This window comes from Nicotiana sylvestris, chromosome 9 (assembly GCF_000393655.2).
Source record: "Nicotiana sylvestris chromosome 9, ASM39365v2, whole genome shotgun sequence".
NCBI lineage: Eukaryota > Viridiplantae > Streptophyta > Magnoliopsida > Solanales > Solanaceae > Nicotiana > Nicotiana sylvestris.
In genome coordinates, this window is record NC_091065.1 from 47,431,604 (window position 1) to 47,503,692 (window position 72,089).

The window sequence follows — 72,089 nt, forward strand, 5'->3', positions numbered from 1 at the left end:
AAGCAATTTGAAAAATCCAATGTTTATAACGTACTCTCCCTCCGTTCACTTTTATTACACTGTGGATGTGACTCGTGAGGGTAAGAAATTTGAAAATCTAATGTTTATAACGTACTCCCTCCGTTCACTTTTAATTGTCCACTTTGAACTTCTCACGCTCCTAAAGAAACAATAAATGAAATATGTATTTACAATTTTACTCATAATAATGATACCATTTTCAAAAGTCTTGAAAAATGATTTGGAGAATGAGTAGTTAATGATAAAAGTAAAACATGAAAAAGAAGAAGAAGAGGTTCTGGCATAATTGGCAGTTCCGCAAAAACTTAAGATAACCGCTAGCCCATTATATTTGATTGTAAGTTATAGCCAAAAACTTATTGCATTGGCTACAACAAAACATTCGCTAACCCACCTGAGCTAAACTAATGACGCTAAATCTTCTGTAGCAGTGATGCAGAGACATCAGATATATACAGACATATACTTTTTGTTGTTGGTATGAAATTTGATAAGGACAGATGTTTTATATGTTTATCACAATACCATTTATAGCTGTACCTCTGGACAAATTAGGAGTTTGACATCAACAAAATTGACAATATTTACGAATAAAACCCTAGATCACTTGGAGCATTTAAGTTGCTTGTCTACTAAGAATGTTGTTGAGAGAGTTGGCACAATATGGGAGTTAATATTATGTATAGGGTTTACACTTCCAAACTGAAGATCCTGTGTGAATATGATTGAGGAAATCAAACTAGTTAGCATTCAAAATTTTATTTATATAATACTACGTAAGTTCAAACATAGGATCCATGGAGTATACTCCATTTGTTACAATTCCTAGATACACTAACAGACAATAAATAATTAAAAATCACAGTGAGATGCATCACATCAATTAATGTAATGACTGGTTTTACAAACGTGTAGTCGTTCAATATACAAAAAAGACTGTCATTATACAAAAAATATACAAATAGACTGTCACTATACAAAAAATATACAAAATAGACTGTCACTATATAATTTATATACTAAATAGACTGTCACTATACAATTTATATACTAAATAGACTATCATTATATAAAATATATACAAAATAGATGTCACTATACAAAATATATACAAAAAAGACTATCACTATACAAAAAATATACAAAATAGATGTCATTATACAAAATATATACAAAAAAGACTATCACTATATAAAAAATATACAAAATAGATGTCACTATACCAAAAATATAATAAATAGACTATCACTGTACAAAATACATACAAAATAGATTGTCACTATATAAAAAAATATACAAAATAGACCGTCACTATATAAAAAATAGACATTTCGGGCAATTAGATGTAATATGTTTGGGCTGGAGGGACATTTCGGGTCTGTGGGAAAAAACATAAGCTATTAAAATTTTGAGGGGCTATAGAGGGTCATTTTCTCAACAAAAAAAAAAAGATTGTCTTTCTCTTAACTAAATATAGTGGACAAGTAAAAAGTGAACTATAGAGGGTGTTTGGCTTAGCTTATAAGCTGGTCAAACTGGTCTATAAGCACTTTTTTGGCTTATCTACGCGTTTGGTAAAATTAAAAGTGCTTATATGCCAAAAATAAGCCAAAAGTCATAAGTTGGTCTCCCCCAACTTATCAAATTTTAGCTTATAAGCACTTTAGGTTTGACCAAAATATTTACTATTCTATCCCTAAAATACTTCTTTTTAAAATAAAACTCTTCGTATACCCAGTTCTTCAACTGCTTATTATTAATTTCAGTACTTTTATCCAAACACGGAACTGCTTATTTTTTTTAAATCAGCTTCAGCACTTAAAAATGCTTTTCAACACCTTATGCTTATCAGCTGTTCTAAATCAGCTAAGCCAAACTAGCTCATAGTTTTAATATAATGGACAAGTAAAAGTGAAGTAAGGGAGTATTTACCTACTTTTTTCGTCCAAGTTTATTTATCCACTATACTAAAAATAAATGTTCATTTTTACTTGTCCATTTTGGAAAATTAATGAATAATTTATCATTTTATATTTATTTTACCCTTAATAGAAGTACTTTTCAATTTATTTTTCAATATTTAATAAACATGAGTAATATAATAAAATTACAATGTTATTAATTATTTTTAAGGGGTGTGCCACGATAGCGAACAAATAAACTTGGATGGAGGGAGCAGTAAATACGTACTCGCAAAATGTAGTGAGAATAATAAAAGTTATAGCTACTTATGATTAAGTGATAGTAGTTTATTAGTTAACACACATGTTATGCATTAATTGATGGGGTATAAATATTGAGTGTAGATAAGTTTTAATTGTGATAATATTAATTCACATCAGGTATTTATACCAACTCATATCAGTTTACTATGATTAAGTGATTTGATAGTGTGAGAATATATTAGTTAATCATGATTAAATGTAATAGTCTGATAATAGGTGAATTTAGCTATATTCAGGCCCTAAATAACCGCCTTCTTGCATAGTTTTGATAATAAAAGTGATAACAAAATGCTCTTATTAGTGCTTTTCATGACTTGCAGGTTATATAAGACTAGGGAAGGCTAGGGAGTACTTTTGGAGTCAAAAATTGAAGAAAGAGAGGTCATCCGTGAAATATCCCAAGTGAACCACGCAAAAACAGGCTGAAGAATCAGAGAAATGATTCTGCCGCGGTTCCACCGCGACCGCGGCAGAACCGCGATGAAGACTGCTCGCGGACAGAAGGAGATTCAGAGGAGCTGTTTGGCCGCGGTTCCACCGCGACCGCGGCAGGCGCGAGAAAGTACAGGGACTAAAGTGCAAAACACGGGATTTTTAGCCCAAAACCCTATTTTAAACATTAGACTTCGCCAAAAGGAGGCATGTACTGATTTTTAGAGTTTCTTAGGAAGGAAAACCATTGTGAGAGATCACCTAAAACATCTTTCTTCTTTTCTTTGATTTTTATTGCTAGTTTATGATGAATTTTATCTTAGTTTGTTTACCCATAGTTATGAGTAGCTAAATCATTTGTCTAAGGTTTTGATGGAACCTATTGGGGGATGAACTTCTTGTTTATGTGAATACAAATTGCTAGTTTCAATCTTTATTTGTTCAACTATGTTCTTGTTGTAGTTAATTGACAGGATCCTCAATTAGTTGTGCCTATTTAGTGTGCATAACTCGGGAGAGAGTGCATATTTAGGTTATTGTTGAACAACACTACTCCCAAAGTATAAGAGGAATCTATAACTGTGGGTTTAAAGGCGGGATTAGGGATAACGAAGCCTTGAGTGCAATCTGAACTGAACTGTGTTAATTAAAGCTAGCTAATGTATCTCGGGAGAGTGCATTGAGTATATTACTGTGATTACTCGGGAGAGATTTGCGGTAAGATGAACGTTCATGATTGACAGAGGTGTGTTGGTAAATTTGTATGAAGCATAAACAGAAGGGATTTCATCATTGAGGGAAGTCATTACCTTAGCGTTTTCTCATTATTGTTTACAACCTTAGCATCCTTAATTTGCAGTTGTTTATTTACTTGCAATTTTAGTTATTAAAGACACCATCAACTGTGATTCAACGTTTGGGAAATTGGTTCTCAAGAGTTTAGTGGGTCTAAAGATAGTGATTGATAGGTTAACTCTCTGTGGATTCGACCCTGGGCGTAATACTCGAGTTATATTTGCAACGTTCGTAGAGTCCTTTTTAGAGAGCATAGTTGGGCGTGATCAAATTTTGGCGTCGTTGCCGGGGACTTAACGGAATTATCAATTACCATCGATAGAAATACAAAAATTCTTAGGGAAGTCAGTTTACTTTACACCAAATTTTTGATTGAAATTTTTGACGGTTGTTGACGGGGTTGCTCAGGTGTATGCCAAGAAACTCTATGAGGACTGGATAACTACTTGAAGGACTCTCAGACCCCGAGAAAACATTCCGGATATTGAACCGTACCAACAAAAGACTTCAACAACCTCATCAAATACACAAACTCGAAATTGACATGGGTGACGCAGACAACGCCGACGGAAACGTCAGAGATATGGCACCTCCTGTGCCTGAGGCTGCACTATATGACTGGGCACAACCCACAGCTGACAATCTGGCCACTGCCATTGTTGTGCCCGCGATACAAGCTGAATCTTTCCAAATCACGAACAATATGCTGCACTTGTTGCAAAACAAGGGACTATTTTCTGGGACACCAGCCGAAGATCCTCAGCAGCACTTGAAGAACTTCCTGTCGATTTGCAAAACTCAAAGGCAACCCAACGTAACTCCGGAAGCAATCAGGTTGATATTATTTCCATTCTCGGTGACAGGAGCTGCTCAAGTCTGGCTAAACTCACTCCCCATAAACTCTATAGAAACTTGGGATGAGTTAGTCATGCAATTTCACATCAAGTTCCACCCGCCCAACAAAACAGCTCAACAAATTGATGAGATCGTGAGTTTTAAACAGAAACCAATTGAGACATTGCATGAGACATGGAGCCGGTTTAAAGGAATGTTGGTTGTATGTCCACACCATGGTATTCCAGATCAGATGTTGGGACAACGGTTTTACATGGGACTGTCAGATAGCATGAAGAATATTGTAGATGCCTCAGCTGGTGGGGCATTTTTGAGCAAAACTTGGAGAGAAGGTCAGAGTCTGCTTGACAAAATGGCTCAAAATTCGGGGTGGACGACGAGGAATGCACCCATCACTCCAGTGGTGCACTCAGTGCCTTTTGACCCATCAAATTCTATGGCTGAAAATGTGGCGACGCTCTTGACACAGATGAGCATACTCACCAAAAAGGTGGAGGAATCAGGGCAGAAACAACAAGTGCACATTGTAGATACTACCAATAGGGGCTTGTGCACATCTTGCATCAGTCAGCCAATGGGTAATCCTTGGAATGCAGAACATGATCATCATCAGCAGCACCTTGAAGACATGAACTATGTGTCAAACTATGGAGGCCAGAGACAGGACAATCAAAACTGGGGTCAGCAAACTCAGCAGCCATACAGACCACCTCAGCCACAGTACAACGCTGGAAACATGGGAGGTATGAGACCCCCAACAATATGGCACCTTATCCAAGGTCACATGGGTACAACAATCAACAGCAAGGGTATCCCCCACCTCAGCAACAGCAGGGTGGAAGGCAAGAAGAAGGGTTCACTAGACTTGAAGCAATGATACAACAGGTTATAGGATCCAATGCAAAGGTAAATGAAAGAGTAGATGCACATGACGCAACGATCAAAAATATTGAGTGCAATTGGGCCAAATTTCAATGTCTCTGAACATTCGTCCTCAGGGGACGCTACCTGCAGATACCCAAATCAATCCTAAAGATCAGGGCCCGAAGCAGCTGATGGCGGTGAGTCTCCGTAATGGCAGGGATCTTGATGTAGAGCAGGAGAGAGCTCGTGACAATATACAGGCTGAGACACTCATTCAGGTACCCATTGATCTAGATGATTCCACAAGGCTGACAAATGTGACAATCCAGCCTGCTCAGGAAGAAAAGAATACTCAGTAGGAGATCGAGAAAGTTGTTGAAGCAGTTGAAGAGCCGGTAGTAGAGATAGTAGCTGAGAAAGAAAAGTCCCAAGTGATTGGGAAGAAAAGACCTCCTGCTCCATTTCCATAAAGGTTGGCCAAGCATCAAAAGGAGGAGCAGTACAAAAAGTTCTTTGAGATGCTCAAGCAAATTCAGGTTAATATTCCATTGATTAAAGCTTTAAAGGAGATGCCTGGATACGCAAAAATGATGAAAGACTTAATGTCCCGGAAATTTGACTTCCAAGACTTGGCCACGGTGACACTTACTCAGACGTACAGTGTAGTGGTAACTAGACCTGTTGCTGAAAAGCTCTCTGATCCAGGGAGTTTTACTATTCCATGCACTATTGGAAACTTTGCTTTTGTGAAAGCACTCTGTGATTTAGGGGCTAGCATTAATCTTATGCCCCTGGTCATTTACAAAAGGTTGGGCATTGGGAGACCTAGACCCACCTCTATGTTGTTGCAGCTGGCTGACAGGACTATGAAGCGTCCATTTGGGATCCTTGATGATGTACTTATTCAGGTGGGGAAATTCGTGTTCCCTACAGATTTTGTGATATTGGATTGCAAAGTGGATGAAGAAATTCCTACCATCTTAGGAAGACCATTCTTGGCCACAGGGAGAGCTCTTATTGATTGTGAGACCGGGGAACTTAAGATGAGGCTCAATGACGAAGAGATTATATTCAATGTGCAGAAATCTATGAGGCGACCAAGTGAGTTCACCAATTGCTCTCTTATTGATGCCGTGGATGTAATCGTACAGTCTAATGATGAAGTGTTGACGGTTGAGGATCCCCTCGCTGCATGTTTGACGAATTTGGAGGAAGTGAATGGTGAGGACTTGGCGGAATGGGTGTTGGCACTGGAAGGTAGAGGGTCTTGGGAAAGAAATCTAGAGTTTGAGCCCCTACACTTAGAAAAGAGGGAGACTCCTCCAGCTAAGCCATCCATTGAAGAACCACCGAAGCTGGAACTAAAGCCATTGCCAGCCCACCTCAGGTATGAATTTCTGGGACCTGACTCCACTCTACCTGTTATTATCTCATCTAGTTTGTTAGATGTGCATGTCCAACAGCTTCTACAGGTATTGAAGGAGTGCAAAACTGCCATTGGGTGGACCATGGCAGACATCAAGGGGATCAACCCCGCTTACTGCATGCATAAGATTCTGCTGGAAGAGGGTCACAAACCTTCCAGGGAACATCAGAGGAGGCTGAACCCAAATATGAAGGAAGTGGTGAAGAAGGAGATGATAAAGTGGTTAGATGCGAGAATTATTTTCCCAATCTCTGACAGCAGCTGGGTTAGCCCAGTTCAATGTATGCCTAAAAAGGGTGGCATGACGGTTGTGAAGAATGACAACAATGAACTAATCTCAACGAGAATCGTCACAGGATGGAGAATTTGCATAGATTATCGAAAGTTGAATCTAGCCACCCGGAAAGACCACTTCTCACTTCCCTTCATCGATCAGGTGCTGGATAGATTGGCAGGGAGGTCACACTTTTGTTTTCTGGATGGGTACTCAAGGTACAATCAGATTTCCATTGCACCTGAGGACCGAGAGAAGACCTCCTTCACATGCCCTTATGGCATTTATGCCTTTAGGAGGATGCCCTTTGGCCTATGCAATGCACCCGCCACATTCCAACGGTGCATGATGGCCATATTCACTGACATGGTTGAGGATATAATGGAGGTGTTCATGGATGACTTCTCAGTGGTGGGAAGTTCATTTGATGAGTGCCTGGTGAATCTGACGCGTGTGCTGAAACGGTGCATCGAGACTAATCTGGTGCTGAACTGGGAGAAGTGCCATTTCATGGTACAAGAAGGCATAGTCTTGGGGCACCGGGTGTCAAGCAAGGGAATAGAAGTAGATCGAGCAAAGGTTGATGTAATAGCAAAGTTGCCTCCACCAACTTCGGTCAAAGCAATTAGAAGTTTTCTTGGACATGCCGGTTTCTACCGGCGGTTCATAAAAGACTTCTCCAAAATCACCAAACCTCTCTGTAAGTTATTAGAGAAAGATCACCCGTTTGTATTTTCTGATGATTGCAGGGTAGCGTTTGAGGAGTTGAAGCAGAGGCTGGTCACAACACCCATCATTGTTGCCCCCAACTGGGAGCAACCATTCGAACTAATGTGTGACGCTAGTGACTACACAGTGGGGGCAGTGCTGGGCCAGCGGAAAGACAAATTGATGCACCCAATCTACTATGCCAGCAGAACGCTGAGTGGAGCCCAGTTGAACTATACAGTGACTGAAAAGGAGATGCTAGCTGTGGTGTTCGCATTCGACAAGTTCCGACCCTACCTGATAGGATCAAAGGTAATCATCTACACTGACCATGCTGCTCTCAGGTACTTAATAGAAAAGAAAGACTCTAAGCCACGCCTGATTCGTTGGGTGTTGCTGCTGCAAGAGTTCGATCTTGAAATATGTGACCGCAAGGGCACTGAGAATCAAGTCGCTGATCACCTATCACGACTTGAGGGAGCTGAAAATGCAATTGAAGTTGAGGAAATTCTGGAAACTTTTTCGGACGAGCAACTGCTCGCCACCACTCATCAGGAAGCGCCATGGTATGCAGACTTGGCCAATTACCTGGCCAGTGGTATAGTTCCTCACGACCTTTCATCGGTCCAGAGGAAACGATTTTTTCGTGAAAGCCGCTTGTACTATTGGGATGAGCCCTATCTCTTTCGAATATGCCTGGATAACATGATCCGGAGATGCGTCTCCGAGATAGAACAATCTTCTATTTTGTAGGCTTGTCATGCATCGACTTATGGTGGACACTTTGGAGGGATCAGGACAGCAGCAAAGGTGCTAGAAGCCGGATTTTTCTGGCCGACTGTGTTTAAAGATGCTCACTCATGGGTGAAGGGTTGTAATGAATGTCAACACACCAAGAACATTTCCCGGCGCCACGAGATGCCCATGAACCCAATTCAGGAGATAGAAGTGTTCGACGTCTGGGGGATTGATTTCATGGGTCCCTTCGTCAGCTCCTATGGCAATAAGTACATCCTTGTTGCTGTAGACTATGTGTCCAAGTGGGTGGAAGCTGTAGCGTTGCCCACCAATGATGCGAAAGTGGTGGTGGGGTTTCTAAAGAAGAACATATTCACCCGCTTTGGGACACCACGTGCGATTATCAGCGACGGAGGCACTCACTTCTGCAATAGAGCCTTCGAGAAGTTGCTTATAAAATACGATGTGCTCCACAAGGTGGCTACTCCATACCACCCGCAGACTAGTGGACAGGTTGAGGTATCCAACAGGGAAATCAAGAGTGTGTTAACGAAAACTGTGAACGCCACAAGAACTGATTGGGCAAGGAAGCTAGATGATGCACTTTGGGCCTACAGAACAGCTTTCAAGACACCAATTGGTATGTCACCATACAAGTTAGTGTTTGGGAAGGCATGTCACCTACCTATAGAAGTTGAGCATAAAGCGTGGTGGGCACTGAAACAACTAAACTTAGACATGGAAGCTGCGGGCACGTCAAGAGTCACAGAATTGCATGAGCTCGAGGAGTTCAGGTATCTTGCTTTTGAGAGCACAAGGCTGTACAAAGAGAGAATGAAGAGGCTACACGATCAGAACATTGTTGAGCGAAATTTCAAACCTGGGGACATGATATTGTTATACAACTCAAGACTGAGGTTGTTCCCGGGTAAGCTGAAGTCACGATGGTCTGGACCATTTCGAGTAGTTGAAGTTTTCTAGTCAGGAGCAGTTGATGTTGCCACTGAGAATGACTCTCGTACATTTAGAGTCAATGGTTAGAGATTGAAGTTGTATGTGGGTATGAGCGAGCCCAAGGAAGGGTATGAACTGCAGTTGACTGAACCACGGAGGTCGAGCGAGCCTTAACTGCACTCATCTGGGTCGTGCCGCGACGTTAAATCAGGCGCTGCATGGGAGGCAACCCATGAAATTGTTGTAAGTGTAACTCTTCTTAAAAAAAAAGGCGTCAGAATCAGAGATGGGCTCAGACCGCGGTTCCACCGCGATCGCGGTCAAACCGCGGTCCTGACCCTTCTCTGAACCCAGGCCATCGTGGTTGCACCACGACCACGGTAAAACCATAGTCAAGAGGGCCGTCTGAACTTGGTCTACCGCGGTCCTACCGCGACCGCGGCAGAACCGCGGCAGACGCAGACGGGGTCCAGGTAAGTTTGTTTTAATTTTTTTTTCCTTTTCCCCTTTACCCAAAATACCCCCCACCTACCATTAAACCCTCCCCCACCTGCCCAAAACCACCAAACCCCCCCCCCACTCCTTTTTCTATAATTTCTCTCTAACCTCTCTCTATCTTCTCTCTTCTCCTCTCATCTTCACAAAACTTTATTATCATCCTCCCCTACTTTCCACCTTCACCACCCACTTTCCCTCAACCAAACAAGTAAGTTTCTCTTTCTCTATCTCTATTTCATCTTCTAACTTAGTGTAAATTTGGTCTAAACTTATTTAGTTAAACCCTAGGTAGGAATAGTGCAGATTTCCTTTCAATTTTTGCTTCTTCTCTTTTTATTTTTATTTTTTTATTGTTGTATTTGCTTCTTGTGGATTTATTTGGTGCTAAAATGGTTGGGTCTTTCTTCTACTTCGATTGTGGGGGTTGTTTAGATGCTTTGGAGGCCTAGAAATAATTTTTGCGGTGTACTTTGGTGGTGGGACCTTTTTGGCCGGAAATTTGGGGCCTGTGGTGCTATTTTGATGCATTTTGTGCCTCCCCTAGGTTGTGGTGGTATTGTATTTGGTGAATGGTGGTGTTATTTTTAACGTGACTCACTTAATAGAGTAAGTGTGGGGTGTTGTATGCTTGTGGGGCCATTATGGAGATTGTAACTTTGAACACATCACGAGTTGAGGGTTTGGCATAGTGTCTAAATGGAATAAATGGGAGATATTATTTGGTGCCATCGGGTGGTGAAGTCTGAGTAACCATCCGGCTGGTATATGTAGGATATATTTGATGGTTCTTCTGTATTCTTTGCAGTTCATATGGCTCGTAAGAAGCAAAAGAGATCGGCAGACACGTCCCAACAACCTACTTATGATGCTTCTAGGTTCGAATCCGAAGTGGCAGAGGACGACTTTCATGCCAAGGCCTCAAAGAGCTTCATCCCTAAAATACCGATTGACAGGGCAGCCCTCTGTGCAGAAAAGGAGGAGATATATGAGGAAATCCGGCGGAGGGAAATGGAGTTCTTATTTGATGAACCTGAAACGGTGAACAGGATGCTTGTACGGGATTTCTACGCGAACTGCCCAACTCATATGCTGCGGGAGGTGACTGTGCGAGGCACATGGGTAGATGCCTCAGTTGAAACTATTCGACAGGTATTACGGCTGCCCCGGTTTACTGGTGACATTGACTATTACCAGGATGCCCCAGGTGTCACTTGGGATACTATGACTGATGTACTATGCGCAGGGGGGCAACCAATCTGGATACGTGACCACATCACCCTGAACTCCAATTCGTTCACCCATTTGGCTAAGTGTTGGCTCACTGTCATTTGCAGCCGGTTCTTACCCTCAGGCAATACGACTGATGTGAACTTCCAAAGAGCCCTTTTGACGTGGTGCTTCGTCACAAAGAAAGATTTTGATGCGGCAAGGCTTATTGGTGACGAAATGATCATACGGTCCCCGCTGAGGTCAAAAGGATTCTACTTTCCCTCCCTGGTGACTACATTGTGCCTGCGGAAGAATGTCCCTACAAATCCTGCTGATGGAGAGTTGCCCCCTAAAGCAGCCTTCAAAACTTTGAGCATCAGAGTGGGCAGGGGTGCACACACCACTATTGAGATCGATGATGGGGATGATGACCCGGTTCCCATGGCACCATCCAGGAGATCCTATGACAGTGTCAGACCCTCTCGGCACCCCCATGCTGGGGCTGGCTTATCCAGATCACAGTCCACCCATCCTATGTTGTGTTTTATGGAGGAAGAGGTCGCCGATCTTCGCACCTCGGTGGAGGGCCTACACACGCGTATGGATGCCATGTCTCAGCGGCAGGCCAGGTCTGAGAGCCGGTTCATGTCCTGGTTCCGTGCTTTGGGGAGAGCTTGCCATGTGGACCCCAGCACAGTCTCCGACTCTGATTGAGTCTCAGGGAAGTCTTCTTACCCTTCTGCTCTTTACCTTCTTGATATGACATGGGGACATGCCATGACTTTAAGTGTGGGGTGGGAGACTTGCTTTAGTGATATGTGTACTGTACATAAACATTGTGTGTGTTGTAGCATGAAATTGATGTTGTTGTATACAATTGATATACTTATATAAGGAGTCTGTCTTGGCCCAACGACGGACACTTGTCGATGGGTCTCTTGAGGGTCCAAATTGGATATATAAAAAAAATAATAATAACAAAGGTAGAGGACTCTTCCTGAGGACGGACCACTTGGACAAGTACTCTTGAGGGAAGTAGTCCATGAAGATTTTTTTTTCTTTTTATTTATTTATTTTTTCCTTTTTAGGTAGTGTAGTAAGTCCCCCTTGGTTTCTCTTTTGGCCACGGTTCTTTTCCAATGGTTTTTATTGAACCGGGTTTGGTAGATTTTCCTTTTGTAGTTAGGACTAAGATGGGTAAAGGCTAGAATGCTACCCTGGGTATACACACCTGCAAACAACTAAAATGAACTTGAGAGTGTGACGTCTAGGCTCAGTTGTGGACTTGTAAATCTATGCCTTAATTTTGCACATCTTGCTTTGCTTGAACGCTCGTATGAGTATATTGATAAACTGATTCAGAACGAGTTACATGCTAAGTGTGTGTGAGATTTTACTTGCATTCTGTGCTTGCATGTGATACCTAGAACTTGCCCTGTGTGTTTGCAAAGCGAAATAGAAGCTGTTTGGTTTTAGAGATGATTGAGGCATTTCTTTGTGTAAGCCTATATATAATGGTGAATCCACCTGTCTATATTGCCATAGTTAACTCTTTTGAGCCTGAAGCCTGTTCTTTGATAACCCTATAATGACCTATATCCCTGTGTTTGAATAGCTGATTGTTTGAACCTATACCTCCGAGAAGCACTTGAATCACTAAGGAACATACAAAACTCAAAGTGTGAGGTGGTAGGGAGTTAGCGAAAAAAGGGGAATCAGGAATGAATCATTTGAATAGTGCACTGGCATTTAAAAAAAAACAATAAGCCAGTTGCACCTAAAGAAAAGTAGGGGTCACCTGTGAAACAAAAATGTGGAGGAATGATTAGGCTGAGCAGGGAAATTGAGATAAAAGGAAGTGTGTATTAAAAGTGCTTAAGGAGGTTAGTCACTACATCCAAATGTATCCTACCCGGCCCTTAGCCTACATTACAACCAAATAAAGACCTCTTGATCTTTGACTAAAACAGCTCGATTAGTAGAGTACTACACTATGGGCAAGCTTATGGTGTGTCTGTGTGGCATGTGAATGTTCTTTGCTGAGAGTGAGTGAATTCTTTCTATCTTCGGTTCCTTGTGTTTGAATTTTATGCGTGTGGAACTTCTCTCAGACTTTTGATGTGAGGGAATGTGACTTGGGAAGGAAAATTAATTCTTCACCTCTGTTAGAGTAACTAGAGTGAGCGCAAGTGTGTCATGGCAGTAGAGTCTGCATCTGGGGTATGACCGGCACATTGCTTAGGTTGTTCCGTCAAAATGGCGGGTGTGACATACTTGGGGTAATGCATCAAACGGTTAGGCTTAGAAGTGTGGTTTAGCTTGCTCGAGGACGAGCAAAGATTTAAGTGTGGGGTGTTGATAATAGGTGAATTTAACTATATTCAGGCCCTAAATAACCGCCTTCTTGCATAGTTTTGATAATAAAAGTGATAACAAAATGCTCTTATTAGTGCTTTTCATGACTTGCAGGTTATATATGACTAGGGAAGGCTAGGGAGTACTTTTGGAGTCAAAAATTGAAGAAAGAGAGGCCATCCGTGAAATATCCTAAGTGAACCACGCAAAAACAGGCTGAAGAATCAGAGAAATGATTCTGCCGCGGTTCCACCGCGACAGAACCGCGGTGAAGACTGCTCGCGGACAGAAGGAGATTCAGAGGAGCTGTTTGGCCGCGGTTCCACCGCGACCGCGGCAGAACCGCGACAGGCGCGAGAAAGTACAGGGACTAAAGTGCAAAACACGGGATTTTTAGCCCAAAACCCTATTTTAAACATTAGACTTCGCCAAAAGGAGGCATGTACTGATTTTTAGAGTTTCTTAGGAAGGAAAACCATTGTGAGAGATCACCCAAAACATCTTTCTTCTTTTCTTTGATTTTTATTGCTAGTTTATGATGAATCTTATCTTAGTTTGTTTACCCATAGTTATGAGTAGCTAAATCCTTTGTCTAAGGTTTTGATGGAACCTATTGGGGGATGAACTTCTTGTTTATGTGAATACAAATTGCTAGTTTCAATCTTTATTTGTTCAACTATGTTCTTGTTGTAGTTAATTGACAGGATCCTCAATTAGCTGTGCCTATTTAGTATGCATAACTCGGGAGAGAGTGCATATTTAGGTTATTGTTGAACAACACTACTCCCAAAGTATAAGAGAGATCTATAACTGGGGGTTTAAAGGGGGGATTAGGGATAACGAAGCCTTGAGTGCAATCTGAAGTGAACTGTGTTAATTAAAGCTAGCTAGTGTATCTGGGAGAGTGCATTGAGTATATTACTGTGATTACTCGGGAGAGATTTGCGGTAAGATGAACGTTCATGATTGATAGAGGTGTGTTGGTAAATTTGTATGAAGCATAAACAGAAGGGATTCCATCATTAGGGGAAGTCATTACCTTAGCGTTTTCTCATTATTGTTTACAACCTTAACATCCTTAATTTGCAGTTGTTTATTTACTTGCAATTTTAGTTATTAAAGACACCATCAACTGTGATTCAACGTTTGAGAAATTGGTTCTCAAGAGTTTAGTGGGTCTAAAGATAGTGATTGATAGGTTAACTCTCTGTGGATTCGACCCTGGGCGTAATACTCGGGTTATATTTGCAACGTGCGCAGAGTCCTTTTTAGAGGGCATAGTTGAGCGTGATCATAGTCTATTAGCAAACACATATTATGCATCTATTCGTACAGTGTAAATATAGAGTGCGGTTAAATTTTTACTGTGTTTATTTTAGCAATAAATTTTTTACTATGCTTATCCATAAAAACTTATTGTTGATCATTTTATGTTCATCGATATACGTCATAAAGATTTTAGGAAACTAGAGGGTCTCCTAACTTCAGTTGCCATCTGTGAACAGTCACGAGTTTGCAAGGAGATTCTCTAAATGATAGTGTATTAATTTTTTTATAAATATTTTGACCCTCCCATCTACACCACACACATTATTAAAATTAGGTGAAATTGAACCATTTGGTGATTTATACAGAGTGATGTTATATTCGGTGACTCTCCCATCTACACCACACACACATTAACTTTCTATCTGAGCCTCGCATCTATTCAGTGGCTATTAGTACCAAGAAAATAAGAAGGAAGAAATTATTCATGACAAAGAGCCACTTCAATTTGGTACGAATTTAATTTGACTATTGTACCAGCATTCGGACTTCAATTTCATCCATAGAAGCCAACGGGGTCCAATTCATGCGCTAATAACAAAATTGAGTATTATTAAGGGTGTTGTTGGATGATCAAGATTATCTTTCCTTATATTCGAGTGACATGACTAAAGAACTTTTTAAATAAAGAGCACTAATGTGAATTAGTTGAAAGTAGTCATAAATTTAGAAATACCAAATGCTTTAAAAGAAAAAATGCATAAATGGCAAAATCGAGCTTTGCCATTAGTGGGCGTTTGGACATAAGAATTGTAAAATTTCAAAAAAAATGAAAAAAAATTTCAAGTAAAAAAGGTATTTGAAATTTTGAGTTGTATTTGGACATGAATATAACTTTGGGTTGTTTTTGAAGTTTTGTGAGTGAAAATATTGAAAAACAATTTTTTAGAGTTTTTGAAATTTTCGAAAAATTTCAAAATGCATTTTCAAGTGAAAATTAGAAATTTTATGACCAAACGTTGATTTCGAAAAAAAGTAAAAATTTTCGAAAAAATGAGAAAAACTTCTTATGTCCAAACGGGCTTAAGTGGGCGTTTGGACATAAGAATTGTAAATTCTAAAAAAAGGTGAATTTTTTTTTCAAGTGAAAATGCTATTTGAAATTTTGAGTTGTGTTTGGACATGAATATAATTTTGGGTTGTTTTTGAAGTTTTATGAGTGATTTGAATGAAAATTTTGAAAAACAGGTTCTTGGAGTTTTTCAATTTTTCAAAATTTTTGAAATTCATCTTCAAGAGAAAATTGAAAATTTTATGCATAAATACTGATTTCGGGAAAAAGTAAATTTATTTTGGAAAAAGGGAAAATTTCTTATGTCCAAACAGGCTCAAAATTTCTTATGTCCATACAAAGAAGAGACACTCCAAGTGATTGCCCCATGAAATAGTAGAAAAAAGAAAAAGGAGAGAGAACATATACGTGTGTGCGCGCGCGCGCGTGTAGTGGTTTGTGTCGAGAAGCTGTCATAAAATAGCAGTCAACATTCCAACTGACACTTTCCTCTTTTCTCTCTTTGCGGCATCCCGACAAAGAAACCCTTGTTCCAAGATGGTCTGATTCTCCGGCGAAATTTGCCGCCGACCTATCATTTTTCTCCACCTGTCACCACCAATCCAGTAAGTCCACTTTCAAGTTTGCTCTTTCACTCAACTTCCTTCAGATCAAGTCTTACTTATTCATCAAAACTCGGTTTTGAGCTATGATTTTACCAAATTTGTGAAACTTTGCTTGTTAAAATGCTCAAGTTAGCTCCTTTCATCATGTATAGCTAGGTTTTGACATTTCATCTTGGTAATTCGGTTTTTCTTTGCATTTCTTTTTCAGCTCCCATTTTCCGGCTAATATTTGGTTCTCGTGAAATTATAGTGCACCGTTGGCTGGTATGCCGGAGCCTCTTCTCTTTGGCTTTGTTTCTTGTAGCAGTTAGTTGTGTCCTCATGTTAATTTCGTCATCTCATTCTTATCTTTTACCCCTTTTGTTATTTTATTTTATGCAACTTTACTTGTTTCTATAAATTTTCAGTAAAGTTTATTACTTCGTGTTTCGTATGGAACTATTATCTGCTGTCTCTTAACTCTGTCTTTCGTCTTTTAGATTCCTGGAGTAGTTCTGTTACGACACATTTGCACCATACCTGATGTCGTTGGCTTCATTTGATAATCTTATTGTTTGGAATAAAACTTCAGAAGAAGGAAAACCCGCATCTATAATTAGGTAGAAGCAGACCCGTGATTTTAGACCATCCCGTACACTATTTTAGTGTAGGTGTGAGATGAATTTAAATGAAGAATCATTGCCGGTAAGTATACAACTCGTTTGGGATTGAGGCTAAGTTGTTGATGGTGGTGGTGGGAACTTATTTGTATTTCTAAACAAAATTTCAACTGCATATACAGTTTGAGCTGAAAAAAGTAGGTGCGAGCTTGAGCTGAAGGCAGCAGGTATGACAACGTGCTGCCACAAGGCTACATCACTTTTGATTGGAGATGACTCTTTTGCTGCCTCGGATGCGTGTGTTAGCTATTTGACATTAATGATAAGTCAAGTGCAATGAGCTAAGTAAATTAGTCTTTTGTGCGGATTTTAATTTTTAACCCCATAATAAAAATATGGAGCAACTCATTCAGACAACCAAGTGTAGGTACAGGTTTGACCTCGTAGTACTTGTAATATAGGGCATCATGATATGATGAAGGTAACTGGAGGTCCTATTGTGCTGTTAGTCTTGCAAGGGTCAAAGTTAACTTGTCTTCTCTCTCTCATCCTCTCTGTCTCCCTCTCACCTACCTCTGTTATCTTCATTTTTCTCTTCTTCCCTTGAGCCCTGATGAAGAACTTGGTTTTTGTCAACCTAAATCTTAATGATAAGTTTCTTTTAGTCCTGAAGCATGTAAATGTAAAGCGGCAGGATATGGTACTACCACATTGTTTTCTAGCATTGCTAATGTTAGAATGTTCCACATCGGTTAAAGGGAATGAGTTGTTCTCTCGTTATATGATCTTGGGCAATCCTCACCTCAAAAGCTAGTTTTTTAAGCGAGAGTTGTTCAAGATCAATCAAGGAGACAACATCCCATTCCCTCAACCAAAGTGCGACATTCTAACCCCCCCCCCCCCCGCATTTGGAGCATCGACAATATAATAGAGGAACACACATTGGGTAACCCAAGAATATGGATTGGTCTGCATTTGATACCATTGCTAGAAATGGACCTTATTAAATTGTATTACCATATCATCTAAAAGCTTAACCTGGTAGAGAGAACACTCTATTATATTCATATCTCAATAAGCCTCGTTACGTGTTTCTTTTTCCTGGGCCAAACACTTGGAAATATATTTTTGCTTTTGTGATGTACTTTTGATGTTTTGCATCTCTCAAGCACAAAGAAGAGCGAAAAACAAAAGCACCCCGCTAAAGTTTTTCACAAAACTAGCGAAAATGTTCTTCTAACGTGAGAAGCTTTGAATAAATGAAGAACAATGAAATAAAAAGTAAATCACGTTTTTGAAGCAAGAGCTTAGAAAAACTAATCTCCAATCTTTATTTTCAGCATATTAAGCCCTTTAAATAGGCCTTACAATGAATAAAATTGATAAGGTTAGGGAAAACAAATCTTAATTAAACTAGAATAAGAATAAGGTTAAGAAAACCTATCCTAACTAAAATAGGAAAAAAATTCTAGTAGGAATGAGATACCAACTAACAATCCTAGTTTGACGGAACTACAAATATAATCCTACAAAACAAGAATTAAATTACTAGGAAATAAGAAATAACAAATCCTAATCTTTAAGGAAAAAAAATCCTAATCTTGAATGGATTCTTCACTTCTTGAATTTCTTGAAATTTAGCATTCTTGATCTTGCATCATTTTGGGTGGCCGTGAGATTTAAACGCAGGATCTTTGCTTGCACTAAAACCATGTTAAAAATAAAAAATACAGAGGAGAATCCTTGGTGAGGAAATTCTCGCTGTGTAGTAACCAGTGACATTTGAGAAATGAAAAAGACAGGCACTACACATTTTTCCATTGTCCTTCAGTATTGTTTGTGTCACCCACTTGTTTGGTGAATGTTGTGCAAAAAACAATACTACCACAAGGTTCAGGACCTTTCGGCGAGCAGAACCCAATAAACCTCTCTGGCAACCGACCTTTCACGTGCCACCACATGCCGGCATAAGTCAAATCTCCGACGGTGCGTCATCTCCACTCGCCGTGGCGGCAGGAAGATGGCCTTCTTTAATGCGGATCGTTGATCCTGGGGTGGCCTGGACTGCCTGGTGATTCCGGTCGCTATTCCTTTTCCAATCGAAGACATTTTAGCAGCGTAACATGTCTTTGTTCAAGGATAAGATGGGGGAAGCGAGGCTTAGATGTTTTGGGCATGTGAAGAGGAGAAGCTTAGATCCCCGTAATGAGGTGTGAGCGATTGGCTTTGGTGGGTATGAGAAGATGTAGAGGGTAGCCTAAGAAGCATTTGGGAGAGGTGATCAGGCAGGATATTGTGCGACTTCAGCTTACCGAGGACATGACCCTTGATATGAGGGTGTGGAGGTCGAGAATTACAGTAGTAGGTTAGTAGGTAGTCGAGCGTTTTTCTAGCTTGTACAGGGGGTTTCAGGGTTAACCAGATAGTGTCTTATTCTTAGACTGCTATTATTTCATGCGATTTTCCTACTATCTTACCGTTGCTACTGCTTGTTGCTATTGCTTCCTTCCGCCTAATTTTTGTTTTGGTACTAAGATTGATGTTACTTTCTTTCTGACGTTTGTGGTTGATACTGCTTGTTTCTATTGTTGCTTTTCATTGTCTTGAGCCGAGGGTCTACCGGAAACAACCTCTCTACCTCCTAAGGGTAGGGGTAAGGTCTGCGTATACACTACCCTCCCCAGACCTCACTTGTGAGACTCCACTGGGCTGGTTGTTGTTGTTGTAACATGTCTTGGTTCTCAATGAGTTGCTTCTTGGAGAAGAGAACGGTGTTTTACTTTCACTTACTAACAAAAATGGCCATCTGCAATATAATCCGTACTTTGTCCTCATTGTACACCGCCTTGATGGTATGTAATCATACATCCCAGGGAAATGTTTGACGTAAGGCTTTACCCAAAAAAAAAGAAAAAAAAAGGTTAAACACTAGGCTTTAGCTTTTTTCCCTTTAATTTTTCTTGAGTGAACAGACTAGTGTGTAGAGACTAATAGGTCAGATCATTAGGAAAGGCTGATACTGCTCGAATAAACATAACAGAAGTTTTGAAAAGGTCATGGTCAAGCTTAAGTTTAATTGAATGAGTAGAACTCCGAATTAATCTCTCCTGCTTCATCACTGGCATCTCTGTTGTTTATGTTTCTTAAGCTCTCCTGGTTTATCCCTGGCATTTCTATTTTTTCCTCTTCTTCTTCATGAGGTTCACTGTTGTTCGTTAGAAGCAAATCATAACTTCATTTCTTAAAATTCTCTTTAATAAAGCAGTAGGTATTTTATTTTGGGAATGAGTCTTGCTGATGGGTAGAGGATTCAGTTAGGGAGCATCTATGGCAGATTGTACAATATAGTGAATTTCAACTTCTGATATGTAAGAAGAGTTTGTGTAATTTATGTTCTGACCTCAATCTTAATTAGGTTTATCTTCCTACTGGTAGGCGAGGGATATTTATGAACTTCTCAACAAGTGATCTTCAAATGATACAGAAAAGTTGAGAAGTTTAGAAATCAAAACTTTTCTAGTTCTTCTGGATATCAAAACTGAATGCTTTTTTGGTCATATTATTAAATTTCATTTCCAAACTTCTTGTCCTAAACTTTGAAGTGATTTTTAGGACTGTCTGCCATGGAAGACACACAATCAGTTGCAACATTGATGGACTCTACGACCTCTAAGATACATCAACTACAGAAAGCATTTGCTGAGTTGGAAAGTCACCGTGCTATTACTCTCAATCTGAAATGGAAGCAACTCGAAGAACACTTTGATGGGCTACAGAGGTCCTTGAAAAGACGTTTCACTGAACTGGAAGAACAAGAGAAAGAGTTTGAAACAAAAATAGTTCAGTCTAAAGAGCTATTAGAGAAGCATCAAGCAGCTGTTGTTGCTAAGGAGCAAACTTCACTTGAGAGGCTCCAGGAGAAAAGAGATGCAGCTGTCTCTGCTATTGCTGTTGCTCTGGAGAAACAAAGGAAGCCTTATTCTGCAGAACCTGTAGTTATTAATAATGAGGATCAAGGTGGCCCATCTTTTCTAGAGGCAAAGCCCATGGTTTCTGGGACAACTGAGAATTGTACAGAGGATAATAGAAAACGGTCTGAGAATGCAATTGTGGAAGTCAAGTCTTATCCAGAGCTAGTGAAACTATGCCAAGACATGGATCCAGAAGGCCTCCATAAATTTATATCAGACAACCTCAAGAACCTAGCTGCTGTAAGGGAGGAGATTCCAATTGCTTTTAGAGCTGCAGGTGACCCTGCCTCTCTGGTTCTGGACTCACTCAAGGGTTTCTACCCCTCAGAAGTGTCAATTTCAGATGCTAAAAAAGATGCAAATCTGTTAGGCCTTCGACGAACTTGTATTATGCTGATGGAATGCCTTAGCATTTTATTAACCACGCTGGAAATCGATTTTGTTCCAAGTATAATATCTGAAAATGTAAAGGAACATGCAAAATCAATAGCTGAGGACTGGAAACCTAAGTTAGATGAACTTGATATTGATGCAAATAACGGGAATTCCTTGGAGGCTCATGCATTCTTACAGCTTCTAGATACTTTTGGTATTAATTCCAACTTCAACCAGGATGACTTATTCAAGCTACTTCCAATGGTTTCACGTCGTCGGCAAGCTGCTGACCTCTGCCGTTCTCTTGGACTGTCTGACAGAATGCCAGGTGGGTGTCCATAACATATCTAAGTTAAATCTTCGAGATTTTCTTCTACTTTTTCTTTTTGAGTATTTTTGACGAGTTTTTCAAGGACCCTGTCTGCTTCTTCCCCTGCTTTCTGCTGCTTCTTTGTTGTCCTCTCTCCCTATTTCTCCTTATTCTTTGACTGACCAACCATTGAAGAATATTCTTATTGGAGTAAAGTCGGGGTCACTCAATCCAGGTTCGTTGCACACAGTATAGGCTCAGAGACTGTTAAACAATGTGGCTGTAGCCCACCTTGATTCATTTGCGCTCAAGTGTCAGGTGGATTGTGTTATATGAAGTTTGCCTCTACACGGTTAATGCCAGTAATAGTCATCAAATTTCCTATCTTTAAGTCATTTCAGCTTTCTAGCTTTTTATGTGCCCATGTCCAGAGTTCTGTTGTCTCTTTGTCTTGCTATTCAAGTTTATAGTGAAATGGATAAAAATTATATTTTTAGAACTTCAGATAAATTGCTATAAGTTCTAACCTTTTGCATTTCAATACAAAAACAGTACCTTTTGGTGAAGTAAATAAATATTGCAAATAGATAATCGTGGTTTGATCTGTGTGCGCATGTACAGATTTGGGTAAGAATTGCAAACCAGTATACGCAACTAGGATGTTTTGTAGTGTTCTTTGAAGGATTCATGTGAAGTGACCATGGCGTCATAACTGTTTGTCATGAGTTGTCAAAGCTAAATGCATATACAACGTAGATTCAACACCAACGAAGAAATTAGGACAATCTTTGTGGGGCAGAAGTAAAAAAGCTATTGCCTGAGACTCTGTCAATTTCTTTTCTCTTGGACATCAAACTTTACTCACATGCCTTAAGGATTGCTCATGTGATTCGTCTGGTCATCTACCACTACATCTCAAGTTCTATGGATGTTTCTCTTTGTCCTATTTGTACTACCTCTTTTTTCTTATCAAATGGACTAAGATTAATGAGAAATTTGGTAACAACATCCTTAGAACTTGTTTGATACTGACGTTGTTATGCTATAATATTCTATTATTATCTCCCTTACTTTTTATTTCCTATTTTCTTCCTTCAGCATTTCGCAATGTCAAGCTGGCCCCTCTTGTCACCTCGAGAGCTGCATGTGATATGCATTTCCAAATCGTATATGTGGCTTAGGCAGTAAATGTAGGATTACTTCATGTTCTATGCTAGTTAATTCCACTTAGCAATATCTGTTAACTCATCCTCGCTTGCAATTTGTGGAGTACAACTTACCCAGTTTTTTTTTTTTTTTTTTTAAAAGAAACTTTGTGAAATTTCTTTTTGGTAGGCTCTTTTTTACTTGCCCTCCATGAGGCAGGAGCAGCGGAGGTGGGGTAGGGGGGAGTGTTTGGGCTGGAAGGTCAGCCAGAAGATTAATGTCAGTTGACTGTTATTCTCCTATCCTGTTTGTGGTTAGTATCGTGTTTGATCTAATGAAAGAATGGTTAAGGTCAAAAGAGGCAGTGTAGATTAAATTGTCAGAGAAAAAAGAGTAGGGCATGCATACCTCCTTATAAATGTGTACAGAAGGAAAGGAAGCATCCCTGGTCACCACCTTGGAAAAGAATATCTTGAGTAGATTTCTTAGCTACAGAGATCAATATGTCTTAGAAAAAAGAGTGTGGCAGCTAGAGTCCTAGGATAACACCACTTTTTATTTTTCATGAGGTCTTGCATTATTTTTTCCCTCAGAATTCGTAAACAGTTTCAAATTCTAAGTAATTGTCTAAGCGGCAGCCAGAAAAGCATCTTTGTTCAGAAATCATATTCTTACCTTGTCTAGGTGTTGTCCATCAACTACGGCTTTCTACCAGTAGGAAACCATATTCCGTATGATTTAATTGCCTAGGCTCGGTAACTCAGGTTGCCTGTGTACATGAAATTCTGACATAGATGTTGCTTTCTGATTGGACTTCTACAGGTGTTCTTGATGTCTTGGTTAGCAAAGGAAGGCATATAGATGCTGTTAATCTAGCTTTTGCCTTTGATCTGACTGAGCGATTCTCACCTGTTTCTTTACTGAAATCCCACTTGGACGAAGCAAGTAAAGCATCTTCACATGTCAAATCTGGAAACGCTTCGCCTACTGTACAGGTTTGTTCCTCTGCCTTGGTATGTTTATCTTGGAATTCTCATTTCAATCACATTCTAAAGCTTGTGCAAGTGCTTGCGGTGACACATCTATGTAACCTGTCTGATGAGAATTAGTTTTTCCTGAAATAAGTCTGTTTGATTACCAATAACCAATTGTTTTTTTCCTATTCTAGAATGATGTCAATGAGAAGGAACTGGCAGCTCTAAAGTCTGTAATTAAATGCATTGAAGACCATAAGCTTCAGGAGCAATACCCAGTGGATCCCCTCCAGAAAAGGATTCTCCAGTTGGAGAAAGCAAAGGCAGACAAGAAAAGGGCAACTGAAGTTGTGAAACCTCAAACCAAGAGACCTCGTGCCAATGGTGTTGGGAATGGACCCCGAGTAGCTAACACTGCCACTGACAAGAACTTCTATGCTAGGACGACTGATAGGTACCCGCAATATGTGTATGACAGACCATATGCTTACCCCGTTGGAACTGACACCCATGTTCCATCATTTTTGGGTAGCACTGCTTACAACGTTCTCCCTGGGCATGGAAACTTCTTTGGAAATGGCTACCATTATCAGGCTGCTTACCTGCACTAATCAGTAGACTTTGACAATGATCGCTATAGCCAGTAGTGTTAACCCTGGAAGTTTGCTTAATTTGCTCATATGCGCAGAATTAATACTGAATATAACCTTGTTAACATTAGTCTGTTGTAATAGCTGATACTTCTAATCTTTTCATATATGCACTATCTTTGTTTATATTCTTCATCAAGTTACTAATGTAGCTCCTTTCTCATGTGTTGTTTCTTGATGGTCTCAAGATACCCTTGTGAGCCAGCAAAGGTTCTCACTTTACCTTGTTTCAATCATTTTTGCTGGAAAATATTCTTCTTTTTTTAATTTGCTCTGGGAAGAAGTTTGAGGTCTACTGGCACTGAAAAATAAATATTCAGTTGAGAAGTGAAGTTGTAGTACTATTAGAAAAGAGTCAAAACCATAATATGTGTTATAAAGCTGCTACACTCATTTTGTCTCTATGGAAAAACTGAAATTTGGCCTATAACTGGTAGCACCTAGATTGAAAGGTGGTTGAGTAATGAGTGCGGAACCAAAATATGGTTTATTTTTACTAAAAATACTCAAATAAGTGTAAAAAAAAGTTACCAAAGTATATATAACGCCACTAATAGTGGCGCTATACAGTAACGTTAACTGTACCGTTACTGTATAGCGCCACTATTAGTGGCGTTATACTGACAAACTTACATAGCGCCATTAATAGTGGCGTTATATGCCTTATACTTGAAGACATAGCGCCATTAATAGTGGCGCTATACCCCTTAATACAAATCCCCCATCTTCTTCTTCGTTCCATCTCCGACTTCCATCTCCCTCATTTTCACTTCTGGTCCCTCCCCACCACCACCACCGATTCTGCCCCCATTTTAAAATTTTTTTTTTTTTTTGGGTCTCCCCGTCAGATAAAAGTTTAATATTTGTGGTCCCACTGTCGAGTAGAGCTTCGTGTTATTGTGGATTCACTCTTCCGGAGTCAAAATTTCGATCTATCTACATTTTAAAAATTCTAAATCGAGGTATTTCGATTTATTTTAAGTTGAAACTTTTATAACAATGCATATTACTTGATGTGTATGTGTTCTATTTCGGTTTGTGTTTATTTTTTCCCAAACTAGCATGTTAAATTTTATCCGGATTTAATTTTAGTGTTGTATAAAAATATGTAAATTAGTCTAAAAATGTGTTTGTTAATATCCTCATGTATATTTATGTGTTTTTATGCCGTTTAGTTTAGATTATTTTTTAACGTAGTAAAATGCATACTTTATTAGCGTAGTGAAACGTAGACCTTTTTAGCGTAGTAAAACGTAGACCCCTTTAGCGTAGTAAAATGTAGAGCCTTGTAGCGTAATATTGTGTAGTAATTGTTTAATTATCTTATATTCTAGCACGAAACCCATATATATATATATATATATATATATATATATATATATATATATATATATTATTTTTACAATTTAGTTATTAAATAAATATGAATAAAAATTATTTAAAAAACATAAAATTATTAATGATAGTTTGGTACCACTGAGCTTCAGAAAATCTAGCACGAAACCCATAATTATAAAAATTATATATATATATATATATATATATATATATATATATATATATATATATATATATATAATTTTTAAAATTAAGTTATTAAAAAATATGAATAAAAATTATTAAAAAAACATAAAATTATTAATGATAGTTTGGTACCACTGGGCCTCAGAAAATCTAGCACGAAACCCATAATTATAAATATATATATATATATATATATATATATATATATATATATATATATATATATATATATATTATTTTTACAATTTAGTTATTAAATAAATATGAATAAAAATTATTAAAAAAACATAAAATTATTAATGATAGTTTGGTACCACTGAGCTTCAGAAAATCTAGCACGAAACCCATAATTATAAAAATTATATATATATATATATATATATATATATATATATATATATATATATATATAATTTTACAATTAAGTTGTTAAAAAATATGAATTTAAATTATAAAAAACACACATAAATTTTAATGATAGTTATTAAAAATTATGAATTTTCAGTTGACGACATGGATGCACCTATACATCCCGGCCCTCGGACGTCGGAGCTACTACCCCTACAGCCCCAGCATAGATCCGAGCATATATGGGGGGGAGAGTTGCTAGAGTTGCTTATGCAGACTTTTCGGGGCAGGAGAGTGGATTTATTGTGGGAGTTTTTGACTCCTCCCCGCGTTCTACATCCTCGTGTGGTCCATCACCTGGAGGAGATGGGATTATATAGGACCATTAGCATTGGCCGGATACAGCTCGACTATGCTTTGATCACAGCGTTGATTGAGCGGTGGCGACCGGAGACGCACACTTTCCATCTGCCCATCGGCGAAGCCACCATCACACTCCAGGACGTCGAGATTTTATATGGCATGTCCACCGATGGCTTGCCAGTTTTACTGCCTGGGAACATGAGATATATTAACTGGGCTGCATATATGGATATGCTGCACAGGCTCACGGGCTTCAGGTCCGAGGACCCAGATGTAGCAATTGGGAGTAGTCGTATGCAAGTTGGTCCCCATTAGAGACCACTTGGTGCAGATCCACGATACTATCACCGACGACTCAGCGGAGGTGGATGTGGAGCAATATACGAGGCTGTTGTTGCTCCTTCTATTTGGGGGGGTCTTGTTCCCGAACACTTCGGGGAACCTAGTGAGCCTTCGTTTTCTGCATCATATTGCGGACTTTGATGATACAGTCAGCTACAACTGGGGTGGTGCTGTCCTATCTTTTTTGTACAGGCAGATGTGCCGGGCATCCATGGGCACACAGAGAGACGTTTCTGGCTTTCTGCCACTTCTACATGTGACAACTTATTCAAATAATTTGTCGTTTACTTCCAATTCTACCTAGTTAGAGTTAATCTTTACGTCAACTTTCTGTTTTAGGTTTGGGTGTGGGAGCGATTTCTGCAACTTCGGCCACCTCTACCACAGCTACCGGCTAATGTACATATTCCTGATCTCCCTCTAGCTTGTAGGTGGGTATTGCGTCGTAGACTTGCACGAGAGTATCATGGCCATCATAATCTCCCCTTCTGTAGGGATGTGTTGGATTTTCTGGAGGATGCACAGGTGAATATCTAACTAAACTTACCAATTAATTTTTAACTAGGTGTTGCGCAAACTAACGGTTTGTGTTATTATTTGATAGTTCATCTGGACGTCGTACATCGAAGAGCTGATAGGTACCCTGCCAGCGTATTGCACGCACGGTCGCCATATTTGGAGGGCTTCCGTCCCTCTCACGTGCCTCGATATTGTTGAGCATCATGCCTCAGAGCGAGTATTTCGTCAGTTTGGATTTCCGCAGTCTATACCGACTCAGCCTGCATGGGATCCTTTACATTATGAGAGGGATGATAGGATGAGAGTGGACGACACATTTATTGAGTGGCTGACAGCGCATTTGGGTATTTGGGACAGCCGAGGGGACTTGACCCCAGCTCCGCAACACTTTCCTATCGAAGTTTATATGGCATGGTACCGCACTGTTTCCCGACTTTTTATCGGGAACCCAGTTCATCAGGTAGATGGTCGATACGTCTCATACGCCGGGAGACATGAGGCTCTGGTATGTTTTCTGTTATTATCAATTACTTTAATAGTAATTTCTAGTCAAATACGTAGTTTATATTAAAAACTTTTGTGCAGGCGATTGGATTGCATACCGTATATCGTATGGGGCAGCAGATGCAGAGTTATGTCCACGACCCTGTGATCATGCAGGACTATAGTCGTCGCTTAATGGATGTGGCTGCCCAGACACTGCAGCGAGGCCAATCGGATCAGCGTTTGGCACACCAGCCAGATTATGTTGACCCAGCCACATACCAGCGAGGTCGTGGTATGCCACGGGGTGGTGGCCGACGAGTTGCTGCTGCTCCACGACGACCTGCTGGTGTTGGACAACGCGGTCGTGGGCGGAGAGGAGGTCCCCAGCAAGGGGGCTTTGAGGCTCCTGCTGATGATGTTGCTGCTGATATGGGAGGTGGCATGCATGAGACCGACATTCCGTCTTACAGCCTTGGCATTTATGACACTCCAGGGACGTCGCAGGTGACCCCATCGGGTCAATTCTTGATCATGGGCTCGGATTTTCAAGGAGTGGAGTTGGGTAGATATTTCCCTGGCCCGTCTACCACTGATGAGTCTCGACCGATCCGAGATTTTGATAGTGGGCACCGACTGAGTTATGGCAGCTCATCACATGCGCAGGTATGAGTTTATTAGTATTAATTTTATTACTGTTTTTACTATAACTTATTTATTTTGTTTTAACTTTATTAATTTACTTTTTTAGGCTTCATGCGATGCTGCGACAGATGACTACATTCAGGATCCAGACACGATTATGGTAAGACAATATAAATTTTTGTGAATTGTTATGTAGTTTTCTATACTAAGTTTGATATTATTATGTAGCCTTCTACTGGACCTGACAGCACCACCGATACATGTCATCCTGTGCCGCATCCGACCATAAGGAGACGACTTGATGATGATGATCCTGATAGCGTACCCGGGCGGCAGGGGATGCGCCTCAGGCCAACGGCTACTTTGAGACATACCGGATGCGGGACACATTGATTCGGTCTTCCATATTTTTGTTTTTTTGATGTAAATAATATTTTTTTGTACATTAACAACAATATTTAGTCGAATATGACAGTTACTTTTTTTTAGTTCTCATTTCGTTTTATAGTTTTTGGTATAGTAACACAACAACTTAAACTTAACTTCCACTTAAATTAAAATAAAATTTAGTACAACAAACAAGGAAAACATTACTACAACACAAACACAAACATAACAGGCCAACATAATAAAAATACATGACATATGAAAATGACACTAAACACATACACGTCAATGCTCCATCCTCAGTTGTCATTTATTCTTCGCTCCAACCACTTAAATCGTTCTTCCATTTGTTCTTTTTCTTCTTCTAACTCTTTCACTCTCGCCTTCACCTCCGCAAGTTCCCGTTTATATTTTTCGTTGCGTTCCTTGTGTGCTTCACAATTCCATTCTGCTCTCCATTTTTTATCTTCCACCTCCTTTAGTTTCTCCCTCATATTTGTAATAATTCTATCTGCCTCCTTTTGTATTCTATGCTGGTATAACAACATATTATGAAATTCCTGTAATCTATCCCTGTAGCTTTCCTGATAACATGGTTCCTCAGCCCATTCATCAAATTCACAAGTAGGTTCGTCGGGTTGCTTGTACAACTTGTTCATACAGCACCAATAGCGGCGTCCAACGTTAGCACCTTCCCACCCACAATCCATCATGCATGGTTTTCCACATAAGCAAATTGGTGGACGACCAGGTTGAGCCATTTGTGAACTATTTGCTTATAATAAAAACCTTACTTACTTTTAATGAAATATTTCTTGGGGGAAATTTTTAGCACACAAAATAACTACAATGACCCCATTATTTATAGGCTAAACAATACACATATAGCGCCATATCTAATGGCGCTATATTAGATAGTGCCATATCTAATGGCGCTATATTAGATAGCGCCATATCTAATGGCGCCATATCATGATGTTGACGAGACGACTTTATGTCAGCCGGTCACACATATCTAATGGCGCCATATCATGATGTTTTCAGCTTTTTCAGTTTGACAAGACAAGACACACATAGCGCCATATGTATATTTTGTGTATTAAATATCGTGATAGCGACAAGACAACACACATAATAAATATACCGATAATTATATTAAATTATTATTTAAATAGGTAAAAAGGGAAAGTACAAATCATAATTAACAAACAAGAAAATATTATTTCATAAATACTTAAATCGTATACATAACAACTAATTATTACAACATGAACTCATGGGTAGTTAGGTACAATAGAAGAACACCCGCCCTGAGCTTGATTATTGTTGCCACCCAAAGGACATTTTCTACGGTCGTGGCCTGTTTGCGAGCATATACCACATTTGCGTGCATATACGATATCACTAACATCCATTTGGTTCCGTATACGCGTTCTCTTCTGCACCTGTCTTTTACGCAAATAGGACTTGTTACACACCATTTTAAATGGTTCTGGGGGCCAGTAATGCTCAGAACCCACTGGTTGCAGCTGACCACTATATGTGTTTAGGTATTTGGAAACACTATATTGTTGATCAATATAGTTGGTCTCCGCATAACCAACACGTTGAAAACACTTGATGGCATGTGAACAAGGCATGTGGTAGATTGACCATTTCCCACATGAGCATAACCTTGTGGATTCATTTACAGTATGTACATTATTACCCCGATTATTATGGATAGCGGTGCGAACTTCAAAAATACCTTCGTTCGTTATCATATTGCAAAAAGGAATGCCAATGTGCTCGCCGTCTGTATTTCTCTAATCTCTTCATAGGCACTGGCATAAATTCAACACCCCTTTCCATCAATTCCGTTGCAGCTGCAGACCGTTGTACAAACCTCTCCGCCATCTGCTTGAACGACATACGCACCATGGCTGTGACGGGCAATCCTCTTGCCGACTTTAATAACCCGTTGAAGGATTCTGACACGTTTGTAGTAAGAATTCCCCAGCGTCTGCCACCATCTGCATGCAACGTCCACTTTTCAGGATCATGTCGCATTAACCAACGATATGCTGCATCGTCTTCTTGCCTGATAGAATCCATATGCCTCCGGAATTTATGTTGTTGGTGGTCTGTTGCTGCCATCCACATCAAATCATGTAGATCTTTTTTGGGATGTGCCTTCTTGAAATTGGCCTTAAAGTGCCTCACACAGTAACGGTGGTATGCATAAGGTTCTTGCCAGGCAGGAAGGTTCTCCACAGAACTTAATATACCCCCGTGCCGATCAGATATTAGACAAATACCTGAACGATGTTTGACAACGTGCTCTTTCAAGTGGTTCAAAAACATTGTCCACGTCTCTGTGCTTTCATTTGCATAAATAGCAAAGGCTAGAGGAAATATCTGTCCATTTGCATCCACAGCCACGACTATCAATAGCTTGATATCGTACTTTCCATAGACATGAGTTTCGTCTATGGATATGACAGGCCGGCAATACGGAAAACCATCAATTGCTAGCTTAAACGCCCAAAACACGTAATTGAATATATATTATGGTTTACCCGGACTCCGCTCAAGCTTTCCATTCAATAACTGTTCCGGGGTTAAAGTGCTGCAGTGCAGCCATGTAGCTAGGCAGATCTGCAAATGACTTATCCCAGTTACCATAGACTATTTCAAACGCTCTTTTGCGCCCAAGATATGCCTTTCTTTTAGTAATTGTGTGGCCATATTCCTGGTAGACTGCTGTAATGCACTCTTTGATTTTATACCTTATGGACGCTTCGATGTGCGGAATAAGTACAAGAGATATCAAGTCAATATCCAAGTTGAAGTGATTCCCGTTGAAAGTGTCCATTTCGCATGTGTGGGTGGGAATGTATTTACCCACTTTCCACATACCTGTTTTCTTCTTCGACGCACGCAACATCCAATTACATGGCCAAAACCACCTGCGGCAAATAGCCTTGTATACCGTCGGACTTGACTCCGATACCTGCATCTCACGACACTCTTTAACATTGTGCATTTTACAAGCCCTGCTTACGCGTGCTTTATCAGGAAAAAGCATCCCCTTTGCAAGCACCGTTGGTCTAGACTCATCCCACATTGCTGTCCGGATTTCATCAAAATCCCTTGTGAGAGCTTTGAGGACGTATTTTCCAGATGAAGAAGTGATACATATAGAGGAGTTAGAACTGAATGAGAAACCAGGGTGGAAGCTTTTCTTTGACGGGGCTGCTAATGCAAAAGGAGTTGGAGTAGGAGCAGTACTTATTTCAGAAACAGGACATCACTATCCTGTTACAGCTCAGCTACGTTTCTATTGTACCAACAACATGGCTGAATATGAGGCATGTATTTTGGGCCTACGATTGGCTGCAGACATGGATGTTCAGGACGTCTTGGTCTTGGGAGACTCGGACCTCCTAGTACATCAGATCCAGGGTGAATGGGAAACACGGGATTTGAAGCTTATACCATACCGACAATGTTTGCACGATTTGAGCAAGCGATTTCGATCAGTGGAGTTCAGACACATCCCGAGAGTTCACAATGAGGTTGCCGATGCTTTGGCCACTTTAGCATCGATGTTGCACCATCCAGACAAAATCCATGTTGACCCATTGTATATTCAGGTTCGTGATCAGCATGCCTACTGCAACATAATAGAAGAAGAAATGGATGGCGAGCCATGGTTTTATGATATCAAGGAATACCTCAGGATGGGGATATACCCGGAGCAGGCAACCGGAGATCAAAAGAGAGCCATTCGACGACTGGCAAATGGATTTTTCCTCAGTGGAGGAATGTTGTACAAAAGAACCCCAGATCTGGGATTGCTGAGATGTATTGATGCAGGTCAAGCCACGATAGTGATGACAGAGGTACATGCTGGAGTCTGTGGGCCCCATATGAGCGGATATGTGTTGGCAAAGAAGATTCTGCGAGCGGGATATTATTGGCTCACTATGGAGCATGATTGTATCAGTTTCGTACGAAAATGCCATCAGTGTCAGATACACGGAGATCTGATTCATTCTCCACCAATGGAATTGCACACAATGTCCGCACCATGGCCATTTGTAGCATGGGGCATGGATGTCACTTACAAGTTGTAATGTGATGACATTCCATGATGGACGTTTTCAGTTAGGTGATGACTACCGGATGGGTCACTTGTAAAATTCATATCCGGCCGGTACCCCTATTAAATAAATGAGCGTTAAAATTTATTCAATACGCAAAAATATACATAATTAACACACATGGAAATTGAAGTTTACCACTCTTCTTGTGAATTATGGAAAGCATGGTATAAATTATTTTCTCGCTGCTCATTCGCCGACGGTGATAAATTTAAATCAAGAAAAATTCCTTCATCTGGAACATGTCCGGCAAAAACTGATCCAGAATAACCACCCGATGACTGGGGGTTATCTCTACTACGCACAACCTCATTTTTTGGAACGTCTTCGACCTTCACGTACATCTCCAACATTGTGATTACAAGAAATTCCCGGCATTCGTCCGGAGTCCTCAAGAAATCACTCAAAGTGTCATCATCGTCGATGTTAAACTCTGAGTAAAAAGCAACCCCTTGCGGCGTAACGGAATACGGATATCTTCCGGTTACTTTGAGTATCACTGAACGTTTTCTCACACTCATTTTTTTGCATAACAACGATATCAATGTTTCGTACTCAATTGAAAGTGGCAATTTAACATTACACTTAGCAGGTAAACTGTAGCCCACAGAGTTATTCTCCATCACAACCTCACCCCCCAATATAATGATACTCTTATTCTACGTTCTTCAGACATAATGAAAAAATGCTGGAGAATTTAACAACAATAGAAACCAACAAGAGTTAAAAAAAAATTTTGAATGAAGTTGGGGCGATTCTACGATGTTTATATAGAAAATGGCTAGCCGGGTTTTTTTTTTTTTTTGTATATAGCGCCACAAAAAGTGGCTTTATACACATTTAAATTATTGAACCCAGACATTATTGGTGGGGTCAGGGTATAAGGCATATAGCGCCACTATTAATGGCGCTATGTAAGTTTGTCAGTATAACGCCACTAATAGTGGCGCTATACAGTAACGGTACAATTAACGTTACTGTATAGCGCCACTATTAGTGGCGTTATATATACTTTGGTAACTTTTTTTTTTTTACACTTATTTGAGTATTTTTAGTAAAAATAAACCATATTTTGGTTCCGCACTCGTTGAGTAATTTACTACTTTGTTATCCCGTGAACTCTAATTTCCAGTATGTCTTTCCTTTCTCCTTCTCAAGATCTCGAGTTCTCCCGCTCCAAAAGGATTTTAAAAATAAATTATAGTACAAAACATGGCTTGAAATTTTGTAGCAGTTTATATGTATATATGTTTTACTATTTGCATCACTTAAGTATAGGGTCTGTATTAATTTAAGCTTGTTCTACTCTTATAACATGACTCAGTCACTGATATAAGCCTTGTATTTCTAAATAACACACTTAGTGCCCCTATACAATGATATAGAAAGATTAACATCGTTAATAATCAGTTAATCTTTTTACCTCCTTAATATAATGGTCAATACATGGACAAAGTTGCCCTTATCCCGATCTCCACTCTCTCTGATTTCTCATAGACATGACAACTCTTCTGTTGTAATTACTACTTCTCTGTGTAAAAGTAGTACATAGTTTGTCTTTCCTAACGCTGATCTTGTTGTTGATGAATTTCTGCTTATGCTTATATTCAGGCTTTAAATTTTATCTAAATTAATAGGAACGCTCAAGGACACTATCAAGAGAAAGAGGATCAGATTCTCACAGACTGCACTTAGCTAATGTGATCGTTGAATGTTTGTGCAATCCTCAAGGATACAGCTAAGCTTTATAAGTACATAGGCCATCTCCACGCAAGGTTGCCTTCATTTGTCATAATGCAGTAAGTTTATGGAGAAATTTGACTCCAATGCTGCTGCATTTTTGGCTGCAAAATGGAGGATGAATCCGTTACTATTCTCTATTTTTTTATTTTATTAATTAACTCTTTTATATCTCTTTATACATACTTAATTATGTTTATGTAATATCTTTATAATATTAATTTTACATCTTAACTTTGCTGTATAATTTTGATAAATTAATTTTTGTGCATTTATTAGTTTTATTTAAAATTGTAAGTTAATTTTATTATAAGTTATAATTATACAAAAAATATATAATCATCTCAAAAAATGAATGGTGCAAATATAAAATATTAGATGTTGCTAAAATTGAAAGGTGCGAATATAAAATATTAGATGTTGCTAAAATTAAAAAGTAAAAATTGAAAATACATTAAAATTGGGAATAAAATAATTTTATATTAAATAGTTATATACGAAGGAATATAAATTATATGTGATGAATATGTAAAAAAGAAAAAAAATATAGAATTTCTTTAATAAAAATAAGAAAATAAAATTTAAATAAAAGATAATAATATAGTATTGAAGAGAGAGACGAATATAAAATAGAATAATCTTTTTTGGAGTAATGATTGGAGTAACTTTACTCCATTTTGGAGGAGAAAATGGAGGCAAGGGTTGGAGATGGCCTAAGGAACAAGAAGAGAAGTGAACGAGATTACTCAATTTTTTTGATGATTTTGCTTTATGGTTCAAACAATATTGCAACTCGGCATAGCATAAAAAGTATTAAAAGAAAAAATCAAATTTGAAATTTATGGGTTTCTACAGCAACTTTAAGTTAATAATATAATAATAACTAGGTTCACATTCAAATATTTATATATATTCAATAAATTTCTTATTATACAGAGTTTTGGCATAAGCAACCGGGTTAACGTAATATTTTTGAGTATTATTTACTTATATTAAAAAATTAATTTAAAGTATAATCTCTTTTGTACATTTTTTTACTAAGATATCTTGATTAGTTTTTCCATTTAGTATTTTACCTATAATAGAAATAATGTCATGTTTAATACTAAGTTGTGATTATGAATTCGTCCAAAGTATATCATTTTGAGTTTTAATTTTAAATAGTAAAATTTTATGTATGAGTGTGAGCATTTAATTTTTTATCATGTTTGAATTTATTCCCACTTTTTTCACTCACTTCCCACTTCCCCCCACTTTTTTCACTCAATATCCACTTTCTCAACTCACTACCCACTCCCCCCACTATTCCCACTTTCTATACTCACTACCCACTCTCCTCACTTTCCCTACTCATGTTCCCCACTCTTCCCACTTTCCCCACTTTCCCCAAAAAATATTTCCTCCACCCACTCCTTCATCATTCTCTCTACATATAATAACACTCACAACAAAAACAAAAAGAGGAGGGATCTGCACAAGAAAGGGAGGGGAAAACGCATAGGAATGAGCAGCTGAAAATTGGCTCTCTTTAATCGGCTTTGCTCCCTCGTAACAACAGCTCAAAAAAAATTTCTAGGGGAGAACTAGTAAAATCCTTACTCCAAAATTACCCCAACCTCAGCTGAAAAACAACCACTCAAAACCAGCAAAAACACCTGCGGAAATAAGTCAAAAAACACAGCCAAACCGAGCTACAAAACTGCTGAAAAACCAGTCATAAATCTCCATCGAAACCGCCCTCAACTTTAGCGAAAAAGAGCTGTATTTTCATTCCAAAAATCAGCCATGAAATAGTCGTTGAGGTTTGTGGCGAAGGTACTGTCCGAGGTTCACGGCTCAAGGTTCAGTCCCTGTTTTCGTTTTTCGGTCGGAGTTTGCTGTAACCAAGCGCACCTTTAATACAAAGGATTCAATTGTTGAGGTTCAGTTTTCTTCTATATCTTTATCTCTTATATCAAATGAAATAAAATAGATAAATTGTTCCATGACTTTGATACTATTTTTCGTTGTATGCCTGTAGATGTTAATATCATATTTTTTTTGTTATTTTCCTTGATATTTGTTGTGCTTTTATTTTAATGGACTATTTCTGAAATTAATGTCTTATTGTGACTGGAATGCTAAGCATGCTTTTGTTCAATTGTTATCATGATTTAGCATGTTATAATTTAGATAATATTTTAATGTATGTTGATAAATTAATTGATGAAAAGCTAGGTTTTGGTTAGATTTGAGCGAATTTAGTTTTTGCTGGTTTAGACTTTCAGTTGGATTGTGAATTTTGGCTAATATGGTCATAGGATATTCATTTAAAGTGACCCTACTTGAATTGGTTGGGTTTAAATAATTTCAAATTGTCAAGCCCAACACATAATAAACGAGTGAATAAATTTGGTCGGTTTTTCCTTAGTTAATTAGTTTCGCTTCTTCCACAAATAAATTTCGTAACTTTGGAATATTCATGAACACCGTAGTTTACTTTAGGTACGCAATTATATTGTTACAACTACGGGTACTGTTCCCGTGGCGTGATTGTGATACCTAATTTCAAATTAAGATTAAAAATAGGAGCACATTTAGTTTGCCTTTTAAAATATATAAACCTTTTCTTAAAATAATTTGAGGCGTGCCATGCCAAATAAAACCTCTAAGCCCATGGCCCTCACAAAACTAGCTAGCTTTTATAGACAATTTGAGGTATGCCATTTTCATTAAGTAACACATGGCCCTCATGTAATTAACACTAACTCTTTAAAATCGGGGTGTACCATCAATTGAATTTTCCATGGCCCTCGTAAACTTTTGTTATTAATTTAAAATTTCGTAGTTGCTTTTGGCGCGTTCTTTAAATTGATTTTCTCTTATTTATTAAATTCGGGTGTGCATTTCATGTGACCCAATTTCAATTATTAACAACGTTAAATAGAACGTGTCGTGGATCGCGAGTGCATTTCATGTGGCTTGGTTCAAGGCATGTTTTAAATAACGTTGAATCTTCCTAAAATAATTAAAAGCGGATGAATAAGCTAAAAATGCACCATAGGTTTAAAACATGTATTAAAATCAGATAATAGGCCAATTATAATAGTTTGAGCGACCGTGCTAGAACCACGGAACTCAGGAATGCCTAACACCTTCTCCCGGGTTAACAGAATTCCTTACTTAGAATTTCCGGTTCGTAAACTTCAAAAGGAAAGTCGAATTTCCTCGATTTGGGATTTAAAAATATATCGGTGACTTGGGACACCAATTAAAATATTCCAAGTGGCGACTCTAAAAAAATTAAATAAATAATCCCATTTCGAATAATGTCATTTAAATTAGAAAAACTCCTTTATACTAGCTTCGGGTGTGTAAAAAGGAGGTGTGACAGATCTTGCGACTCTGCCGGGGAAAAGAACCTAGAATCTCTGGTTCATGGCTCAAAATTCAAGCTTGGAATAACTGTTATAGTTGACTTTTATTTATTATCTGATTTTTACATGTTTGAACCTAATGTGCTAAATGCTGCTTTTTACCGCTTTGATATTGCTTGAATTGTATATAAAACTGTTACGAAATCCTCCTCCCCGAGTCTTCTAAATCATTTGGGAAGTGTGCACTTTGTGTGACTTCTTTTCTATTAGAGTCATATCCCAATTTTAGAACGAGGTTCGGACAAGTTGCAAAGCCGGTGAAACTTCTATATTCCCGGTACGCTGCCCCCCCCCCCCTCCGGCTCGAGCTGTCCGCTCGGGTAAGCAAGGTTTAGAACAATACACCTAGGTTTTCAAACCTAGAATAACACAGCCTCATGCCGGATCCCTAGTAGGAACGTTTGTTTGCATCACGTGTATTTGACTTTGGGGACTCAACACAGGGGTTGGGTCCGTCTAGGACAGGGTACCCAAATTAAAAAGACCATCCTGATGCATCTTACGTGCTACTTGCGCATCTGTTTCTTAAGCTTAAAGCTAAACATTTAAGCTTAAATGTCCACTAAAAGGTTTAGATTAAATAGGAAGCTCAGAAATTCAAAACATTTTTCTTAAAAAAAATTCCCTCTTTCGATAATTAAGAGGCAACATCCAAAAGCCAAAAATATCTTCTTTCTTCTTTAGAAAAAAAAAAGAAAACGATTGAAAATTCAAACAAAAATATTTTCCTTTTACTTTTGAAATTCCCAAAATTCAAATCAAAAGAAAAGGAATTTTTAAAAGTCTCTCTATAAAAATAAATAAACAAAAATCAGTCAAAATCAAAAATAAAAAAAATATTTTCTTTCTTCTTTTAAAGCATTTCTTTCGAAAATTGTGAAAAAAAAAAACAAAAATTCAAAAATATGTTTTTCTTTTTCTTAAAGCTTTCATGGTTTGAGTTTTATAACAGTAAACAAAAAAAAAGAGTTAGCTTATTTACTCCATTTTTGATCTTCCCGAACTACGTATGATCTGATTCATGCGGCGTCATGATACGTAGGCAATTCACATCGGATTCGATCATAGCCATAAAATTAATTGAGTGAAAAATAAACTGAAAAAAAAAGAAAGAAAATTGAGTGAAAAAAAAAGAAAAAAGAAAAGAGTGAAAATAAAAATAAAAAGAGAGTGACAAAAAAAAGATAAAGAGAAAAGAGAGTGCCAAAAAATAAGAGAGCGGCAAATAACAAGATGAGAAAACCAAGCGTGATTAAAGAGAGCTAGAAATAAAAGAAAAGAGGTACATACTGAAAGGGTTAGTTAAGGCCAAGATGAAACATGCAACCGTTCAAACACATGGTAGAAGCGTTTAACTGTTAAGTGCATTGCATCCCAACTTGCGATTTCCTATATGTTAAATGTCTCAAAACTAACAAGGTTGTGTGAGCAAATTAACCAGGTTCTGTTCAGGTGGTTGGTTTTGTTGGTATGCGGTGATGAACGCGCAACCTTGCACGCAGCCACAACATTGTGTACAAAACCGAGCTCCACCTCCCAGAAATGCCCATCCTTATTAAGATCTATATAATCCCCGATCAAATGTTCCCCAGTACAATCCTCACTTAAGAGAGCCTTTCAAAAAGAATCAGTTCACCCCTATTGGTGAATTATACTCGGGCTTGTTCCAAAAGTTAGTCAGACGAGGTCTGCTATAGCCAGTGGCCCCAAATCGGCCAAACCCCGAGTCCCTCTCGCACCGAGATGGCGCTGGATGTGAATACCACTTTGGAGCAGTGAGACACAATACATAGGACTGTTGGACCCTCAAAAGGGCAGTTGAAGATTTGATTGAAGGTGAAAGAATCATTTTTCGGGATGAAGAAGCTCCTGATGTGATGAACAATCTGTTGTCTGCCCACAACATCTGGCCAATAGTCGGAATTATTTGTGAAGCTGAGGAATTGATCCGATACTGAAGGCCATTGTAGCCATTGCTGAGACAGAAGAAAGCCCCAAAAATGGTCGTCAAGCATGAAAGTTCCCCATCAGACGAGAGTCTCGGTAGCCAGTCTTGCAATCTTTTTTGCATCCGAATTATCTCAGGGTGTGATCCGGATATTTTACTTTATTGTCTTACTTTCCGTTGTAAACATTTCTATCTTCAAAAATTGAAAAAAAAAATCAAAAAAAAAAAATCAAATGAAATTAATATTTCATTGTCCATGAATGTCTCTATTCTTAATCTTGATGTTTTCCTTATTCTTTTTTTAGTTCTGTTAAATGTGATTTTAATAACATGACATGCTTGCGGACTTCATGCCCATATCCTAAGACGCTGTCAGACTTCGAAATAAGGAATCAAGAATTAGATTGCAATGAAGATAATTTTTTAGGAAATAAAACAAAGAGTTGGAATAGCTAAAGGAAAATTGGCTCCAAATTGGAAAGAGCCACACATGGTAACAAGGGTACTGCCAAAAGAGTGTGTTGTACATGGGACACATCGAAGGAAATGTCTTTGAAACAACTGCCAATGCAAATGCAGTCAAAAGGTACTATGTTGGATCATTTATATAGCATTAATGTTCCCCGGTTGGGATAAAGAAGGCTTTCTTTCTCACTATCCAAACACTTAACCCTTTGCAAACCTATTTGAGCTAGTTACTCTTCTTTGATTACCCTCTTTGGCACCTGAAAGTGTTATTAAAAAAAATTGAAAAATGAAATTTAAAAAAAAAGAAATGAAAAATGAAAAAAAAAGAAAAGAGGAAAAAGGAAAGGAAAAAGAAAGAGAAAACAAAACAAAACAAAACAGAAAAACAAAAGAAAAAATTAAAAAACAAAAGTCCCTGAACTACGTTCGACTTGATTCCGAAAGGATACGTAGGCAGCCTCTCTCCGGGGTTCAGTCACACCAAAATAAAAATTCAATTTTCCCCGAAAAGTGAAACTGGGGCAGATGTTATAATGGTTCGGCGATGATCCCACCTGAATTGTTCCAAAGTTGTAATTCGATCCAAGTTTTTTTACCCAAACCTTGCTCAAGTCCTTCCGATCAATCGGTGAAAGGTGTTCGAAATCAGATAACGCAGTTGTTTGGATTCGATGCAATCAAGATGAGAGAAATAAAATGAGAGAGTCTTATTGGTGAAAACCTACGGGCACCGTAAGACGATGGTGAGCAAAGAAACTGAAAAACGAGAGAGTCTTGTTAGTGAAAACTCGTAAAGAGTGCTATAAGGCAACAGTGAGAAGAGAAATGAGAGAGGTCGATTGGCGAAAACCCGCAAAGGGCGTCGTTGATCGAAAAGAAGAAACCCCTCACCACCATTGGTACTGAAAGAGTCCTGGCAAGGTTTCTTGGTTTAACACGGGTCGTAGTGGGTTTATGAGAAGTTGGATAGTTGTGCAGATCAGGTATCCAGTCCAAGAAGCATGTCATGTCTATTGAAGTCCGCATGCGCTCCAGATAAATCCTTCTTTCCTCCCTGAAAGGGACACTTCTCCTTAAATTCACTTTCTTGTCCTTTGTTTTATTTTCTTTGAATCCCTTTCGGTCTAACTCTGTTCCAAAACTAATACAAAGAAAAGGTGGCAAGATTGGTTTTACAGGGTTCTGCTTAACAAAAGTCAAGTCCAAAGAATAGTATCCAGCCTCAGCGGGTGCATCAGGTCGATCCCGACTGGCCATGATGGTCGATGCTTTGAAATCAAAGTCATTGAAAATGAAAAAAAATCCAAAGTCAAAAGCCCCTAGAGGCAAAATAAGGTGAAAAGACCAAAGGCCCACGTGGTTGAACTGTCATCTGGAAAGTTTCAAAATTTGAGTTCCTCGATTTTAGGAGAGAGATCAATCTTCAGAAAAGCCAGCAAACGACAAAGGTTCTCACCAAAAGAGTTAGGCCGAGATCAAATGATCAAAAACAATTAAGGCCACAAAACCAACCACCATTTTAAACTAACAATTATTCTTTGTTTGAAAATTTTGAAATAGGTACAATCCAAAGCAACCGTGCAAGAAGCAGGTGCAACCAAAAAGGAAAAGAAATGCACAAGTGCTAGAAACAGTTTGCAGCAATAATCAATCCAAAAGGGAAGTCTCCTCCAAATTCATTCCTGCATTTTTACTAAAAAAAATGAAAAAATGAAATGAAATGAAAAAAAAAGAGATAAGAAGAACATTCAAACAAAAATGGTAGTTTATAATCCCCAATCTCAATCTTTTACGCTTTTGCCAACAAAGGGTCTACAACCCCTAGTTGAGATTTTTTAGACATAGGGTATCCATCTCATAGTCGCCTTTTGCCAACATAGGGCGCATATCCCTAGTTGAGATTTTAGACAAAGGGCCTCCATTCCCTAGTCGCATTTTGCCAACATAGGGCTCCAACCCCTAGTTGAGATTTTTAGAACATAGGGCCTCCATTCCCTAGTCGCCTTTTGCCAATATAGGGCTCCAATCCCTAGTTGAATTTTTTTTAGACATAGGGCCTCCATTCCCTAGTCGCCTTTTTCCAACATAGGGCTCCAATCCCTAGTTGAGATTTTTAGACATAGGGCCTCTATTCCCTAGTCGCCTTTTGCCAACATAGGGCTCCAATCCCTAGTTGAGATTATTTAGACATAGGGTCTCCATCCCCTAGTCACCTTTTGCCAACATAGGGTCTCCAACCCCTAGTTGAGATTTTAGACATAGGGCCTCCATTCCCTAGTCGCCTTTTGCCAACATAGGGTCTCCAACCCCTAGTTGAGATTTTAGACATAGGGTCTCCATCCCCTAGTCACCTTTTGCCAACATAGGGTCTCCAACCCCTAGTTGAGATTTTAGACATAGGGCCTCCATTCCCTAGTCACCTTTTGCCAACATAGGGCTCCAATCCCTAGTTAAGATTTTTAGGCATAGGGCCTCCATTCCCTAGTCGCCTTTTGCCAACATAGGTCTCCAATCCCTAGTTGAGATTTTTTAGACATAGGGTCTCCATCCCCTAGTCGCATTTTGCCAACATAGGGTCTCCATCCCCTAGTTGAGATTTTTTAGACATAGGGTCTTCATCCCCTAGTCGCGTTTTGCCAACATAGGGTCTCCAACCCCTAGTTGAGATTTTAGACATAGGGCCTCCATTCCCTAGTTGCGTTTTGCCAACATAGGGCTCCAATCCCTAGTTGAGATTTTTAGACATAGGGCCTTCATTCCCTAATCGCCTTTTGCCAACATAGGGCTCCAGTCCCTAGTTGAGATTTTTTTAGACATAGAGTCTCCATCCCCTAGTCGCCTTTTGCCAACATAGGGTCTCCAACCCCTAGTTGAGATTTTAGACATAAGGCCTCTATTCCCTTGTCGCTTTTGCCAACATAGGGCTCCAATCCCTAGTTGAGATTTTTTAGACATAGGATCGCCTTTTGCCAACATAGGGTCTTCAACCCCTAGTTGAGATTTTAGACATAGGGCCTTCATTCCCTAGTCTCCTTTTTCCAACACAGGGCTCCAATCTCTAGTTGAGATTTTAGATATAGGACCTTCATTCCCTAGTCACCTTTTGTCAACATAGGGTCTCCAACCCCTAGTTGAGATTTTAGACATAGGGTCTCCATCCCCTAGTCGCCTTTTTCCAACATAGGGTCTCCAAATCCTAGTTGAGATTTCTTTAGACATAGGGTCTCCATTCCCTAGTCGCTTTTTGCAAACATAGGTTCTCCAATCCCTAGTTGAGATTTTTTTAGACATAGGGTCTCCATTCCCAGTCGCCTTTTGCCAACATAGAGTCTTCAACCCCTAGTTGAGATTTTTTTAGACATATAGTCTCCATCCCCTAGTTGCATTTTGCCAACATAGGGTCTCCAACCCCTAGTTGAGATTTTTAGACATAGGGTCTTCACTCCCTAGTCCCCTTTTGCCAACATAGGGTCTCCACTCCCTAGTTGAGATTATTTTTAGACATAAGGTCTCCACTCCCTAGTCGTCTTTTGCCAACATAGGGTCTCCACTCCCTAGTTGACTTTTAGTATAGATATAGGGCTCCACTCTCCAATCCCTTTTCCCAAGGATACATAATCTTGATTTTGTTGCTTTCAATAAAGAGGTAGTTTAGATTTTGTTACAATAACTCACGAAATTTTCCTAGTGAAAATTGGGGCAGAAAAATTTCGTTCGTTTATTTGCTTTGGTGCCTGAACAGGTTTTCACCGTGAGGAACAAGGTTTTAGATGACCAAAAGAAGAAGTCTCAATCGAACAAAAAAAAAAGAAGAAAAAGAAAAGAAGTTGAACTCAAAGTGCAGAAGCAGAGAAAAGATGTGTACTGCTCAAGACATAGCCACAAGCTCTGCATGTCCCGTCTTAATCCGAAAAGCTGAAGAAGAATGAACTAGCGGTTGCAGCTAATGAGCATCAAGATTCATATCAGAGTCTGCAGGAAGAACCATCTAAGACTCAAGATCAAACTTCAGAAGAATCATAGATAGGAATCTTGTAACTCATAGCTGATAGGCTTGTTAGTTTTTTTTATATATTTTTGATGTAAAAACAGGGTCGCGGATCGGAGCCTCGATCGAACCTCACTCGACTCTCGAACTAATCATTCCATCATTCTTCTTGAACTACACGCGACCTGATTCCTTTATGACCCGGGATGTGTAGGCTGTCCAAAATCAGGACTCGGTTGTACACTTTCCTTTGTTTATTTTTCCTTTTGAAAAAAAACGATTTGTTCAAAAATTAGTCACATGACTCACCTTATCTTTGCTTGAAAACTCTTCATGTCTCCAAGAAAAGAGGGGCAGCTGTGAGCAGTTAATTTTGACCATGTTTGAATTTATTCCCACTTTTTCCACTCACTTTCCACTTCCCCCACTTTCTCCATTCACTACCCACTTCCCCCACTTTTTCCATTTTCTCCACTCATTACCCACTTTCCTCACTCATATTCCCCAGTCTCCCCATTTTCCTCACTCATGTTCCCCACTCTCCCCAAAAAATATTTCCTTCACCCACTCCTTCATCATTCTCTCTACATATAATAACACACACACAATAAAAGGAGGAGGGATCTGCACAAGAAAGGAAGGGAAAAACGCATAGGAATGAGCAGCTGAAAATTGGCTCTCTTTGATCGGCTTTGCTCCCTCGTAACAACAACTCAAAAAAATTCTAGGGGAGAACTAGTAAAATCCTTGCTGAAAAACAGCCACTCAAAACCAGCAAAACACCTGCGAAAATAAGTCCAAAAACACAGCAAAACCCAGCTATAAAACTACTGAAAAGCCTGTCATAAATCTCCATCGAAACAGCCCTCAACTTTAGCGAAAAAGAGCTGTATTTTCATTCCAAAAATCATCCATGAAACAGTCGTTGAGGTTTGTGGCGAAGGTACTGTCCAAGGTTCATGGCTCAAGGTTCAGTCCCTGTTTTCTTTTTCCGGTCAGATTCGATTCACCGGAGTTTGTTGTAACCAAGCTCACCTTTAATACAAAGGATTCAATTGTTGAGGTTCAGTTTTCTTCTATATCTTTATCTCTTATATCAAGTGAAATAAAATAGATAAATTGTTCCATGACTTTGATACTATTTTTCGTTGTATGCTTGTAGATGTTAATATCATATTTTTTTTTGTTATTTTCCTTGATATTTGTTGTGCTTTTATTTTAATGGACTATTTCTGAAATTAATGTCTTATTGTGACTGGAATGCTAAGCATGCTTTTGTTCAATTTTTATCATGATTTAACATGTTATAATTTAGACAATATTTTAATGTAAGTTGATAAATTAATTGATGAAAAGCTAGGTTTTGGTTAGATTTGAGCGAGTTTAGTTTTTGCTGGTTTAGACTTTCAGTTGGATTGTGGATTTTGGCTAATATGGTCATAGGATATTCATTTAAAGTGGCCCTACTTGAATTGGTTGGGTTTAAACAATTTCAAATTGCCAAGCCCAACACACAATAAACTAGTGAATAAATTTGGTCCGTCTTTCCTTAGTTAATTAGTTTCGCTTCTTCCGCAAATAAATTTTATAACTTTGGAATATTCATAAACACCGTAGTTTTCTTTAGGTACGCAATTAAATTATTACAACTACGGGTACGGTTCCCGTGGCGTGGTTGTGATACCTAATTTCAAATTAAAATTAAAAATAGGAGCACCTTTAGTTTGCCTTTTAAAATATATAAACCTTTTCTTAAAATAATTTGAGGCGTGCTATGCCAAATAAACCTCTAAGCCCATGGCCCTCACAAAACTAGCTAGGTTTTATAGACAATTTGAGGTGTGTCATTTTCATTAAGTAACCCATGACCCTCATGTAATTAACAATAACTCTTTTAAAATCGGGGTGTGCCATCAATTGAATTTTACATGGCTCTCGTAAACTTTTGTTATTAATTTGAAATTTCGTAGTTGCTTTAGGCACGTTCTTTAAATTGATTTTCTCTTATTTATTAAATTCGGGTGTGCATTTCATGTAACCCAATTTCAATTATTAACAACGTTAAATAGAACGTGTCGTGGACCGCGGGTGTATTTCATGTGGCGTAGTTCAAGGCATGTTTTAAATAACGTTGAATCTTCCTAAAATAATTAAAAGCGGATTACTGAGCTAAAAATGCACCATAGGTTTAAAACGTGTATTAAAATCAGAAAATAGGTCAATTATGATAGTTTGAGCGACCGTGCTAGAACCACGGAACTCGGGAATGCCTAACACCTTCTCCCGGGTTAACAGAATTCCTTACTTAGAATTTCTGGTTCGCAGACTTCAAAAGGAAAGTCGAATTTCTTCGATTTGGGATTTAAAAATACATCGGTGACTTGGGACACTAATTAAAATATTCCAAGTGGCGACTCTAAAAAATTAAATAAATAATCCCATTTCGAATAATGTCACTTAAATTAGAAAAACTCCCTATATATACCCTCGGGTGTGTAAAAAGGAGGTGTGACAATGAGAAACTTAATTATATATTTAATTTACTGCATTACTTGAGTTTGTTTTATTCAATATTTTTTATTTTTGACCTTCTCTATTAAGATTTCAGTTATCTAACTTTTTTCATCATAATTTAAATAATTTTCACATCTCAAATTCAAATAAGTTTTATTCTTTATTTGTTTACCCTGAATATTTTCTCTCTTTTTGTCCCTTGCTTATCGTTATTATATTGTTCATTACTTAGTATTACTACATTGCTATATCGTGACCTTTTTAGCATGACTCTTGACTTAATGTCCTTTATTATTACTTCCCTTCTAATAAAATATAGCAAAAGAAAATAAATTTTCTTATTCCTGAAATATAGTATAGTTTTATATTTTTATTCTATTGCTCGAAATTCTTTCACTAATTAAATCTTTCAATAATGTTTTTAGTATTGCTAATCCATCTATTACAATTTAAAATATTTTGCCCGTATTATTAATATACTTATCATCGTAATAAATGTTAATACTACAACAACGTTAACTCGCGAAAGAAATACATAGCTTGGAATACCTGATTCTAAAATACTGAACTATGTCGACTTAATTATCATTTCAAAATTTCTTACCACTACCCTGTCGAATTTTTGCCCCAAATTGTTGTGTGAAAACATACTTCTTTCGGAATAAATATGTTGTATTATTTCCAGCGTATTAATTTTATGTCTTGTTTTATTTTAATAAAACTTCTCAATAATTTATTTAAAAAATAAATTCATTCCCCGTTTATTCCAGAAACTAATCAAATTGATCTTAAAATTATAGCTGGTGTAAAATATTTAGAATTGAGAAATTAATCCTTATTAATACTTTCTTCAGCTCACTTTACATGACTGAGATACTGGAATAGAGTGAGATACAATTTTCTTATCATAATTCTTTGTTGAAGTTGTTTGAAAAAAAATAATTAACAGTTAGATGTATCACCAGGTATTTTAAAAATTTATGAAACGCCCATCGAATCATAATTTAATCACCTAGGGAGTAAAATAGCAATGTGTAAATTGTAATGATATCATTTCCTTTGTCAAAAGTCAAAACTATCAAAATTGGCCATGACGATGCATTTATGTAATTATATATCTATATCTCTCTCTCTATATATATAAAAGAGGGACATAAAGGATGTAATGTGACATCTCTATAGGGTAGAGAATCCTCTTTATCCTTTTTCTCATTTTTTTGGCTTTTTCCTTCCTATTTTCCCATTTATCCGATTTTTAATAGTCTACATTTATTACTCACACCTCTTTGTTTGGCGTTATGAGTTATGACTTTTCAAGTCCATAACCTCCCATTGTTTGTATGTTATAAATAACTTTGGTCATGTCAGTGACATGCTCGGACAAATTTTGGATGTTTTCACCTCCATTACCTTTTGCTCTTCCTTTGTTGTACATTTAGTGCGGGCCACTCCTCTGCCGTTACTGTTTTCTTATCTTTTACGGTGGTACTTTCCTTTTCATTACTCCTATTTTTTCCCTTTTTGTCTTCCTTTTATTATAAACGTCTTATATTATCATTCTGAAACGACAATTTTTTTAATTATAATCATTTTAGTTTGTTGTTTCATGTAAAAGCACGTAGCCCTGTTGGTGTTAACAATAACATAATTTGGAGAATGTAACAAGTAGGTACAATCATTTTTCATTGCATTATTTATTTATAAGTAGTGACTCCACAATCTATATCAATATATTTATAAATCTTAGAACTGACAAGGTGATGCGGCATACTTTTTTGGCCATAAATCACATTTAATCATTTCCTCTATTTTTAATTTTTTATTCCTTAATTGGCACATTTTCGGACCCAAAAAAAAGGATTTATGGCACCTTTTCTGACCCAAAAGAAGAAGTTATGCACCTTATTATCAGTAACTGCTATTTTATTGTACCAATTATTACTCTCAGTAATTGCTTTTGTTTTATTGTATCGATTATTACTTATAAATGCTTCCTGTCGTTTCAACACCACAATTCTTTTTTAATTGTCATTAGTTCTTCTTAATTTATTATCTCTTTTTCTAAAATCTCACAATTAAAACTGCTTATATTTCTTCCCATAATCACTTTCCTTCCCTTATATCCTCTGTACCCAAATACCATCTCTTTTTAAAGTTGAAAATATATGCAGTGTAGTTTTAATATTCAGGATAATCAAAAAGAGGGCAATGTCATGAGACTTTTGAAATTCTGAGTGACGTTTCTTTGTTTAATAGTGACTTTTATAATACTAGAATTTTTTTTTGGGTGAAAAAGATACTTATATTATAGCTAAGCTCGTATAAGAGAGCCGTTTACAAGATGCCTGAGAGACATCATATTTACAGTAGGAGTAGAAAGTACTACTGTCCCTGCATAGGAACCAACACTACTAGAGTTACTAAGGACGTTACTAGAGTTACTAAGTACAAAAGTAGACATAGAGCTAGTATTACACATAACAGACTCATGTTTAACCATTCTTCTTCTAAGCATCCTTGCCTGATCTTGTTCATGGTAAGTTGTAGTAAAAGGTGGTGAATTTTAAAAAAGTAGACAACTTTCCGTTGCATGTTGAGCTCCATAGTTGGCCAAGCAGCCAGCCACATTATTTTGCTCCCTGTAGATGTTGAGTAGAGGGGGACTATCCAGCTGTCTGAGTAGTAACCTGCAATCATTAAGTATGTTAGTATATTGTATTGTATTGTGATGAAACATACCTAGTAAGGCTTGTGCATCTGTCTCAATAGTGAGAGGTATGAGTTTCTTTTGCACAACAAGTTTTAAGCCCATGAGCAAAGCAAGCAGTTCTGTCTGGATAGGTGGCCCAGGTATTGCCTTCCCTGCAAATCCGATAATCTAGTGTCCTAGATGATTACGAAATATACCACCAATACCATAGGTATTATGTTGAAGAGAGCATGAGCTGTCAATGTTAAGCTTGTAAGATAAATTATTTGGAGGGCGCCATTTGATGTAAAGAGGTATTTTGGCACAATTATTCTTAATGGGATTTGTGAGGTAATAAAATTCTGCTACCTTATTGAGAAGAACAGTTGTATCCAAAAGTGTGTTCTTATGCTATATGGTATTTTTATTCCGGATAATCCAAAGCTCCCAAAGGGCAAAGGGTATAAGAGTGGTATTAGGAAGAGTATGGTATTGGTAAGTTGACTGTTGATTTATAAAAAGATTTAACCAACGAATAGCAGTTACTGGTGAATGTGTATTACTAGGTGACATCTTAAACTGAGCCCACAGTTGTACAACTACATGGCATTCTAAGAAAATATGTTGTGAAGTTTCAGGAGCCATATGACACTGTAAACAAGTAGAAGAGTTTAGAATACCCAAGCGCATAAGATAGTCATTGGTGGGAAGGCGATCATGACATAGTAACCATAAAAAGAAAGAAATTTTTGGGGGAACATGCAACTACCAAATCCATTTAAAGTCAATAGGGGAAACAGTTATATGTGTCTCATTATTATGGATGGCATTGTACATGGATTTTACTGAAAATATGCCATCATGTGTTAGAGCCCAAAATAGTTGATCATAAGTTATAGGGGCAAATGACATGTATATATTAGTGATGTCATTCTGTAAATGGGGAGGTAAGCAAAAAGGTAATTTATTAAGATGTCATTGATGATCATAATAATATTCTGAAACAGTTTTGTTAATCTCAAATTGAGGCAAGAGACCAGAGACGCAATTTCGAAGGAAAGTATTATTTTTAATCCAAGGATCCTTCTAGAAATTAACATGATGTCCTGTTACCAGGTTCCATTTATAACCTAAAGCACAAAATGATCAACCATGTATTATGTTACACCAAGTTTGAGAGACTTGTTTTTTAATCAAGTGTGAAAGGCATATATAATTATGAAGTAAAACCTGTGCCCAGAGTTGAGTAGGGTTATTAAATAACCTCCAGGCAAGGCTTGCATGTAATGCCTGATTTTTGGTAGATAGGTTTTGTATTCCTAACCCTCATTGTGCGAGGGGTTGTGTAATGATTGCCCATTTTACGAGATGGATTTTTCTCTTGTCTAAAGTTGTTCCCCAGAGGAAGTTCCGCTGATAACGGTTGAGAGAAGAGATAATATAAGTAGGGAGTTTTATGTATTGCATAATATGATTTGGAAGCTGGTTTAAAGCAAAACGCATTAAGGTAATCCTGCCTGCTTTCGATAAGAAGCGAGTTTTTCATCCTGCTAATTTATTCTTAAAATTATCCAGAAGAAATTGATAATCTTGCTTTGAGGGTTTCTTAATGGGAAAGACCAGGTATTTGCCAAAATTCTACCCTTCATTCATCTTGAAACATTTGCTAACAGCTTGCTTTAATTGTGAAGAACAATTATTAGAGAAGAATACTTTAGATTTATCAAAATGTATAGTTTGTCCCGAATGGTAAGTAAAATGAGCAATAGTATTGACTATGGCTTGGCATGAGTGATCAGTTATTTTAGAAGTGAGTATGATATCATCCCCAAAGAATAAGTGTGATAACTGAGGCCCTTTACTGCTCAATGATATTGGAAGCCATATCTTATAATCTACTGATGCATGGATTTGCCTAAAAAATATTTCCAAGCATAAAATAAATAAGTAAAGGGATAAAGGATCCCCTTGTCGAATTCTCCTTGTTGGTGTGAAGTAGTCAGTAGGATTACCATTTATTAAAATAGAAGTTGTACTAGTGGTTACGCAAGACATAATAAGTTGTATAAAAGAAAGTGGAAAATTAAGGGTTATCAAAGTATTATAAATAAATGACCATTCTAATTTGTCAAAGGCTTTTTCAAGGTCCAGCTTCAAGAGCATGTTAGGATTACTACCTTTCATTTTTCTAAAGTGTGTAATCAATTCTTGTACAATGATAGCATTATCCGCTGCTCGTTTGTTTTTCTGGAAACTGGATTATGTTGAGTTTATAATTTTATCCAAAATAGATTTGAGCCGGTTGACAATTATTTTAGTAATAATTTTATAGATTGTGTTGCAAAGACTAATAGGTCGAAATTGAGCTATTGTGGATGCTGTTTTAAGTTTAGGAATTAAACAAATGAAGGTGGTGTTGATAGAAGGATCAATCGTATGTTCAGAAAAAACTTTGTGAAAAAAGTATTTGATAGAGTCACCAATGATGTGCCAGTATTGTTGATAAAATAAGGGATGAAGGTCATCTGGCCCTGGTGCCTTTTGTGGTTTGAAAGAGTTAATAACATTAGTAATTTCATAATTTTGCAATGGTTTAGTTAAAGCTTCTTGATCAGTCATTGTTAAGATATTGCAAGGTTGTAAATGATTATTAGGAATAGAACTGATCTTTTGAGTAGTAAAAAGATGTTGATAATAGGAAGTAATATGATCTTGAACAAGATAAGGATCTGTAATCCAATTTGCCCTAGATCTTGAAGTGCAGTGATACGGTTATTCCTTTTACGATTTAAAGTACTGAGGTGGAAAATTTTCGTATTTGCGTCACCGTCATTTAACCAGTCAATGCGTGACTTTAATTTCCAAAAATCCTCCTTATGTTCAAGGATTTTATTAAATTCCACAGTTAAAGTAGTTTCTAAATTTTGCAGGAAAGAGCTAGTGGGGTAATGAATTGAAGATTGAATACCAGTCAACCGTGCCATTAATTTCTTTTTTTGATGAAATAGATTACCAAAAGTATATTTATTCCACTCTGTAACAATAGTAGTAAAGTTATTAATGGAAGGTAATAGGTAAACATGATCAAGCCATGCTTGTTGGACTACAGATGGAAAGGTAGGATGTGTAGTCCAAATTATTTCAAATCTAAAAACTTTCCGGCGAGGTAAAGGACAGTATTGGAGCTCTAATTTTAGAGGACAGTGATCTGAATGCATACGAGGTAGATGTGTAACTAGAGCATTAGGATATTGTTTAATCCAATCATAATTAGCCGTTAAACGATCAATGCGTTCAAGTATATTAAAGCAGTTATGCCTACTATTTGTCCAGGTATATCGACTACCTTTATAACCTAAATCTGTAAGTTGTGAATAATTTAAATATTCTAATAATTTATTTGCTCTAGAATTATTTATAGGTAAACCACCAAACTTGTCATTTGCATGTAATATCTCATTAAAATCCCCACCCAATAACCAAGGGCCCTTATAATGGTCGTATACATGCATGATATTCTGCCATAACATTTGTCTATTAGTTAAATCATTGCTAGCATAGATAGTTGTAAATAGGAACATGAATGGGAAAAGGAGAACCTGTATGTGACAGTGAATTTTCCGCGAGGTAATGGCAACTTGTTCCACATGAATTGTATCTGAAAGCCATAAAATAGCAATCCCTCTGATTGTCCAACAACAATAACTTCAATTAAGCCATTAAAATTAAAATCATCATAGTTTGGTGGCTTTGGCAATGAGTCTCCAATAGAACAACCAAAGATGGTCTATTATTGTCCAATAATGAGCAGAAATTCCTTGGAAAATTTGCTGACTGTGTACCCCTACAATTCCAGATAATAAAATTCATATGACTAAGGTTATCATTGGGTGAACTAATCCGCTGATTCCTGGACTACCCTGGACGAAGTAGAAACGTTGGAAGTAGAAGCATGACATATTTGCCTAGGTCGGGATTGGTAGTGGGCCTTATCCTGAATGATGCTTTGAGGAGATTCTGGGGGCACCTTATGTAGATCTTTCTTTCGTACTCCTCCTTCTGGACAAAGACTCTGATGTCGTCAAGACATGAATGAACTGGCCGTGTTTCCCTGTTGTAGACAAGGGCTGCTTCTAGTTCTGCCTGGAAATTGAGGTCTGGTTTTACTGGATTGGGAGCATGAGGTGGTGAGTTGGTTGGTGAGGGAGCTGGTGTTGGTGGAGTGATCAGTGAGGTATTTGATGGTTGAGTTGTGTAGGGTTGAATCCATGGGGTGTTCGGAGTGGGTGGGGGATAGAAGGGCAGTTGAAGAAGATGGGGATGGAGATGTAGTGGATCCCAGTATGGGGTTGATAGAGGAATGGGTTGATATGGAGCAAGGTACGGGGCTTGCATCATGGACCAATGATATCTCCCATAAATATCCATCCCTAGTTGTATGCCTTCCACTACAATCTGTGCTAGGTCCCTTGGAAGATTTATTAAGATGGTCACCTCTTAGTGATTCACCTCCATTGTGAAGGTTAGTGCATGATCCTGTAACCCTGTCTCCAGCCATGAGGTGAGTTGTGTTGGTGCATGTGGAGTGTGTGCTGTGTAGATGATCGTATTTGGTTCCATGATTAGGTTTGATGGTGGATGAGAGAATGAAGTGTATAGGGTCAGGTGGTGTAGACGGTGATGGGGCTGCATTGGTGTATTCTGTGCTCGACAAAAATAACTTAAGTTGGGGGAAAACATTTCGTAGATTGATGGATTGAGATGAAGGAGTAAATGTGGTAGTAGATTTATTGGTAATTAGAGGGGTTGGCTTTGACTGAGTAGAAGATGAAGTCAGTTGTGTGGGAGGTTTGGGCGGTAGGAATGACTGATGTGCTTGTTGTGTGTCAAAGTGGTTTTTAGGGGTGTATAATTCATTATGCCCTAGTTGCATGGGAGGTATAGGGTTTGGCTTTGGTGTGGTTAATCCGGTCAAGGGGTGAATGGATAAAGAATATATTATGTCTTCTTGTAGTAAGGGGCAATTATTAGTTAGACCAAGGGATGTGGTTTGCATGTGGGGGAGCCTATCGTGGCTATTTGCATGGCTTTGTATTGGCTCATGTGGTAAGTTAACCGACTCAATTTCCACGTGAGTGCATAGGGATGTAGGTAGTAAATTTTGTTCGAGTGGTGCATTAATGTGAGTTTGTTCCAGTGGTGCACTAAGATGATTTGGCTTGTCCAGTCCTGTTTGTATTAGAGTAGCAAATTGATTAGTAGTAATGATAGGTGTTATAGTATTTTTAGAGTTAGTAGGGGTGTAAAGATGGGAGTTAGTACTATTAATAGTGAGTTTAGTAAATGGATGATTATTAGGAATTGGAGAGGCATACTTGCCTGAAGCAGCCAGAGGAGTAGCAGGGTTAACCTCCAAATCTGATGCATTTGCCTCAAAAGGAACCTTTGGAAAAGAACTTCTACGTTTAAGGAATTGCACTGTCTTCCACTCCTCAATATTTCCAGCTTGATTAAGGGTAAAATTAGTAGACACATCCATATTTGTCTGAGTTTGTATATATGAACAAACCCTGTGATTATGCCCCATCCGACCACACTTGGTACATAATAAATTTAATCCTTCGTATGAGATGTTTTGCCTATGCATGCCAAGATATATATATATATATATATATATATATATGTGTGTGTGTGTGTGTGCGTGCGTGTGTGTGTGTGTGTGTGTGTGTGTACGTAAAGGTTGATCCACCGGAATTTCAACACATAATCTAGCATATCTTCCTCTAGTGGTGGAGGAAGTGCATATATCAACTGTTAACAGTTTCCCAATGTTATTACCTACTTTTTGAAGTATTTGAAAATCATAAAACTCCGTAGGTAGTTCAAGCAATCTTAACCATATAGCTGAGTAATTGATTTTGGTTTTCAGAATTGATGCACAGACAGAAAATGATTAAAGATGAACCAAGGTCCATCATGAAGTGCATGATTTTTGTTTTCTTCGTTTTGGAATTTAAGAAGAAAAAAATCGGAGCCTAAATCAATGAGAGGAAGATTTTCAGTAGGTTGCCATAGTGTGTAGATTTTTTGGCGTAGTACTTGATGTGCTACATTTCGACCATAGACTTTCACAATAACTGCATGCTTCCATGGCTGATATATTCTGTTTTTCTCCTCAAGAGAAATAAGAATAAAGTTGGATGGATCAGCTGGTGCATCCAATTAATCATGAAGCAGCAATCCTAAAGTGGACATGTCTGTCGATGCATTAGGTGCTAGGTTAGCAGTGGAAGAAACCAGTGTATTGAGATAAGACTTTTTGGTGGAGGGGTTAGCATCTCCTTCATGTTCCATGTGATCAATGATCATTGTGATATCGAAAGTAGAGTTGTGGGATGGGAAAGATTGTGAGTGAGGTTAGGGATAGGAGATATCTGGTGGCTTTGGAGGATTGAAGAAAGCGGTGGAGAGTTAGAAGTAGAGAGCATTTTTAGATCACTTGAAAAACATACACATCATAGGGGGACTCATACTAGAATTTAAGTATTATGAATAGTGCTATTATGTAAAGAATTAACGTTTCTTTCTTTTAGTTTGTTATTTTTGTTTTGACAAAAGACTAGCAATTACAAGAATCACACATATCAAAAGACTAGCAATTACAAGAATCACACATATCTTCAAGCCATTTTTCGTTGGTATTGACCCTGTCTCACCGCTTTCATTCCACCACTTCACCTTTAATTGCTCTCTCTAAAAATCTTCTGTGTCCTTTTATGCTTTTAAATGCAGATTCATGTGAATGAAACTATTTGTATACTACTCCTTATTTTCAAACAAAAAGTAAGAAGAAAGGGCCGTGAAGGGTAATGTCGTAATGACGCTTCCTTTTCAATTTAGTGTGTTATTGTCTAATATTTTGATTTTTGTGTTTTTTTGGGTAAATTTCCTTTCTTCGGTGGTTAATCTCCCTAGGCCATATCGTTGTGCCTTTATTTTTATGTAAATATTCATTTCTTCCTTGCCACTCAAATTAGTTTAGCATTAAATTAATTAATTTATTTGGTGCAACATATCCGAAATGTTTTGCCTTTTTTTATATCTGTCATGCTTTATTTTTCAAATGACATCTCTAAAGATAAGTTGATAAGGTCAGAAAAAAAAAACACGAAAATGTGGTTATATCATCCCTTGCTAAACCCCCTCAAGTTTTCTATTTCTCTTAAATTAACAACTTCAATGTGGGATGTTCCACTAAATATTCTACGGAAGACATACCTCGATTGAATTACTGCACTTCTACAAAATGTTACTTTTGTTTGAAACAACTTCTTGACATGTATTGATATAAACAAACGAGGATGTGATATATTTTTTTTTTTAAAAAAAAAGAAAAAACAAGGCAGAAACTTTTAATTAGATGTGAAGTATTTGCAATACAATTAATGAAACGTATATTCAAATGTAAGTTGTGTTGTTAAAATATCAAAAAACAAGAAAACCATCAAAGCTGAATTTTGACATATTAGAAAAACAACAAGATTGAAGTGGCCTTGGCATTACGTTGTTGCATGAATTTTATCAAAATAATATTAACAATACAGACAAAACAATACATAATGATGAACAATACATGGTTATGTGATAACGAAAACGTTTTGTGCCATTTACTTAATTATAGACATTTTTTTATACAATAAACATGAAAATAGTTTAATTTTCTTTATAAATACTACTGAAGTTTTTACTTAATAATTTTTAAAAGAAAAATATTTTTCAATTCATTGGTATTTTTAACAATAGCGTGAAGCGCGATCAGTTTACTAGTATATATATAAAAGAGGGACAAAAGATGATGATGTGACACCTCTTAGAAACTAGGATTACTATTTATCTTTTTTCTTAAATTTCTGTCGTTTTCTGTATTAAGTAATCTATTTAAAAATTGAAAAGTCACTTTTAAAAGTTATCTTAACTGAAAAGACACTTTTAATAATTATCTTAATTATGCCTCATCATCTTCTGTTTCATTATTCCACGGCAAAGGCCCAGTTTTTTTTTGTTGCAACCTTGCTCTTTTCCTCTTCCTTCTTCCATTTGCTAGATGAAATTCTATCTCTCTTCGTTTTCTTTCTCCAAAATTCCCCAGGTAAATCCTTTCTTTTTTGTTTTGAGATTAATTAGTTCTGTTTTATGCTTCGTTGATTTTATTATGGTTGGTCAATTATTAGTTAGAACCGTAAACACTTCAATGCTAATTGCCTCTAACTTGATAATTGATATGATCTTTATCATTGATGAACTTATCTGATATAAGGCATTTTGGAGTGGTTAGCATTTACGAAATCAATTGCAGGAATTTATTGAATGTTAGGAAATCAATTGCAGGCAGAGAATGAGGCGTTTTCGGTGTTTCTTCATTTCAGAAAGGATGAAGCAGATAGAGGCCAGAGGGTTAGTCATTGCTGAAAATATTTAGTACTCCCTCCGTTTCATATTAAATGAGGTACTTTCCTTTTTAGTCTGTTCCAAAATAAATGACACATTTCTAAATTTGTAAATAATTCAACTTTAAACTCTTTCATTTTACCCATTTACCCTTAATGAGAAGCTTTTATAGTCATACAAATGCTATGGCCCCACAAACTTTTTACCCCTTAAGCTTTTAAGACCGCAAATTTCAAAAGTCTTCTTCTTTTTTCTTAAAATCTGTGCCGAGTCAAACTACCTCATATAATATGAAACAGAGGGAGTAACTATTATAGGGCAGAGGGTTCATGGTTGGGTTTGGATCGGTTTTTCCCTAAAAAGAAACCAAACCAAACCAATTAAGTCGGTGTTTTCTTGATTCAGTTTATGTCGATTTTTCGGTTATTTGTCGGTTTTTTCTAAATATAAGATATACACTACCATACACATATTTCGGCGACCACATTTTTAATGTAACACTATCAAATCAATTGCCCTTTGAGAAATCTATTATTTACCAAGATATATTGATGATAATTGAATCAAATAGTGATGAATAATTTAAGGACTCAATTAAAAATATATTATTTTTAACATGAAATAGATTCTTACACTTAACAAAAGAAAACTACCAATCAAACTAGAATGTAAAGGTAAAGAACTGTACTAAAAGTGCAAACGATTAACATTTACTATAAAAATTTTGAAACTTTGTATAAAAGTATACATATATATAGGTGTAATAAATAAATTTAAAATAGCTACTCCTATATTTGGTTTGGTTCGATTTTTTTTTATTAAAACCAAAACCAAACCAAATTTGATCGGTTTTTAAATTTCAAAACCAAAACTAAACCAAACCAAAAAGTATCGATTTTTTGGTCAGTTTGGTTTAGTTTTCGGTTTGGTTCGGATTTTCGGATTTTTATGAACACCCATATTATAGGGTATATATAATGTTATTGTTCTAACTTCTCACTAATTTGTAAATAATTTTCCGTGAGGGTTCGTTTTTCGGTTAGTTCTATTATTTGGTATCAGATAATTTTTATTTTACTTTTTTTCTTTTATTTTTTCATTTACTTCAATTTAAAATGCCTAATCGAAGATTAATATTTCATGTCAATAAAAAGGGGATAAAACTCTTCGACTCACGTTAAACTGTTCTTACTCTTCATCTTTTATCCATCTCCAGTCTTCACTCACTTTTAAACTCTCAAACTAACCCTCGAAACCCAAGTTAAGAATTAAACCAAAAGGAATAATTAATTTTACAAATACCAAATATTTTTCAAGATTTTTCCACCGTGCTTTATGACTGAATCATTTGGGAAATGCATCTCCTTTCGATTGAGGCATTGGTGAAGTGATTTTTTTTTTTATAACTTTGAATTTTTTTTGTTACCATTATAAAGTAGGGACATAAGTACGCTTACATATCACCTCTCATTGCCCAGGAATCTCGATTTTCTACATTCTCCTTTTCTCCAGATTTTTCCTTTTAACTGCTCTATCAAAAATTCAAAAGTTGTCTTTTATAATAATCTTAATAATTGTGGATCTTCCTCTAATTACTTTCACACGTCGCTTCACTTCCTCTTCCGTTACGATACCTCTCTTCAACTGTTTCTTCTTCTTCTTTCGCCAGTTAAATATCTATATCTCCCTTTGTTCTCTCCGTCGGCCAATGTAAATCTCCTCTAGATTTCAATTGCTTGATTCCTCCTTTAATTTGATGTATTTATGCAGATATTTTATTTAATTACGTATGTTGTAAATTTTGATTGATTTTGAATTTTTGTATCGGGCTAAAGTTCATTTGTATTATATTGATTAGCTTTGCTTCGTTAGTTAGTGTTTATAGGTTGGGTTCGAATAATGGTGCTCTGTAAGAACCAAACTTAGTTCTTCTATTAACCTATGAGATATGCTCAAGTGAGAATAAATAGGTGATGGGGGTTTCAACTTATGAAGGCAAAAAATTGATAGATTATATTCTTATTTTAATCTCTTTTGCTGGTATTATGATTGTTATTTCAAATTTATTTTGAACAGTAAAGATCTTTTCGGATAAAGTATGGAGAAGTTGAAGAAAATTGGAATTGTAAACTCGAGAACAACTGTTACACATACGTTTTTTCACCGAAATATTTTCTTTTTATTGTTGTGATGTTGTGCTTTTAGTCATTGTGCTGCTGAGATTTTTCCAAAGAAATCTTTCATACTTCTTGTGATGTGTGTGTTTTCTTATCTGTATGCTTTTTCCCCTTTCAGAGTAAGTTTACATATTTTTGATATGTTGTCGTTCAATTTGTGAGACTTTGAGTTTTCATCTAACAATTTCTGCATAAATAATGACAGATAAGGTATTGTTTTAACTATTTGTTAAAACTTCTTGACTGCTGCTTGAGTTTTGGTTGGAATTTCGGCGTATGCAAGTACTGCTCTCTTTCAAATCATATTCTAACTAATGTATTGCGATGAACCATCTGTCGATAATGTCTAAGGTGTATCCAGAGGTGAATCAAGGATTTGAATTTTATGGGTTCATACTCATTATATTGTTAAAGTTATGTTTTTATATATTCTATTTGTTCCTATTTTAGATAATTTATATATATAAATTTATGCTCCGGGTCGAAAGTATTGGGTTCAGATGAACCCGACACCGCTACGCTGGATCCACCCCCGGGTGTATCTGCTCCAATGCTTAGTACATCTCCATTACTGTTTCTTAAGGTCATAATTTTTCTTCCATGACAACTTATCTTAGAGCTATGAGATAGCACTCAGATTAAACATGTTTCAACAACTTTATCCACCATATGACTCTTTTACAAATAGAATCAGATATATCTGCTGGATCAATTCTATAAATCCTTCTTGGAATGCAATTTACAAGTCTGGTCACGGAAACAATTTGAAAGGCTAAAAAAGCACTTTCATTCTGGAATACCTTTTGGGAAAAGTACTAACAATTCAAGATTAGTACTTTTTCCTTTAATCAATGACCCTCGATCCATTTGAAGTTAAAGTTTTCTTGATTTTCTAGAACTGATTAACTTAGTTCAAGGAATTAAAGTTTGCTAATGGACTACTAAATGTTATGTTATCAATAAATGAACTCTCAGATAAGAATTATGCTAACTAATGAGAATATCAAGTAGAGCTGTTTCTGCCTTTCAAGGAAAATTATAGTTGTGTTTGTATTGCAAATGTTAACTGAAATTTACTTCCTTAGCTCAATAATTATTGAAAGCATATCAAATTGTGGACGTTGATCGGTGAGGAGGATATAGGGTTTTTTGCAGGTTGAGAGTTATTGTTGTTGTTGAATTAAAGCCAAGCACGGTGCACAACTGAAATGTGAAGGAGAAGAAAATAGTGGGTGGTTGAGGCAGAATTCCTCAAAGTATTCATTAGTGCAATACCTATGTTTTAAATTCTTATTTTCTTAAGTTGTTATTTGTAGTATTTTTGTTTCTTAAATGAGAGTAGTATAATATTATAAGTACTCTAATTTTTTATACTTTTTTTTTAATTTAATATAAAGTGTATGAGTAAGAGTATTTCTTCAAAACCTCTGTTGATGTTATTTGCTTCAAAAGATACTTGTATTAGTTTCCTGCTGCTAAAGCCAATGTCCAATGTAACCTTTCAGATAGTAAGATTGAGAAGTCGTTTCATCTGGATGAAGTTAAAGGTGTTATATTTCAATTTTTGGCTTTTATTTTCAAGTGCTTAAAGATGATATTTTAACTTATGTACACTATTATTATCATTAAAAGTTAAAAGAGCGTACGTTTAAATAACAAATGTAGTTTACCAGTTGTAATGAGTTATTTGCCTGTTATAATTATTTATGGTAGAATCACAAAGAGATGATTGATTAGTGTAAATTGATTCTTTATAAGAAATAGTAGATATATTTTATTTTATTTTTCTTATTGATCGCGCAAAGCGCGGGTTAATTGACTAGTTGATAATAAAAGCTACTTGAAGTAGGGTATACAAACCGAACCGGAAAACCTGATGTTTGGCTATAATTCCATATTTTTAGTGCATTACTTACCTTACATTTTGGGGCTTTAATACTAAACTATATTTGTGCTTAATTGAGTTTATTTTATGTGTAGGTACGTGGAAGACGAAATTAGGAGAAAGGAGAGATTTTATGTGTATTTTATACACTACAAGATTGGAGTTATGATTATTTGATTATTGAATATACAAGGATTAAAGTTGAATATTACAAAGGGAATCAAAACAAAGAAAGAAGAGTTGAAAGTGGAACGAAGCAGTATAATCTTGTCTTATATCCAAATGCTTCTAATCAAAGGCAAGAAACGAGAATGAGTATACTGTAATGAAAGTTAGGCAGCAATTCAAAGATGTAAGAAAAAGCAGGCGATGCGAGATGTAATGATCCCGATAGAGTGTGCGGCGCGAGCAATTTAGCTCGCGTTTGAGCTGGCGACGCGAGATGCCAAGCGCGCTACTGGGCTGGCGACGCAAGGCCTGAGGCGAGGTGTTGTGCGCAGAGATCGCGAGACACGATCTGTAGCGAGCTGGTTCCGGATTTTTAAAGCCTATTTTGTATTTTACTTAGTTTTGGACTTGGTTAGTTCGTTTGAGTCTTTTCCCTACACATATAAATAGTCATTAAACACCATTTTTAGATAAGTTTGGCGACCGGAGACAAGAACATCACGTGGACAATTTTTGGAGGAGAAAATCATAGAGTTCTTCATCCCTTTATCTTTTTTTTTTTTTTTTTTTGTAATTTGTTTATGCAAAATACTTAGAAAATTGTTACTACGAACATGAGTGGCTAAACACTCTACATTCTAGGGTTGTGGTTAACATGATTATTAACATTTATTAATTACATCTTCGTTAATTCGGATTATCATCTTGTGGTTGTTTCTTTAATTCTAGTTTTAACTTGTGAATTGTTGTAGCTACCAATTCACCCTACTATCTATGCTATGCTTGGGAAAGCCGTGTTTAGATTAGAGTGGGATTAGAAAGAGCTTATTTCGGAACCCGTGGCTCGGGGAACGATTTGGCGGTTAGGATAGAAATATACTTAACAGTTTTGCTTAATTAAATGCCATATTATATTCGTTCATGATAGACTCAATACCATAGGAATATAAGGTTGATATGTGGGTAGGCGAGTAGTATTGTGAGAACATGCTATTCATATAAACGATCCGATTAATTAGCAACCATAGATAATCTGGATTAACGAGTGTGATTACTGAACTTAATATGATTGATAAACCAACCACAACCCTGGAATTTTAATCTCCTCTGAAGTAAAATCTCATCATACACATTTGCATTCTTGATAATTTAGTTGTTATTTGTTTAATTTTCGCAATAGTAGATTAATAGAAAAATATTACTCTTAAATATCTTGGACAATTAATTGATTTTAATTTGCTTAGTTAACGATCAATCTAAGTCTCTGCGGGCTCGACATCCTACTTTCGAGTCACTTTATTACTTGACAGCCACGTATACTTGCGTGTACTTGGGAAACCAACAAGTTTTTGGCGCCGTTGCCGGGGACATAGTTATTGATTATTTAGTTAAGTTAAGCTTTTATTCATTATTTGTTCAAGTTTTAATTTTTAGCTTGCTTTATTTGTGATAATGCAGGCTCTTCTCTTGAATGCATAGGAGTAGAAGGCAAATAATCCCCTTCCTCTAGATCCTGAAATTGAACGAACACTTCATAGAGTGAGGAGGGAAGTTGAAACTAGAACTAGAATTGAAAGAGAGTTGGACATCATAGTTCAACCACAACCAATAGAGATGGCAGGTAATGAAGAGCGTTCGGTGATAGAAGCTTCAAGGCCCAATTTGGCTCTTATGCCTCAGGCGATTGTGAAGACTGAAATTACGGGTCACTGTGAACTCAAACAGTACATGGTACATCTTATTCAATCCACAAGGAAATATGTGGGTCTATCTCATGAAGACCCGCAGAAGCACATTCAGAACTTCTTGGAAATTACAGACACTTACAATTATCCGAACACTTCCAAAGACTATGTCAGGCTGACAATGTTTCCCTTTTCACTGATGAGGGAAGCTAAGGAATGGTTACAAAAGGAGCCCGCGAACTCAATCCACAATTGGGATGATCTAGCAAGGAAATACTTAATCAAGTTTTTCTCCACAAAGAAGACAAAGTCACTGAGGAGCCAGATTCTGGGGTTTCAATAACGAGATGGTGAGACCCTTCGACAAGCTTGGGAAAGATAAAAGAAGCTACTAAGAGATTGCTCACACCATTGTTAGACTGATGAGGTGTTGGGTCACACTTTCGTTGATGGGTTGGACGAGGCATCAAAGATGAATTTTGACTCAGCATGTGGGGGTAGTTGCATGGCAAGACCGTATTGTGAGATCCAGATCCTGCTAAACAATTTCACTGCTAATGATAACAAATGGCACGAAGATGGGGAACCACGAAGAGTACTTAAACAAAAGACAGCAGGTTTGATCGAGCTTGATGAATTCTCAGCAATGAGGGCGGATATAGCGAGATTAGCGAATCAGATGAATAAAACGACAATGCACCAAGCACAACAAATGCAATATGTGAAAAGATGTCTACTTGCTACGAGTTATGGAGTGAAGGTCACACAAGTGACATATGTCCCATGAATCCTGAATCCATCTACTACGTGGGGAAACAAGCTAGAGGGCCGATGAATCAAAATGCTCAATATGGTAACACATCCAATCCGAACTGGAGGAATCATCCTGACTTCTCTTGGGGTCAGGCCTCAGGCAATTACAATCGTCCACCTCAACCCCCACAGCAAATAGAGGAGAGTTTGACTGATATGATGAAAAAGCTCTTGATATACAATAAGCAATTGCGCACAGATTTTAGAAATCTAGAGAGGCAGTTTGGGTAGATGGCTAAAAGTCAGAATAGTAGACCTGCTGGAGCTCTTCCAAGTGATACAGAAAAAAATTCACAAGTCAATGCAGTAACGTTGAGAAATGGGAGAAAGTTGGTAGAAGTGCCTAAGAAGAAAAAAGAGCAATCTAGGCTCGAAGAAGAAAGAGTGCCAAAACCTATAGAGGTAGATGGGAGAAACAGAACAGAGCCTGAGTAAAAATCAGAGAGGGTGACACCCCCTTTTCCTCAAAGATTGAGAAAGAAGAATGATGACCACATGTTTCACAAATTCCTAGATATGCTGAAGCAGATACATTTGAACATCCCTTTGATAGACATGCTACGTGATGTCCCAAAATATGCAAAATATATTAAGGACATAGTGGCAAATAAAATGAGGTTAATCGAGTTTGAGACCGTAGTACTTACTAAGGAGTGCACTTCCAGGATTCAACATAAGCTTCCACAAAAGCTTAAGGATCCGGGTAGTTTTACCATCACTGTGAGGATTGGTGAATTTAATGTGGGTAGAGCCTTGTGTAGTTTGGGTGCAAGTATAAATCTGATGCCGTTGTCAGTGTTCAAACAATTGGGCTTAGGAGCTCCGAGACCCACCACAATGTTGCTACAGTTAGTTGATAGATCTGTCGGGTTAATTGAGGACGTCTTGCTGCAAATTGGGAAGTTTATTTATCCTGCAGATTTTATCATCCTAGATTACATGGCTGATGAGTTGGTTCATATCATTTTGGGACGACCTCTTTTGGAAACTAGAGATGCAATTATCAAAGTCCGAGAAGGTAAAATGATCCTGAGGGTAGACAATGAAGAAACATTCTTCAATGTATATCGAGCCATTCAACTGCCTAGTCATTACGAGGACTTGGCCATGATTTCGGTGGTGGAGATAAATGAACTAGCCGTAGAGCCAAGGGAGTTTAAAAAAGATGCATTAGAAAAGGCATTGATGTTGTTCAATCACTTAGAACGTGAAGAAGAGGTTGAGGAGATGTTGTACATTCTGGATGCATCGTGCGAATACATAAGAGAAAGAACCTAATTTGAGCCTCAGGATAGGCCAATCGGCCCGCCTCCTAAACCCTCAGATGAGGAGGCCCCAAAATTGGAGCTTAAACCCTTACTATCTCATCTTCATTATGCATATTTGAGAAATTCTAGCACTTTATCTGTGATTGTTTTTTCTCATTTGTCTGAATTGCAGGAAGAAAAAATCTTAAGGGTTGTGAGGGACCACAAACATGCCATTTGTTGGATGATGTCTGATATAAAAGGTATTAGCCCTGCATTCTGCATGCACAAAATACTCATGGAGAAGGGACACAAGCCTAGTGTGGAACATCAACGCCTCCTCAATCCAATCATGAAAGAAGTGGTAAAAAAAGAAGTAATTAAGTGGCTCGATACAGGTAAAGTATTTCCTATCTCCCCGATAGCAAGTGGTTAAGGCCTCATTTGTTTGCACTTAACGAGGGTCTGAATTTAATGATCCTTATCTAAGCCCATTAAGTGCATTTGTTTTTTTGTTTTTTTCGCGTCTGAACTGGTCTGGATCGGCCAGCCCTTAAACCTAGTCTTAATAGCGTCCAGACCCTTTAAAACACGCTTTTATATTTCCCAAAACTTAACGCTTCTTTTTTTTTTCAGGCCTCTCTTTCCTTCTCTCTCTCCAACTATCAGTCGGCTACCCAAATCCTTTCCCCCTGAAGACTTTGAACTGGTAAGATTTCAAAACTTTCACAAGTATTTCATCTATTAATTTGTCATATTCATTATATTTTTTATGACGGCTTGTTTTTATAAAGAACTCAGTGAAATTTTGTTCTCCAAATTTGATTCATTAAAGTTCAAAGGAACTTCATAAATATCTATATATTGTGAATTATGTGGTGTATTAGAATTGTAAGATAGGCTCTCTTTGATGAACAATATTTTAATTGTTGAAAATATAGGATTCCATGTGTATGATCGTTCTCAATGTCGTTGTAATATCTAGACAAGAATTAAAATTTAGTCGGGACAGTCATGTGTGTATGAATTTTATAATCTAATATTCTGATTTCTGTTCTCCTTCTTCTTCAGTTCACTTAATATTATAAATTCTAACACATACTTTGGTAAGGGGAGTGGGAAAAGTTTGACTTTTTATTAGAATTGCTATGATGGGATTTGTATGAGAAACTTTAGAGTTGAGTCCAAGATAGAATTTTCCCCCTAATTTTGTTGTGAAAATCTGAAGCATTTATGAGTATGAGCACCTAAGGTATATTCCCACTCCATAGGCAGTTAGGGATTGTTAATGAGGAGAGTCTATGGAATTATGATACTGCATCATATATTACTTCGGCATACTGACTGTGATCATTAAATTTTCCTTACGAAAATGGCTTTTTATAACCTATGAAAATTAGTCAAAGATATAATACATCATAACAGAATTAAAAAATAGGCACGAGCACATGGTATACCAACAGTGAAGTATTTCCTATAAAAAAAAAGGGACTTCAATCGAAGGAATGATTCTTTTCAATTAAGTTGTACGAAAGGTAGAGATATGATTCTTTTCTCAAGTCCTCGCGATTTTAGTTACAAAAGGAGTTTTTCTCAGCATTGTGGCAGCTGATATATAAATAATTATGCAGTTTGTGGGATCTATCCATGATTCCCAGAAGATAGTGGAAGTTGGTTAACGGCTTTTATATATATACTAATCTTTAATGTATGCGCAATGCACGTGTATCGATATCAATGAATATATAATTTTAAAAAATATAGATATTATCAAATAATGTGTGTAAGTTACAAATAAAAAAAGGTGTAAGTCTTGAAAATAATGAATACTAATCTCACCTAGCTATCTCTAAAAACTTGACAAGTTACAATATAAAGTCAAAAATGGCTAATATTAATTTATTTTTTTTTAAACAATTAACTTAATATGTTAAACATATAAGGAGTTTTCATTTATTGGAATAAATGCAAAATAATAATATTAATAATAACAATTAATGCTTACTCATTTAGATATATTTTATCTTTTACTGTCTTACCCTTATTGTTACAAGTTTGTAAATTTATCAATTTTGGACAAATAATATGACCTTTTACTTTTGGATCTTTGTGTGTATAGATTCATTACAGTTATTAGTCTCATTGACTTAATGTGTCAAAAACAATAAGTAAATGTAATTTTTGGAATAAATGCAAAATAGAAAGAAAAGTAGGTAAATGTGATTAATTGAAATTTATTTATAATTTTTTTTGTCTTCTATTGTTTCATCCTTATTATTTCTAACTTGCTCTTTTTTCTAATTTTCTTTCACCATCAATACTATTCTTATGGAAACGATTTTAGGTATCCTTTAACTTGAATATTAGTTACTTGGAAAATGATTGGGTTCTTTTTATGATTAATTAATTCGAAAACTTAACTATTTTTTTCTAAATATTTAAGGGACTAATTTAATTTTTTAATTCAAATTTTAATTATGATCTCTTCCCAGTATTTAATATTTCACTATAACATGAAAGGAATTACATTTATATTGCATTCTTCAAATAAGAAACAAATTTATATGGTGAATTTGGAGAAGATCTAAATTGGGTTTTAACTAATTAGTTGATACAAAGAAGTTTTTTTGTTAAATTAGTTTGATTACTTATTTATTTTGTTATCAACATTGAATTAACTTTAAGTAATATATCAAAAAACAAAGGGAGACAACTTAAGCCTCAATGTTAACATTTATGTAAGTTATTGACTTATTTATTTTGTTCTCGAATGTAAGCCACAATATTAACGTTCGGAAATCTTTAGTTGGGTGAGATTAATAGTTCTAAATATTAGGACCTCTTACCTAGTTCAATATGTAAAGATTTAAGTATTAAAGTTTTAGTTGACCTAAAAGTCCTAAATATTAGGAAAATATTTTAAATTACAATTCTATCCAATGTGAAATATATTTTTAAAGGGTTAAAAAGGCGAACGATATTTCGCTAAGGATCTTCGTGCTTTTAATATAGTATAGACAGATATATATTGTAATTAGCCTATTTGCTTAATTCTTAATTAAGATAAGGTATCTATCTTTGCTTCTGTATATATCTGTATTTTATTTTTTGTTAATTGTCCTGTTTGTGTTTGTCAAGGCCTTTCGCTCAAGCATGTCAGATTGTCAGTTTTCATAGAGTTTATCCAATTGAAGGTATTTGTGTCATTAATATCATAAATACTTAGTTTCTGGTGCCATAAGGAAACAATATGGAGAGTTGTAGACTCCATGGATGATTGCCAGTTCTTGGTAGGAAGTCTGTTATACTTGTCTTTTGTAATAAATATATCAATATTCTTTTTGGTTTGATCGTAATTGTGGTTTTGGACTGTAAAGATCCGATCGGTCGTTTTGAGTATTTATACTTCCCTCACCAGTTCTCGGGCATGACTAGCCCCGTATGATGTATTGTGACCTATGTAAATCGTCGGTTTTGGTCTTCAGGTTAATCAGAACAGATATATAAGAAAGATTCTCAACTTGAAGCTTTAAATTTGAAAGATTTGACCAAGTTTTGACTTTTTAGTATTCGATCTCGGATTTGAATTTTTATGATTTGGTTGGCTCCGTTAGGTGATTTTGGACTTGGAATAGCATCCGAAATGTAATTTGGAGGACCATGGTAGAATTAGGCTTGAATTGGCCGAATTGAAAATTTGGCGTTTTCTGGTTGGCAGTAGAAATCTTGATATCAGGGTCGGAATGGAATTCCGAAAGTCAGAGTAGGTCTGTTGTGCCGTTTGTGACGTGTGTATAAAATTTCAGGTCATTTGGATGAGATTTGATAGGTTTTTACATCGTTTGCGAAATTCGGAAGTTTGGAAATCCTTAGGCTTGAATCCGAGGGTGATTTGGTGTTTTGGTGTTGTTTTGAGGGTTCCGAAGGTTGGAATAAGTTTGAAAGGTGATAGGTGACTTGTTCGTATTTTTTGCTGAGGTCCCGGGGGCCTCCGGATGATTTCGGATAGTTTTCGGAAAGTTTGAACTTGACAAAATGCAGCTGGTCTTGCTGCTTCTGTCATATCCGCACCTGCGGATTGGGGACCGTAGGTGCGAGCTCCGCAGGAGCGAAAAAGAGGCGCAGGTGCATGGAGGACCACAGGTGCGACTTGGTAAGCTACTTGAGCCTTATATCTTGTGTTTATGGCGATTATTCCATTATTTAATCATGATATTAGTGGAAAAATTTGAGAAGAAATTGGGAGATTAGCGCTTGAAATTAGATAGTTCAAATTGGGGATTTGAGGGGCCATTTGGGGTCCGATTTTGATGATTTTGGTGTGTATAGACTTGGGAGTAAAAGGAGTTTCTAGTTTTGTGATTTTTGTTGGATTTCGAGACGGGGGCCCGGGGGCCGAATGTGAGCAAATTCGGGATTTTGGGTCTAATTTGATAATTTTTGTGTGGGTTTTGTTCCTTTGGCATGTATTGATGATATGATTCTGATTTTGGATAGATTCGGGGCGATTTGAGGCCGAGTCGAGACGCAAGAGCATCGCGGTGTAGATTTTCGTCCGATTTGAGGTAAGTAATGATTGTAAATCTAGTACTGAGGGTATGAAACCCTGGAATTTCGTGCTATTTTGATAAATGAGGTGACGCACATGCTAGGTGACGGGCGTGTGTGCGTGCACCAGTAGGGACTATGACTTGGCCCGTTCCGTGGCAATTGTAAAGTCGCATGTTTTAATAAACTCTATATGATATCTATGTGTTTTAGAAATGACTCTGTTAACTTGGGTTGAATATCATGTTTGGGGCTTTGTGTCGTACTGTTTGGACCCTCAGGGGTATTTTATTACTATCCTCGCACTGTTTTGATTCGAAAGCGTATCTTCAGTCATGATTTTTACCTATTTATTGTCTGATTCAGTTTCATTACTTTGTTTTTAAATATATGAAAGTTGTTTGGGCTGAGTTCCCTAATTTTTCACTGAAATGCTCGAGTGACTTGTGAGGTTGATGATTGAGAGAGGCCAAGGGCCTATTGGTGAGGATTATATAATAATGGATCGGGCTGCACGCCGCAGCGATATATATATATTCTTCCGGAGTTTGCACACCCCCAGTGAGCGCAATCGACTATATATTTATGGATCGAGTTGTACGCCGCAACTGTTATTATAAGGTACCTATTGAGCGTGAGTGCTGAGTATGAGCGTTGATTGATGAGAGTTGAGTCACGATTGACTGAGAAGCTTGCCTGAGGTGCTAAATATATATGGGTGATTGTTTGCCCGATGGACTTGTTTTTATGAAATTACTATTTTCACTTTGTTTTTTATACTGAGCCTCTAATGAAAATGTTGAACAAATGTTTTAAACAACTATCATTGAAATTGAAATTTTTACGAGATGTTCGAAATTTAACTGTTGATCTGAACCTTGTTATTTTCACTGAGCCTTTATATTATGAGATGTATATGATTTTAAATGCTCGTCACTGCACTCGGTCTTTATTTAACTTTATTACTTACTGAGTTGGCGTACTCACATTACTCCCTGCACCTTGTGTGCAGATTCAGGTATTTTTGAACCCGGTAGCGGGTGTTGATTACTTAGTGGCAGGTTCATCGGAATTAGCAAGTTAACTGCCTGGCGATCACAGCCTTGCTTTCCTCCCTCCTTATTCTCCCTTAGTTGTATTCAATGACTTTCCGCATTGTTTTTCTATTTTAAGCACTTTATAAAGGTTTATTGTTAAATAGCTTTGATTTTATCCTAAGAATGAAAATATTGATTGGTTTTGGAATTGTGTCGGCTGGCCTAGTTCCATGATAGGCG

At 37.3% G+C, this 72,089-nt stretch overlaps 2 protein-coding genes, 1 long non-coding RNA gene and 1 pseudogene across 3 annotated transcripts in view; all 4 read left to right on the top strand.

Moving 5' to 3' along the window:
• The first annotated feature begins 5,201 nt into the window (after window positions 1-5,201).
• LOC138877536 (uncharacterized) lies at window positions 5,202-6,992 on the top strand. Its single transcript, XM_070157150.1, has 4 exons — window positions 5,202-5,234; window positions 5,327-5,547; window positions 5,665-6,817; window positions 6,975-6,992. Exons 1-4 carry the CDS (start codon window positions 5,202-5,204, stop codon window positions 6,990-6,992), a joined length of 1,425 nt encoding a protein of 474 aa, XP_070013251.1.
• A 9,137-nt stretch (window positions 6,993-16,129) lies between these two features.
• Window positions 16,130-24,448, top strand: LOC104218969 (FRIGIDA-like protein 3; annotated as a pseudogene).
• Window positions 24,449-65,533: 41,085 nt separating this feature from the next.
• LOC138877537 (uncharacterized) lies at window positions 65,534-66,295 on the top strand. The gene has a single exon (XM_070157151.1). The coding sequence runs from the start codon at window positions 65,534-65,536 to the stop codon at window positions 66,293-66,295; it is 762 nt and encodes a 253-aa protein (XP_070013252.1).
• A 554-nt stretch (window positions 66,296-66,849) lies between these two features.
• LOC104212912 (uncharacterized) overlaps window positions 66,850-72,089 on the top strand; it is a 5,346-nt gene continuing 106 nt past the window's right edge. Inside the window, exons 1-3 of the long non-coding RNA XR_707470.2 lie at window positions 66,850-66,973; window positions 70,762-70,829; window positions 71,825-72,089. The exon at window positions 71,825-72,089 is cut by the window's right edge and continues 106 nt beyond it. This is a non-coding gene — a long non-coding RNA (uncharacterized lncRNA). The remainder of the gene's footprint in view (window positions 66,974-70,761; window positions 70,830-71,824) is intronic.

What these genes read in the sequence shown, in the direction of transcription:
- LOC138877536 (XM_070157150.1), top strand. Translation starts at nt 5,202, where the DNA reads ATGATACAACAGGTTATAGGATCCAATGCAAAG. An exon ending in TTATAGGATCCAATGCAAAG is followed by an intron (nt 5,235 to 5,326) that starts GTAAATGAAAGA and finishes ATTCGTCCTCAG; the next exon opens with GGGACGCTACCTGCAGATAC. An exon ending in CAGGAAGAAAAGAATACTCA is followed by an intron (nt 5,548 to 5,664) that starts GTAGGAGATCGA and finishes ATTTCCATAAAG; the next exon opens with GTTGGCCAAGCATCAAAAGG.
- LOC138877537 (XM_070157151.1), top strand. Translation starts at nt 65,534, where the DNA reads ATGCTGAAGCAGATACATTTGAACATCCCTTTGATAGACATGCTACGT.